Source organism: Lygodium microphyllum, chromosome 13 (assembly GCF_053477565.2).
Source record: "Lygodium microphyllum isolate KBCC chromosome 13, Lygodium_microphyllum_v1.1.10, whole genome shotgun sequence".
Classification (NCBI taxonomy): Eukaryota; Viridiplantae; Streptophyta; class Polypodiopsida; order Schizaeales; family Lygodiaceae; genus Lygodium; species Lygodium microphyllum.
Genome location: NC_141147.1, coordinates 102,638,586 through 102,710,674, shown reverse-complemented (window position 1 = coordinate 102,710,674; position 72,089 = coordinate 102,638,586). Strand labels below are relative to the sequence as shown.

The 72,089-nt window shown below is 39.7% G+C and overlaps 1 protein-coding gene and 1 pseudogene across 6 annotated transcripts; one reads left to right on the top strand and one right to left on the bottom strand.

Annotated features, from left to right (window-relative positions):
* Positions 1–12,505: 12,505 nt before the first annotated feature.
* Positions 12,506–55,812, bottom strand: LOC148026991 (Mitochondrial substrate carrier family protein). 6 transcript variants are annotated; one of them, XM_087691531.1, is made up of 9 exons: positions 55,582–55,811; positions 54,296–55,470; positions 54,082–54,200; positions 45,825–45,949; positions 45,464–45,563; positions 45,226–45,303; positions 24,581–24,664; positions 24,409–24,494; positions 12,506–13,016 (listed from the first exon to the last, which is right to left on the bottom strand). In XM_087691531.1, exons 2-9 carry the CDS (start codon positions 55,188–55,190, stop codon positions 12,863–12,865), a joined length of 1,641 nt encoding a protein of 546 aa, XP_087547657.1. In that variant the 5' UTR covers positions 55,191–55,470; positions 55,582–55,811; the 3' UTR covers positions 12,506–12,862. The 6 variants fall into 6 exon arrangements, 4 of the variants coding, with proteins under 4 accessions (XP_087547657.1, XP_087547659.1, XP_087547656.1 ...); XM_087691533.1 differs by lacking the exon at positions 55,582–55,811 and having other exon boundaries at positions 54,296–54,732; positions 54,837–54,975; XR_015692921.1 differs by lacking the exon at positions 12,506–13,016 and adding exons at positions 13,149–24,075; positions 24,158–24,270 and having other exon boundaries at positions 54,296–55,812.
* A 6,328-nt stretch (positions 55,813–62,140) lies between these two features.
* LOC148026990 (uncharacterized) lies at positions 62,141–66,557 on the top strand (annotated as a pseudogene).
* Positions 66,558–72,089: the final 5,532 nt, after the last annotated feature.

Sequence of the window (72,089 nt, the reverse complement as noted above, 5' to 3'; positions counted from 1 at the left end):
TAAAAAATCTAGAAAAAAATAGTGATAATGACAATCATATTACTTATCATTTCCATAAAATTTCACTTTTTATGGATTGGTTTTGTAATTTTCATATAATAAAAATTGTATTTTAAATGTAAAAAGCTTAAATTTTTATTTTAGAGAAATAGTTAACATCTAAAAACTCCAACAAAAATTATAGAGATTCTCCATAGCGTAGTAAATACTAGAAGAATATAAATTTTAAGTATTATGCATTTTTTCTTTTATTAGAAATGTTCAAACATATGTATTTTACCATTTTAAAGCATTTTTAGTACTTTCTAGTTTTTAAATGTTTTCATTGAGCTTGAAAATCATTTGGCATATAGCTAGTGAATATCTAGGTTTTTGTGCAATGATTAAAATTTTTAATCATGAAAATTTTAAATCTTTCCATACTCATAATTCATAAAGAGGTATCGCACATACTTGAACATTTAGCAAGTTTGTAGTTGAATCTCCAGAAATTTGTGTCTCGTAGTATAGCAAGAGGATGTTGATCTATCATCAGCACACTCTATTTGTGAACCCTCTTCAATCTCCCGCTCACACCTAGTTCCGCACTCCACTAAAATTGATTCTTGGCTATCCTCATGTGCAAACCAATCTTTATAAATCTTTTGAATTATACCCCTAAGTAAAGTTTTAATCACATACTATTAATCATTCTTCTCTATATCCTATTGAACCCTGTGCCATGAGTACAAAGAGGATGAGCTTCGGCCAATAGAAAGAGAGATAATAATGGTTAAGATTATGATCAATGCAAGGAAGGCGATGATGATAGAGTGATAAGCAATGATCAATGCAAGGAAGGCGATGATGCTAGAGTGATGGTGATGATGATAGAAATCTCTCTCTCTCGTGAGATTTTTAGGCATCTTCGATTCATGCTTTTGATTTATCTCCCCAATAAGCACATTGTTCTCATCTAGAATCTTCTACACTTTGGTAAAACTACTGCTAAACTCCCCACATAAGAATAAGATTATCAATAATATGGAAGAAGCTATTCTCATGAAGCAAAGCAAGCCCACTACTATCCATAAAGCAACCATGTAGACATTATCTTTGTCTTTCCAAGGCAACATTTCATAGCCAATTCCTCAAGGATCATAGCAACAAATTTACCAGATACTAAATGCGAAAACTTGATCGAGCATATTTTGTGCATAGCACTAACTACTGATACATATGGGTTTTCCTTTTGAAGATGACTTTCATATTTAATTACCTAAGGAAATCTACCAAATTTGGATTCTAACTATACTCTCCTCTTGTATGGCAACTCGTTGACACCAACACTTTATTTTTTTTTGGACTGCAAAGATACATCCTCCAAAGATAACCACAATGATCGCATCTATGTTAAGTTAATGTAAAAATAAGGTAAAAATATATCAATCGATTGCATATAATTTTGGTGAAAATTTTTGTAATATGTGGTACGTTTTTATGTATTGTCAAATAGCATCACTTAACTTAATGAAAGAAGTAGATATAATATGTCCTTATTTAAAAGAAGTAGCTGGGACTAGTCAGAGCTTGATGTATTGGCCAAATCCACTACTAGGCTGTACTTGTTGGTAGAATTTTATAGCTTACAATTGTGAATGAGACCACTTTCACATGACTTATGGAAGAAGAAGCTATGTGACATTTATGAGAAAGAAACTATCTCTACCAAGGTGTATCTTATGAAAAATTTGTTTGAGTTGTAGATTAAGGAGGACCCTACTATTGTCTCCTACCTTAATAAATTCAATATCATATTCAGTCAAATGCACGCTCAAAAGTTAAAGTTTGAAGTTGAGATTAAGGCTATCTTTTTTTTTTGTGCTCCTTGCCTACATCACGGGATAGATTTAGAATACCACAAGTAATTCAACTCTAGATTGTGGATTGAAGTTTAATGATGTTATGGATAGTTTATTGGCTAAAGAGATACACAAGGAATCCATGGACCAAGGTAGAAATGGTCAAGCATTGGCAACTCAGGAAGAAAGGATAAGACAACAATACAAAGGCAAGAATGAGGACCATGGATGGTCATGCAATGAATCTAGGTCCAAGAAACACATTTCTAAAATGTTTCCATTGTGGTCCAGGAAAGGAATTAAAATGCTATCTCATTGGGGTTACTTGATTTTTTAGATCTTTCTATTTGTGAGCATTTTATATACGGAAATCATGCACATCTATCCCATAAGAAAAACTTGTATAGGAAAAGGAGTGAGCCACTTGACTTAGTGCATAGTGATATATGTAGGTATGTGCCTACAAAGTCTATGGGGAGGGCATCATATTTTATCACATTTATTGTCAATGCAATTAGAAAAGTGTGGCCTTTCATTATGGGCTTTATCTTGTTTTCAAAAAAAAAATTGGCACTTGCTAAAAATCAATTTGCCAAGAGACTCAAATGTCTCAAAACTCAAAATGGTGGAGATATGTTTCTCATGACTTTATAAATTTTTGTGAAGCGCATTGTATAAAAAGGTAACTCACTACACCTAGATATCCTACCTAATATGATTTTTTAGAGCATACAAATAGGATAATAAATGAAAGGATGTTGAGTATGCTAGTCATACTCAAGGATTTTGGACTAAGACTACGGTGGTTGTTTGACAAACATGTCATCTAGTAATACTTTGGATGGTGGAATCCCTAAAGATGCATGGTTTGGCAAGAAGCCCCCTTATGATCACTTAAGAGTGTTTGGTTGTGAAGCTTATGTGTGCATGTGTCAAAGGAAAAGCACAATAAGTTAGAATCAAAATCCATTAAGTGCATTTTTTGGGCTATGGAGAGAGTGATGAGATGGGTTATCACCTTTAGGATCTAGAAGGTAGAAAGATTATCCATAGTAAATGATGTGATCTTCAATGAGAAGATGATGTATAAGTAGCCTCTTAAGTGGAAACAAGATATGCTACTTTCGAGGATATAGTACCACTTATGTTAGAAATGAGACATGAGACGAGAGAGAAGAGTACGAAAGAGAGAAATAGAGAAAGAGAGAGGTCGACAAGGAGAGAGAAATACTAGAAATGTCGAGAAATATAAGAAATGGAGAGAGAATCCATGAGAGCTACAAGAGAAGGTGAGATGAAAGAGACTTTCTTGTTTATTGTTGAACGATGGAAAATAACAGTTTCTTACATCTTATACCTCATCTTTCTATTCCCTTACATTCCATCCCCACCCAAAGGTCTTTGCCCTTAAAAACAAAGAAGGGACTTATAATAATGGGTTACAAATGGTAGGAAGAATAGAATACTCTATTTAGACATTACAAAAGAGGAAATAATAATTAAGGATTTGAAAGAATTTGGTAGGAATGAAAGCTAACATATGGACAACATCTGAAACTCTTCAAATTAAAGTATTAAACACCAAAATCTTCTTGAAAAAACATCCACAAATAGTAAATAGCTTTTTGTCTAATACAAACCCTATTGAACAAAATCTCAAATAACTTTGCATAGGTTGGTCCAAATGGATTGTATTACACATCAAAATAAGGCTCTTTGAGATTAATTTTAGATATGTAGGTTGCAATCCTCTATAATTATGACAAAGCAAATTTTTTTCGAACATAGAATGCTATCTGGATGTTGTTTACCCAGCATAATAGGGCCAATTGTGACTAACCTTGAGCCAAAAGTACATCTTGAAGATAGGGAAACTCTTCCAATACGGATGGGGGCCTCCAAGAAGCTTTCTCAAGTGGTAGAACCTTCCATTTGATCAAATATTTAAGTTGGTCTGAATGGAGCACTTTATGGATCAAAAGGAAGGTCTATATCCACTAGGTCATAGAAGTGGTCTATAATATTATCTTCATACACTAACTTATACTCAAAGTCTTCAAGGAAAATCATACTATTAAATTTGGTGTTGCCATAGAGTCACTCAGAAGCATGGCCCTATGAATAATTTTCTTCATACTTGAAGCATAAAGCTTTTTCCTTTTTCTCCTTATTGAGTTCCAATGGAATCGGTTTTTCATTATTTGGAGAAATAGTAGGAGTTGGTTTCAATTCAGCATGTTGGCCCCATGCTTATCTACATTTGTAGTCTTGAAATCAACTCTTTGCTTAGTGGCGTTGAGTGATGGATTGCCTAGAGCCAGCATTTGACACATTACTTTCCCTATTAGTCTCTCTAAATTACCTTTGTCTCATGACAATTCTTGGCTAGTCCAAAAGATGGTCAAAATGATGGCTTCTCCAAAATACCAGCTAGCTCAATAGGTTTGAATAGATTGGTAGGAGATTGGGCCATTACATTAGCAAAAAAATTAAGATCTAACCCATACATGCACTTTTGTAGCAAGATTCCAAAGAGACTCCTACCAAAGATACTTTTCCTCTAGGGAAGATCCCAAGGAGGAAGTGTCTAGGGATCTTCCAAAGTCGATTCACTAATGGAAAGGCCTCTAAGGAGGCTTCTTCCAAAGTTTTAGGACTTGATACCACTATGGAAGTTGATACTCTTAAGGAAGCACCTAATGTTGGACTTGAGCCTTTAAAGCCATCATCACTCATCAATGGAGCCTATTGCTTCAAATGCATGATTCCAAGAGGCCAAAACCTAAAGGTGCAAGTGTTGTTAAAGCTACACTTGTGAAGAGGAAGAGAAAGTCCAACATACAAAGATGCTTCAAGGAAATAAGGAAATCCCAAAAAGCAATCAATATTTTTATTTCAAAGGCAACATTCTTCAGAATTGCTAAGGATATTTCTAATAGGTTGTCCAAAATATCTACAAGTGTGTATTCTTTTCAAGAAGTGGTGACTTTCATCAATTCTTTATTTTTAGGAGCTAGCAAAACACTTTATCGATGACTTCATGAATGATTTCTATACTGTTGTGGCCCATGCACGTATGGATACTCTAATGGATTAAGACTTTTCCATGATGAGCAAGGTAATATATAGTTTTGACAAGGAAAAATCTTTCACCACAGATGGGTGTCAATGTGTCTTCTCTTTGTAGATAGAGAGGAATATCACAGTACATCTCCCAATGATAAGTGCATGCTAGAAAGGAGGGATATCCAACCATCTGATTTAGTTGTGTTATGTTCTCTAAGGTAAACTGACTCTTCTCTCTCCCCTAGTTCTTGAAGGAGATGTCTCTAGTTTGAAAGGGTTATTGTCTTGCCATGTATTCATCCATGATGTTTTTTACAAGGCATATGTTTATTCTCTCAATCTCGAAATTCCAAATATCATATTTGTTATTGATCCACTTCTCTCAATACACCAATCTCTATTCAAAGGCAGGATCTAAAATTCCAATCTTTTTGTCCTCCTATGATAGTGTGACAAACTATCATATTTTTCCCCTTATGTTGAAAGGTAATTAGATCCTCAAACCCTGTGCGGCCTATAACAATATTTGGTTTTGTATTTTTATTTATTTATGGAGTATAATATTTCCATGAATAAGGCATTGGAGTTTGATTTATGTTTATATATTTGTGAGAGAAGTAATATTAAGGAATTATTTTTCTAGAATACATGGCCAAGCCAATATGTATAGTTAGTGTACTCTCCTTTCTTATTGTTCTTATCCCACCTAGTGAAAGTATTCATTTTTATTATATCAACTTATTGGTTTTGATTTTATATTGCAATGCTAATAGACTTGTTATTAGCTTCCTTGAGAAGACTTATGAAGATATTGTTAATCCCTCAAATCTATTCAAATATCTAATGTAAGAGGTGCCACATCAAAGTGACCATATTAGTTGTGGTTGGAGAGTTATCATGAATGCTTGCACGACTATTAATGCAAAGTTAATTAATCAAGATGTAAATGTAAAGACTCTCTTTCCTTTTCTTTCCTTTCTTGAATACTTTAACTTTGTAATAGCTAAAATTTTTAATGGCTTGCTCCAGTGCAAAGAATACCTTAAAGCATACATATGGTGGATCATGGAGAAGTGTAAAGCAAGGGCAAGATCAAGACCACTAGCAAAAAGAAGAGCTCAAATGGAAAGGAACACCCAAGATCTCTTCTCTAAAGTTCAAGCCATCCTCTCTCAAGTCCAATGAGAAAAGATTACCCTTGAAGATTCAATTTTTTGAGAAATTAATGAAACAATTAACTACAAAGGAGCCTCTTATCTTTGAGGAAATTTTGAAAGAGCAAATGAAAGCTAAAGTCTAGGATTATTTTTATACATTATTACTTCAATACATCATCAATTTGAAATCATTTTGGACATGTTATTCAAATACATTTTTTCTTGAAATCATACTCAAAAAAGTAGAAAATATTTAGGCTAATGTTTCTTCAAAAGAGTGTAAATGTGCAAGGATCAATTTTCACTTATGTTTTATTCCTAATTCAAAAATTGCAATGGTTCTTCTGATGTATGTAACTTCTAGAAGGAAAAGAGCATTCATCACTTTCTCCAATGATCTACACCATTAAACTTGAACTTATATCCACAACTTATGTTGCCTTGTCAAGGACTCCTATGTCTCAAACATATGCTAATATCCACTTGGTAGCAACTACAACTGCCATTACTTCTTCATGTTGAATAACTTGCAGCTTAAGTTTAAAAAGCAGATGCAACAATGAGTAGGAACAAGTAAAACTATTTGTACATTTGTGGTTCAAATTTTACAACATTAGGAGGTAAATAACTCATACAAGATAAAGAGCATTCACCCCTTTTTCTTATTGTAGTACCATTAACTCTAAACATATATGAAGGATTTGAGTTGTCAAGAAACTCCAAGGTATCTCATACATCCTTTAATGCCCATAAGAAGCAACACTGATCACCTTTACTTCTTTATCTAAAATAGCATGTATCTTAGTCTTGAATGGTATGCAATCTACATTGAATCTAAAGGAACCCACACACTTAGTTTAAGTCTGCATCTACTATAATCAAATGCTATAGTAAGATATTTTTTTGAGATATTGCAAAATAAAGCCAAGGATTTAGAGCATGTATTTAACCTTTGAAAGTCATCCTTATGCTCACTCTCTCTAAATTTTCAACATATACATATAATGTTATCTGAGTTTTCTTTAGAAAAAAATTCTACTTAGGTATATACCTTTTTTCTCTATAAATTTGTTGTTTTCAAGCATGCCACAAAGACTTGTAAGGGTAAAAACCATGATAAGCATATTTTTTCAAGATCATTCTAGGAGTCATGGCTAATTGAATATCCTAGGAGATTTTGAGTTTAAAGCTTAGAATATCTAGGAGATTTAGACATGAAAGACTTGGCACTAGAAATTTTTCAATATGCCATATATGCCTTGTCTCAAGGATCTTATCTTTAGGTTAAAAACTCACATTTTGATCAAATAGATAATCTCTACAAAATCTTTGTGGATGGCTTGAAGAGCATCACTTAAGCTCCCCATAAGTTGTCACTCAAAACTTGTTGATTAAAAATATATGTAAATAATAATTTATTTTATATTACTTTCAAATATTTTATTACTTGCATCAAACCTTACAATGTGTTTGTAGAGAAACTCATTCAATGGTCTCTATGATCTCCAAAAAAAAGGGGACAATAATATTGTATTCGTGTACATGTGGCAAACTTTGTTTGGCTATTTTCTTAATCTAGGGGTTAACAAAGGCCTCTTTTTTGAAGTTTTTTCCACCCTAATGTTAGCTTTCTAGTATGGAAGGACTTCATGGGTCGCTTGTGGCTTAGATGGAGCTTCACAATGATTAAGTAGAATTTATGTTAGTTTGATCAACATTAAGCAATTAACTTGTGTAAAAAACGAATTGAACTTCCATCAATAGATGGTAAATTTTGGATAGATAATATAAGGAAAGGTGGAAAGTGTTGGGTAGCATCACATATTGCTTGAGTTTATCATGAAGAATTATTATTGTATCAATATTTTATAGTCATTAGACATCTATTTTCCTTGTATCGATAAAGGACACTAGTTCTTGAGTCTTTGGATTCCTATTTGTGTTTGATTTCTCTAAATTTTGTTTTTTGTGAGAATGGTTGAGTTCCTACATTGATTTTTATTATTCTTCAATTTTAGCCTTCTATTTTTTTTGCATCAATATAGGCGACTAGTCCCTATGTTAGGCTTTTCAGAGTTTGTGTATTGCTTGTGGCTTATGAATTCATCAAGCTACCTTTTGATAAAACATTAACCTATTTAGGTTAATGAGCATGTAGAACATAGTGAGCTATGGTGGCTTTAGAAAAACTTTGGCCATGATAAGTGGGACTAATGATAGCTTGATCAATAGCAAACCATTGTTTTGGGGGAAAAAAGATTGCTCTAGATGGATAAGTTGTATGTGGTTAATAGAGGAAAAGGTCAAAATCGGTCATGGACAGCACATACGATGTTCATTGGCTTAGAGTAACTTGAATGTTGAGTGCTTCTATCAAAGCAGTTACAATCCTTGCTATACATATATATGCACATACATGCATGTGTATGTGCACATGCACATGTGCACATACATGTGCATGTGCAAACGTGTGTGTATGTTTATATGTGTGGAGTTGAGAAATGGCAATTCTCATGAGCATTACTTCATTAATCAATGCTAAGAGATTTACCACCATAAGAATGATTGGACTGTTTAAATCCAATTCATAAGCCATTATAAGCATGGCACACATGTCCATGACAAAAGACAAGGTTACTAAGGTTTGAACTTCAAAGGTTTAGGTAGGTGTACAAAGAGGTACGAGTGTGGATTTACAACTATAATGGATCCAAAAAAACATGTGGCTCCTTTTATATAAGCAATGGGTTGTACATGTGTCTGAGACATGTCTACTAGAGCATAGCCCATCATGGTTAGGTTCTCATAAAGGCCTTAGTTTATATCTTTGTCTTTATGTGGCTCCTTTTTTATGAGTAGAAGGTAGTACGTGTGTACAAGGTGTGTATGTAAGCCATGTCTATGAAAGCATAGCCCATGATGGTCAAGTCTTGGCATAAAGGTCTTGTCTTAGTATAGGTATTTGTCTTCATCTTGATATCCTCCATTTTGAAGTTCCTCCATAAATATGCATCTTAGTACATGTTGTTTGCAAAGTGTAGTTAAAATAGGTTTGAAACCAAGCACAAAGGGTTGCAAAAAATAAACACATATTTTATTAGCTAAGCACCTCAAAATAAGTACATCTCAAGCAGCACATGGCTTATGGAATACATCACTTGGTCATTCTCTCATTTAATGTACACTAGAGCACCACATTTCTCAAAGCACCCCTTTGTTTCCTAAATGAGTCACATCCCAAAGGGAAAATATGGTTATATCAAGTTACATGGTAGATGTGTTCTTCTTTTTAGGCTTAGAGAAGGTGCTTACCTACACATGCAAAAATTATTATGGCTTTAATCTAGAGCAATGTGTTAACATGGCTTTGACATTGTTAATGCTAGCAAATATCTCAATTTCAAGATTCAAGGTCTACTTTGTCATTAACATACATTTGCATCCTCTCTCTCTCTCTCTCTCTCTCTCTCTCTCTCTCTCTCTCTCTCTCTCTCTCTCTCTCTCTCTCTCTCTCTCTCTCTCTCTCTCTCTCTCTCTCTCTCTCTCTCTCTCTCTCTCTCTCTCTCTCTCTCTCTCTCTCTCTCTCTCTCTCTCTCTCTCTCTCTCTCTCTCTCAAACAAACAAACAAACAAACAAATTCTAGCTCCCCCCCTTACTAAATAAGGTCACACATATTTTAAAGATATGGAACAATAAACATAATCATTATCAAAACTCATTTGTAATAATCAAACATAGGTCATACATACACATTATAAGATGGTGCAATTATCCCTTTCAAGCACCAGACAAAGCTTTACCATTAAAAAATCATAAGGCCGATTCCGAAAAAACTAGTGAACTCGGTGCATGTAGATAACTACACTTTTCTTCTTGTAGTAATAATAAATTAGTGGCCACATCAACATTTGTAAAGCAAGATCGATCACCTTTCTCCTCTACCCATCTTATTTTCTTTAAGCATTATCCTTCCTCTCTAACAAAGAGTGGCAAAATCAATGCAAAATAACCTTGGGCTGCTAGGGCTAACACATGTGAAACATCAATTAAGCATTGTGTACTTGAGACCATAGTAGCTTTAGGAGCCACAAGAATCTAATCTAAAGCAAATGATTCATTAGCACAATGACCACAAGTGGCTATAAAGATGCATGTAGAGGAGCATTTCAAATAATGAGAAATACAAGCACTTTTTTACACAAGGATATTAGGTTTTCTAAAAGCTTTCAAACTCAACAATTGGTCCACTAGCGAGCATTATGTTACATGTTGCCTCGTTGACAAGTCTCTTGCATGAGGATGTTGGGAACAATTAGAAGCATGATAAGAAGACTAGTTAAATAATGGCTCTAGTAAATTTTAACAATACAAAAAAGTACACTCCAAACAACATGCAACAATGGTCTAATAAAAGTGTGAATGAGGCTCTATCAGTTTCTTAGAATGTTGAAATGTAGGTTTCATAAATTCTAGCTCTTTTACAAAGCTTAAACGGGAGGAACCAATTTGTTATCAAAATGTTTTGTTTTCACATTAGCATTGTTTTATGAATACTACACAACCCTGATCAAGGGATCGCACCCTGCAAAAAAGGTGTAAATTTTTATATCCTTCAAAAATGAGCTACATTTCAAAAAAAATTCAAAGTTGCTAATTTTAGTATGAAGAACAATATGTTTGGACTTTTTCTTCAAACCAAAATATAACATCACCCTTCAAAACGAACGGTTGTTTCAGTGTACTAAAGAATTAAACTAAGCTGTCCATTGGAGCTTAGTTGTGACATGAATAACAAAAGCTATATACTTTTTTTACAATAATGTGAAAATTGTATTAAAGAAATGAAAAATAAGAGAGCATCATGTGCATCACGGATAAAAATTCAATAGCCCTAGGACCTACTCATCTCTCTATACAAGATTTTATATACTAGGGCTTTAAATTGAGCATTCTTCAAAGCAACAAAAAACTCCCTTGATTTAGCACCCTTAGCCATTAGAACTCTTACGCGATGTCGAGCTTATGCCAAATACAACATGGCAGCTCCTTCCTTCTGACCCAAACGATGCACACTTTCTTATTACCACAAAGTAGGCTACTGAAATATAAATACCTCCAAGGCACCTCAGCCATACCATGCACATGGTTCTCAAGCCAATAGGAACTGCTAGGAAAGACACCAAGGTTAGATACTCGTCAAAGATTTCATCAAGGGAAGTCAGAGGATATGCACAAGGTTCCCCTTAAATCCAACCACACTCAAAAGACCCAACCTTAGCACTAGAAGTTGGAACAAGTGTAAACAAAAAGCCTTCCTTCCCCATGCACCCTCATTTCTGGAGAGAACCTTTGGCTTGATATGTACCACAACATTTCTTCAACCTCCTCTTCAATCAACACTCTTTCCATGGAACAAAAGAATAAATCTGGAAATGGAATATAACTGGCAAATTTCTCTGATGAGTGTGGCCAATGCGAAAGCTATAAGCGCCTTATGCACTCTACCGTCAGCATTCAATGCTGGCTTTTTCTCACTGCATATCTTGAGATCCTCACGCCTTCCTCTCTCAAGTTGCACCATATCAAGCAATTGCCCCAGGCACAACACCAGCAAAATCCCCCTCCATAAAATCAGCAACAGACTTATGCACCTTAGCCGGCCCCTTGACACAACATACTCAGGGACCATTGCCCACAAAAGGGAGTCGCTTTGCTGTAGCATAGGGCAAATGGCCACGGGCTTAACACCCTTGAGCCGAAATCTTCAGAATTTAACCTTGCATATCATGCCACCGACCACCAACTACATAGATCTCTTGAGAACTTTTTCCCTTTTAATATTGTCAATTCAACTTAGAGAGTACCAGCAGGTAACTTTGACACATCAACACAAACACTGCTGACGAATCTCAAGATTTCCAGTTGCAAAATTCCAGGATTAATATGATGGATTAATAAGTCAGCAACTAAGAGTAAGGGCATTGGACGTCCAAACATCAACCTTACTACATATGTTTCCGATAAGTTCACTTTTGACAGTGGTGACAAACTTACACTGACAACTACATAAGTGTGATTCATCAACACGAGCAATGGTAACAAACGCTCAGAATCTTCAGCAGCCAGAGAAATAACAACATGAACATGATGGATTTAGAATTCAGAACATTAATTTGCGCTACTTAAAGCAGACTGCATTAGTGTATGAGCGCATTTAGTTGCACTATTGCCGCTCATACTACTCCTTTGAATTTACAAAAAACTCCTTGAGATTATCGTATTTCAAGAATTCGATGAATAAGAGCACTGGAAATAATAGTTGGTCAGAGTGGGATTAACGGTTTCCAGTTCTAAATCCTTGAAACTTCTGGAAATCCTTATTAACAACACAAGGAAGAGTTAGAAAGTGAGAAGGTATACAGTTGAACAAGATGAAAAATGGCCCACTCCAATCCATTATATCACGTGCCACCAGAATGTTTTGCCAAGTTACAATAACTACAGCTCTGTGCAACAGAATTGGTGATCAAAAGTCCTCACATTTACTTGAACCATATGGACTATTTAAGAACTATTTGCTTGAAACACATTGCAGCATGCTATCTGTGGAGAGTTGGAACTTCAATTGTATAAATGCCACTTCAAAAATGTGTTTACAACGATGGCAGCCATTGGTCTATAAGAGGTGTTCATTTGGTCTCCACAAGTAATCAGATAGTTTCAGTAAAGTCTAGCCCATCTCCATGTGCTGCATTAGAAAATAAACCTCAATGTTGCTAGTACAAAAAGGAGATCTACTTATGAAGACTCAACGCCAATCAAATCTTGAGACTGCCTTGACTGTAGAGACATTCTCTTAACTTCTACAGCTAGTAATTGCTTGAAAAATTCGTAAGAAGCAAAAAAAAGTGCTCCTTGAGAAAGATAAATGAGAAGCCTTGGTATCAAACCCCTGCACATACACATCAAACTTAAGATTAGAGCTCTCTCTCTCTCTCTCTCTCTCTCTCTCTCTCTCTCTCTCTCTCTCTCTCTATATATATATATATATATATATATATATATATATATATATATATATATATATATATATATATATATATATATATATATATATATATTACACTGATAGCTGACTCTCCACACAGGCTACAAAGACACTTGGATGCATTACACTCTATGCATTGGACAGTGGGCTTTCAGTAAACCTTTGTAAAACCAAGGCTATGATGTTTAATAACACATCACAATGGTCAGGAGATCAGCACCTAGGTTTACTTATGGACAGGAGGAGATGGAGTATGTGGACTCTTATACATATCTAGGAGTTGCGTTCATAGGTCCCACTTTCTCTATGAGAGAAGCCTCATGCGCAACAAATACTAGGTTGACACGAGGATACACATCACTAGGTGGTTTGGAGAGGATGTGCTCACACATACAATTCTAGGAACCTCGCACTAATCTATGGCTATCTGATAAACTAGTCGCATCCACATTATTCTATAGAGTGCAAGTATCGGGGCCCACTCTTGATCACCGCAGCTAATGATGGATGAAGATCGATGAAAAGGTCCCTTGTATCCATGATCTCCAAGATGATCATATGTAAGGCCTCAATCCCACAATGTCATCAGAGGTGACTTAGAGGCTACATCAATTGCAGTAGAGGCTCACACCCGATCAGTCTCATTCATTCACATGTTAGGTTAGGGTTCAGCAGCACACACACCCTCACAAACACTCATAGTGAACGAATGAACAACAAGAGAGAAGAGAGTGTTGAAAGGTCACATCCACTACGTCAGAATGATATGAAAGTACATTCCCTAAGGTACTAAGTACCACACCCATTGATGGGTGTTCACATGAGGAAAAAACCATTCTCTAGTTAGAAGGTAAAAAGTGCTCGTGAATAAGGGAGCATTCACACTAGAACGTAGGAGGAACACGATAAGTGCAACAAACCCCCCTCAAATGAATGATGTGAACATATACAAGGAATAGGCAAGTCAACCCCCAAATGATATCAAGCCTAGAAACTTGCGAAAGGCTTCAAACTTCTCTAGAGAGAGCCTTCATAAACACATCTACCAAGTTGTCCTATGTAGGATCATAAACCAAGTCAATCTCCCCTACATGGAGCCTTTCCCTAGCATAACTATAGTGCACCTCGATGTGCTTAGTGCAAGCATGAAAAATTGGATTCCTCCCAACTACCATAGCACTTTGACTGTCAATATGGATAGGAGTAGGTGACTAGTGTCACACACTAAGATCAACGAAAAGGCATCTAAGCCATACACATTCCAATGTAGCTGTAAATGTTGCCCTATATTCAGCTTCACAACTAGATGTGGCCACTGTAGACTGCTTCTTGTTGAGCCAAGAAATACATATGAATCATCAAGCATGAAACAATTGCCACTAGTGGACACCCTCATGTCAAAACAACCAGCCCAATCATTGTCTATGAATGCATGCAAGCAAAGAGTAGTGCCTTTAGGATGAAAAAGGCCCAATGTCTGAGTGCAACGAAAGACGTGTTTAATTGCTTGCCAATGTGCAGTGCTAGGGCTGTGCATAAAGCATGCCAACTAAGACCCAAACTAAATATCCAGTTGTGTATTACACAAACACAATAAACAACCAACATCCTACTCATAAAGAGAAGTATCAAAGGATTCTCCTGCATCCTCAAATATAAACCTATGGCCTGTCTCGATGGGAGTAGAGATAGGCTTGCAATCTTGCATCTGAAAACGCTTAAGAAGCTGTCCAATGTATTTAAGACAATTGCAAACCCCCTCCCCCCAACTACAATAAACTGTATGCAAGATTGTAGTGCAAGTGGCCAAGATTTCTCACATCAAAAGCATGCTGCAATTCGGCTTTTAAGACTGAAATGTGTCTCATGAGGTCCAATCAACAACATCTCATCAACATAAAGAATAAGAATCAAGAGGCTATCCCCATCTTTGTGAACATAAAAGTGTGCTTTTGATGTGTGAATTACCAAAGCTAAGAGCAATCACGTATATAGGTATCTTCTCATACCATGCCATAACTGCCTGCTTTAAACCATAGAGGGCCTTATGCAAATAGCACACTTTGCTTTTTGACCCTTTTTGAACAAAACAAGAGGTCGAGTGACATAAACCTCCTCATGAAGATCACCATTCAAAAAGGTAGTCTTCATATCCAACTAATACACGTGCCAATCATAATGAGCAGTCAAAGCAATGACACTCCGAATGGTGGTCACATGTGAAGTGGGTGCAAACGTCTCATCATCGTCAATCCCATGGCGTTGGGCATACCCTTTGGCAACAAGACATGCCTTGGGTGATCAAAGCTTCTGTCAATCTGCATTTTGATTTGTAAACTTACTTTTTGCCTATAGCATGCTTGCCAATAAGCAAGTCACATAACTCCCATGTGCCATTTTTATCAATAGAGTTCATCTTTGATTGCATAACTACCATCCAATGTTCATTTTTTGGCAAGGGGATTCATTGTTAGGCCAATGTACATGGATGTTTGACTCTCCCATGGGTGGGATAGAGCTATTGGATAGATATGGGCATTATCACACTAGCTTACAATTGAGATAAGATGGTATACACATGTTTATCAATGCACAAATTTTCCAATTTGCTACCAAGAAGTGGAGTCAGAGGAGCACTATATTAATGTACTATATGTTACAAGATTAGAGGGACATTTCATTGTGCTTTTCAAGAGGGGTTTGGGCCTATCCATGGGGCAATTGAGTATGAGGATTGGAGATGCCTAGGACTATTCTTATCACAGCTCCAAACACATAAAAATAAACCTTTGAGAAGTAGGACAAAGACAGAGGCAAAGCTTGGAGTTCTTCTAGAGATTTCTTCAATACCAGCTCTAAAGCTAGCATACTAGACACTCTCACAACAACAACACCTTCACACCATCTACGAGTCAAAGGGGTCACAGCATACTAGGAAGCCACACTCCATAGAGCATGGCATCCACCACCCCATCATTGTGCTTGACATCCTTACCTTCAACAAATTTGACAGAAACTTGTTGATCAGGGTCCCCATAGGGTGATTGAGTACAAGGATTGGAGATGCCTAGGACTATTCTCATTGGAGCTCCAAACACATAAAAATTAAACCTTTGAGAAGTAGGACAAAGACAGAGGCAGAGCTTGTGAGCTAACGAGTTCTTCTAGAGATTTCCTCAATACCAACTCTAAAGCTAGCATACTAGACACTCTCACTACAGCATCACCTTCACACCATCTACAAGTCAAAGGGGTCACAACATACTAGAAAGCCACACTCCATAGAGCATGGAATCCATGCTCGACATCCTTACCTTCAACAAATTCGACAGGATCTTCTTGATCAGGGTCCCATGGATACTATACGGATTGTTGCTCAAGGAGTCTCCATATGCCCTATTGTCAAATCCCTAAGACTAAAAGCTAAAATGACCCTTGCATCAATGAGCTGTAAGTGAATGCGCTTGTCAATATAGTTGACATTGCAATTCCTGAGGTATTTGAATGGGCATCCCAATAGTATTTCCATGCCAACCTCTTCCATGTTTGAAAAACTGTAAAAGAGGATAGGAATACTTTCAGTATCCATAGTCAACATTAATTTACATTTTCCCAGCCAATGAGTAGGGCTTACCTCCATTTGGATCAAGTTTGGCATCAATTGGTTGTAGCTAAGATTGACCTGGTTCTTTCCAATAACAATGAGAAAGAGTATTTAAGTCAACATATCAATGAGCACATTAGCAGCCACAACTTTGGGCACAAACAACCGGATGCGGAGGTAAGTCTGTGGTATTATGAGATCGTCCTCAAATCCTAAGCTACTAACAGCTACTACTTGACATTAAAGCTTGTAGATGTGCAAGAGAGATTGGTTGAATGGTTGAAGGTTGGTTATGACGTTGAGCTTGTTGCTCCATTTGCTCATACCACGTTTGTTCTACCACCATGATGGATTTGACTAGAACATTGAGCTCCTTCATGGGTGTCCCATGCAAAAATGCCCTAGAGGGTAGTATCTTTTTTTGCAAATGCCATTGAATTGTTCGATATTTTGCCCATCCAAGGTTTCTAACTTCATATTACCTATCTTGTTGATTATACGAACATGCTAAGATCCAAGGCCTTGGAGTTTGAACTTCTAGTCACCTTTGTCAAAGATCATTGTTTGATGTGCTAAGATCTAAGTATGGGCAATCCAAGCTATATTATAATGGCGAAAGTGCATCCATCTGTAATCTGTGTGTCTTAAATCATGACTACATCTCTACATACCAACAATATGTCTCACCACTCTTTGCTAACAGTTTGGAAAAAGTCAATAAATACCAAATGTGGATATCTATACCTAGGGAGCTCCCATATATCCTCCATAAGCAAGCCACTACAATCGAAATAATATCTCCACAACCACAAGTGTGGCTCCAATCTTATAATCTCATGGGATACAAATGATTTGCTTCGTATCATGCGAGCAATCATCATCACTAGTGGTCTCTCAATACTCCATGTCTTGTAAATGTGACCCCTAGATATACATAGGATCTAGCATGTTACGTACTCAACCATATCCCCTCAAAGAGTAAACTAATGTCCCACTCGCATCATCCAAGCTTGTGTAGTATTGAAAACCATTACCTCCGTCTTCCAAACGTTTATTGTAAATCCTTTATTCATGCAAAATGAGTGCAATGCATCCATGCATCTCTGCAAGCCCTCATGAGTGTCTACCATCAATACCACATCATTTGTGTACAAGATCGGTATCAATATACCGACTAAGTTCCGGCCATCATGGTCTTGTGCATTCCCATGCTGCCTTTGTCACCATCCCTATAGTAAAGTATGAACTACAAAATAGGCGAGGCTCCTACCTTGTACATTATGTTCTTTGCATAGTTGTACCATGCCTTCGATGTTGTGATTGGCATACTTAGCTATCTTTCCTAAAAAATTTCCTAAACGATCCATCATATACTGCAGTTCTATATACATGAGTCATCTCTTGCAAGAACTCATATCCAAGGTATTTAGAAATTCAAGTGAAGAGTAAGCTCTTGGGGCAACTACCATCATTACAAAACTCAAATAAGTATGATCCGCTGCTTAACCAATAGGTCTAGCTAAGATGGTAAAGTCAATGATATCTAGCAACAAAGATGGTGACCCCATCAAATATTCTACTATACGCAATCCCCCGTTGGGATTCCAATATGTGAACCCTCCTGCACCTAGACATTGTGACATACCATTCAAGATGGTCAACCTATGTGCACTCCCCAATGTAATGAAATGCCTATCATACTCTAATACCTCCCTAGTGTCACACGATAACCTTTGCATATCCCCATCCTCTAGGACAACCTCATAATACATGGTGTCACGTATATCCCACATCACTTTCTAGGCAGTACCTATCCATGCTTCAAAATCTTTGACTAGCATTACATTACCCATACTAGCAAACCATAAAATATATTCATATAGTAGCATATAAGGGAACTCCTTTGCTGCATCTCTTGATGGTGCATACCTAGAACCAACTGGTAGAAAATAACAAACTGCTATGTACAATTCTCCATTTCTATAAACTTGGATCCCTAGGTATCATGCCTCAATATCTCTATGTACAACATGTACTCGATCATAGAGCTCCTCCCTAGAATACTGCTACTCCTCCAAATCGTCTCATTCCCCCCACTACGTGTGAACGATGTCAAAAAACTGATTCCCATCTATATCCTCAGACCTCTAGTAAATGCCTACCAATGCATTGGTGTGTCTCAATGTATATGGCAATATCTACATTCTTGAAATTGTCCTCAAAATAACATGCATGTGTTCAAAGAGTCCCAATACATTTCCATACAGTAAACCTCAATGTCTCATAGGCTACGCACCATTATTTGGACCAATAGTAGATGATAATCACCCATCCATCATGATACACTACAAATTTTCCCTCTTTGCGAGCTTCAAGGATCCAAGGCATGTGCTCTTTCTTGTGTGCCACTTGGGCCAGAGTGAGGTCTTCATCCAAGTATATCTTCTCCCCTTTCAAGGCTCCTTTCTTGGACAAGAAAGCCTTCTTCTTTTCCATATCCTCAAACCTAAAAATTAAGACATTATTGTATCTACATGCCATGCATCCATAATTGGCACTTCATTTGCCCCTATTTTTTCCCCAAGTGCTTTTGGATCGTCTTGAGGTGTGCCTTTCTTGGCCCACCCTACTACACGAACTCATAAAGCCTGCACACTACAATTTACCTCCTCCTCAAGAGTGGCATTCATAACCTCCACGTTATTGATAGGTAATGTTTTTTGTTTTCTAACCACATCAATCCATTGTGTGATTTCTGTCACTTGTGCTTGTGTTTGTTTTGTCACTGTAGCCCATGAGCTAATTTCTCTTTCCATGTGGAGACAAATCTCTTTTATTTCATCTTGCATCTTTGGGGTGATCTCCCCCTCCTCCCATTCATATAATTTTTTGCATTCTTGCAACCCCTTGGAGTTCCACCATAACATGATTTTCAAGAATATCTTCACTATTTCCAATTGTCTTCTACATTCTCTTAGTTCTCTTAACTTTGTGATGACCATATTTTTTCCATGCATGCCCTTTTCAACATCGGGGGACTCACTCACAAATCCCTTTTAACATTTCTTACATACAAAGAGGTATCATTTACTAGAGATATTTACATGTCGAATAGGGAAAGGGTGTGTTTTATTCATGATAAATTTATAGATAAGGGGTTTTTTAGTGAGCATCTTGAGCTTTTCAATGTCCTCTTTCCATGGCATGAATTGTGCATAAAATAGTCCCTCCATTTCTACCTTGCATTTTGATAGTATCTGTCCCGCATCAACTGCAAGGCATCGTACATGGTGCCTAGCATTTTGTCTATACATGTTTGCATTTACTTTTGAACCATTTTTAACTCTCCGTCTTGCATTTTGCAAGTCTTATGCAATACATTTATGCAACTCTACAAACTTGAGTCAATTACATGTTTGGATTGGCTCCATGCCCTCTTGTATTTTCTGTGTCTCTCTCCCCTTGTGCAAGGGCTCTCAGGAGATGACCCTGCCATTCTAACTAATAGATCATTGAATGTTGTTGCTGACATTCTAATTCAATTTGGATAATAACAAACCCATGTACTGCTGTTGTAAAACTCATGTCTTTCTCTGTGAGCTATATTGTTGCAGGGCGCACACATACATACACACAAAATATAGGATTACCTAGAGGGATGGATAAACTGGTAGGATGGTACTGGTGAAGGTGGCATGGATGCCAATAGAATGGCATCCTAGATTGTCTAACATATCTAGGTAATCATTAGTTTAATTGATTGATTGATTGATCAATTAATAAATGTGAATTGGACCACTCACTGGACATGACCAAGGGTCTGACGCAGGTCATGGAACATGGACAGGGTCATTGACTGCATGAGTCCTTCATACGCATCACGTCAAAGAGAGCCTGTAGTCTCTTGTAGGCGCATCAGTCTAGGAATCTAGAAGTTTAGGTGAAGTTTAAGTGGATGATAGTCCAGTGTAAAGACAGAGACACAATCTAGCATGGAGAGAAACACGCACAATCCAAGAGATTATGCAAGGCATTCTAATCAGGAGGTCGTACTGATTCAATTGGACCTGGAAAAGGCTTTTGATTATCTGGACTGGTCTTTCATTGCAGAACTTATGTCTGCTATGGGCTTTGGTGCTCGGATGTCCCGTCTGATTTACACCATCAGTGCTGTGGCGTCTTCGCGAGTCATGCTGAATGGAGGCGTTACCGAGCCATTTGTCCTTGCTTGCTCTGTCAGACAGGGGTGCCCTTTGAGTCCTCTCTTCTTTGCCCTTGTGACTCATCCAGTTCTTTCGATGTTATCTCATATAGCAGCTTCTACTCAGTTGGCTGGATTGTCGCTTCCTTCTGGACAGCACTTCATTAGTCAATCCTTGGCTGATGACAGCTTTATGATTCTGCGTGCGGACAAGGATAACCTTCGCAAAGCACTAGATGTTTGGGCTCTCGTTGGTCAGGCTTCCGATAATCGCATCAATACTTTGAAATCAGCCATTCTCAGCTGCACGGAGTCAGCCCTGGACTACTACTACATTGAATGCTCTTACTCAATCTATTCATTTCATGTTGTGGAAGAAGGATTTCTTGCATGCAGGCATTTCCTGGATTTCTTGGTCGCATGCGTGCACCCCCAAACGCATGGGTGGAGGGGCTATTTTAGATGCCCGAACTCATATGCTGGCGCTCCGTTGGTCTCTTTTCCGCGCCATGTGCTCGGATCATCACCCATGGGTCATTATAGCCCGTTATTTTCTTAAGAATCACTGGCTTCTGCATGGAAATACCCAAATCCGGAGTTCTTGGTGGCATGTTCTTAATGCGGATTCTCAGTTCTCCAGTCCTTCTTCATCTCTGCTTGCCCATTTGGTATGTTCTTGGAGACTGGTCCTCCGGAAGGCTCAGTGGCATCCAAGGGAGGATCACTTGGCTACTAATTCTTTTCAATTGGAATTGTTGGCAGTCTCGCGGTTACTTTCGTGGAAAAGTAAACATGAGCTTCGACCAAAATTCAACCGCATGGCACGTTTGGGCTTAACTTCAGTCGCGGGTGCCACCCTTACCAGTCGCAATGTGTTGATATCCTTTCGTACAACCAGGAGGCTTTTCGGGATCCCTCGTGGTTACACGCATTCATGGGAACAGCTTTTGATGGTGCTCCAGAGCAGACAACCCTTTCCTGCCCTTGCTTCGGATCGTCCCTGGCAGGACTGGGACTTTACAAGCAAGCTGCATTTAGAAAAGGCTTCAGCTAACTAGGTGTATCATCTTCTGATTAAAGATCATCAATGGTTGGTTACTAAAGCTAATACTCTATGGGGATTGCATAAATCCCGGTCATGGTGGAGGGCAACTGTGATGGAGGGCTGGTTGAACAAGATACCCTTCAAATATAAGGTCTTTCTTTGGAGGGTGTTGATCGGTGGTCTTCCGCTTGCTTCAGCTCTTTCCAAGCGTCGAATCTCCAACGGCAACTGTTTTTTTTGCACCACCAGTGTGGAATCTGCCCGTCACCAATTTATTTCTTACCCCATCGCTAAGAAAATCTGGTCATCCTTGTCAGCCGTTTGGCAAGCGGTGGTTGGTTTCTCGCTACGCCCGTTTGATTGGGTTTTTGTGCAGCCCAAATACCCCACACCGACACAGCCACATATGAAGATCCTGTTTCACTTTCTTCGATATTGGGGCTATTGGCATAACTGGACCATTCGGAATGCTTTTCTTTTTGATTCCGCCTATAATGTTCAACGGCATATTGCTAGACTTAAGGGTCTCTTGTATTAGCAGATGGATCTTCTCTGGCACTCTGACATGCTCTCTCGGGAGGACTTGCGTCCCTGGCATATGGCAATTTCCTCTGCGTCTTTGCCATGACTTTGTAACTTTTAGGTCGCCTGGTTATTGTAGAGAGACAGTGTGTTCTTTACACACGATGGGGTAGAGCCATCGTGTATCTTGTAATCATGTAAACTTGTACTTTTTCGTAATTAATACAATTACCTTTTACGAAAAAAAAGAGGGAGAGATTCTGTGTGTGTGTGTGTGTGTGTGTGTGTGTGTGTGTGTGTAAAAGAGAGAGAGATAATAGATTGCCTGCCAATTCATTGCAGATGGAAATTCTAGCAGTGTCTTGCCTACTTTCTTGGGAAGTCAAATCGAAGGTCTTAGTGTAGTGGCTCATACCATTCTCTTGTCTCGCGGAACACTAATGTTCTTTCCCACTATCAAACAAGTCTTTCGGGTCCCTCATGGCTACCGTGAGCTTTGGGGCAAGGTCTTTGATCTTTTGCAAGACCGGCAACCCTTTCCTCTCCTAGATTGTAATTGTCCCTAGCAAGGTTATAACCTTGCAAGGCGTTTGACCCTTCACTCTTCTATGGTTAATCAAATTTATGATCCAAGATCGCTCATGGTTGACCAGCAAAGCCAACATGCTATGGGGATTGCATAAATCTAAAGCCTGGTGGAAATTAACAGTGATGGAGGGATGGGTCAACAAGACACCATTCAAATGTAAGATATTCATTTGGAGAATGTTGGTGGGTGGTTGTCCCTTGGCATCGGCTCTTCACCGTAGGGGCATTTCCAATGGGAATTTTTCTTTTGTACCACTGCACTTGAGTCTCCCCATCACAAACTCATTTCCTGCCCTTTTGCTCGGAAGATTCGGTCCCCTCTTTCTAACATTGGCATGTTGTGGTGGGGACTAGGTTGCTTCCTTTTGATTGCCTCTTTAGTAAAGCTAAATATCATGGTCCAACACAACCTCGTATGAAGATTTTGTTTCACTTTCTCCGATTCTAGGGTTGCTAGCCTATTTGGGTCACTTGCAATGCATTCATTTTTTATGCTACTTTGGGCATCTAGTATCATGTGGTGAAGCTTAAGGGACTTCTCCAGTGGCAGCTTGATCTTATCCAGCATGCTGATAGCCTAGTCATAGACGATCTAGTTTCTTGGTATCATGCAGTTCCTCAATGACCCTGCCCTGACTTTTGTACTTTTTCTTTTGTATTGTGACATGATGTAATATGACAACTCATTATGAAAAAAAAAGATAGAGAGGGGTGTGTGTGTGTGTGTGTGTCTCTCTCTCTCAAGAGACTGACAGCTGCAGAAAATGGCAGAGAAGGCTGCACTGGGCAAAAACTCCAACAAATGGTGAAAGAAAAGGAGGGAAAAAGAGTCTTATCTGCTGCCCATTCCACACCATCGCGTTCTACAAGAGGAATGGGTTTGGAACATTCCAACTTCATACAGCTGCAGGGAACAGAGCAGGGAACATTCCACTATGTGGGAAAGTGTTTCTCGTCCCTCCATGTTAGGGAACAGTATTCCAGTGTTCCAAGCCCCCATTCCCTGCATTCCATGTGGCTATGAGCTCTCATATATATCTTGCCTATTACAATTTAAAACTAGTCCGACTAACTTCTAAACTCACTTGTCTTGCAGATTCATGCTCTAGGACCTCAGAAACATTTTCTTACAGTGAAATTTAAAAGAAGAACATCCCTTTATTCTGCTGCTCGCATGGCCACAACACATCACACTATCCTGAACAGAAAACCACAGCAACAAATATTCTACTTAAGAAGTTTGAAAGCAATGCAACCTTCCAACCAGAGAACTGGTTACTAGGAGTCAAAACATTCTCTCTCTATAAACCACTCATTTATTTATAATTGACTTTACCTATACAGTCCTCCAATACCCTCTGAAACAGCTATCTGCTTAAACACCTGTAGAACACCCTTCTCTTGCATCATGGCACCTGCTACCTGTGGAGACTTATGTGAATATTCTAATATTTGCAAAACTCCAATTCAAATCCAGAAAGCATACTTATAGTGCATATAATGATTACCTGTGTTTGCAACCGTGTCTTAATAACATCAAAGGGTGTGGTAAAAAGTGCAGCTGTAGAACCTGCCAAGCCTCCAAATGCAAGCTGCCGACAACAATGACAAGTGACCATTATTTTACAGCTTCTTTATCTCAGAACTTAAATATCAGGTGAGGACGAATTAAATTGACAACAGCGTTTTGGCTTACAACAACGAGTATTTGACGTTATGAAAGCATTAGCCAAAAAAAAAAAAAAAGCAGCAACTGTCACAAAGCAAAACCATCAAAACTCAATAAGTGTATCTTTTTGGACTGTAAAAAGCGGACACTGCATCCAACCATGTAAACAAAATTGTTAAACTATCAAAGAACTTTACTCATATAATTTTTTTTCATGAAAGGTGTGGCTAATGTTAAGATAAAAAAGGTGCATTACACATTAATCCTTGATTAGCTCATTTAAACAGCCCCAAAACTCAAACTTTAATGCTAAAAGAGCCTATGTGTCCTATAAGCCATCCCTCACACTTTGGTTGTTTCCTCATCTATAAATAGACAGTGTGCACAGTCACTTGCATCCTGTTCCATCCTACCCTATCCAGTCTACCTCTTCACATGGCTGCCAACCTCATTGTCTGCCTGCTGCCACCTTCTTTAGCTCCTGGCATGGAGATCTGCCGCTGCCAATTGCCCTTCTGGAGGCTTCTACCTGCTGCATTTTCAGCCCAACTGCTGATGTCAGCACCTTCCATTGCTCCATGACCAGTTTGGCTGCCGCATCTTAACAGTTTCCCCTGCCTGCCGGTCACTATTTTCTGCCCCGGTTGTCCTCCAACGCCTCCCTCAACACGCTTCCATGAGAGCCATCAGCTGTTGGACAGCTCTGCCTTCAAGCACTATTTACATACATTCATTTCAGTTTTATCAAATTCTCTTCTACCCTATTTTGCGTCTTTACGTTTTTTCTAAGTCACCTTGTTTCAGTCATGTCCAAGCTCAATGTCATGTTCGTATAATCCTTTTGATTCATATGAAGAAAACTCCTCCTTTGTTGCTCCTTTTGTTGTGCACGATCCCAATGCAAGTCTCCTTGAAGACCACGACCGGTATCAATATGTCAATGTCCATAGAGGAATCTCTAGAAGCAACCATACACCTTCAAATATACCTATTATATTACCTTCTACAAAATTCTACTCCATTCAAACATGTTGTTGGTGATAATCATATGCAATTCCCTCCCGTCCCTCCCACTTCTGATAATTTATATTCTATTTCTTTTGCTTTTAATAGCTTAGGATTCAATCCTATACTTGCATCATGCACATTAGGTTCACTTCCTTCACTATCAAGTACAATAGGATTGGGATCTTCTATTTTTGTTCCTAGTATATTTTTTCCATTCCACATATTACCTTCTCATAGGTGCATGCCACTCTACCCCCTAATACTTTGTTGGTGCAAATGCCACCCATATATTGTAGGCCATCTCATGAGCTACATGTTGATGCCCTTTGATCAATGATTCAAGCTCCCTAGTCATTTTAACTGTCATTAAATGTAATTGTTACCCCTAGTGTCAACGTCTAGGACATTGACACTAGTGTCTAGGACACTAACACTAGGGTCTAGGACACTGACGCTAGGGTCTAGGACACTGACACTAGGTTCAGGGTTTCCTATGGCAGTTAAGCCATTTAGGGTTTCATTTTACTATAAAAAGATACTTTGTGTATCATTAGCACAAACTCTCTTCAACCTTCTGTGCATGGTCACCTGTAATAATCAAGTCATCAACATACAAAACAAACAACACATGACCACCCTCGAAAGTGTGCTCATAAAGCTGCGGATTGGCCCTAGAGCACCAATAGCCCAATTTTTCCTGGAGGAACGAGTCAATCTTCTTATTCCAAGCACGCGGAGCTTGCTTCACGCCATACAAGGCCTTTTTCAACCAGTAATACCATCTGAGATCCAAAGCCAAGAGGCTGCTCTACATAGATCTCCTCCTTCAAATCGCCATTCAAGAAGGCCGACTTCACATCCAACTAGAAGACGGGCCATCCCCTATGACCAGCCAAGGTAAGAACTGTTAGTGATCAGCTCCCTGCCACTTCAGAAGTGCCACATGTCAGCAGTCAGACTGTCCAACTGCAATTGGCTGCATTAAATGCAACTAACCTCCCTATTTTGGCATTTTAGGAGGCATGCTTTTCAGTCTTTTTAAAGGCTAAGTTTCCAGCAGTTTCTATCACTTGTATCTAACAGATTACAGCCTACTAGTGATAGAGACAGCACTCGGGCTGACAAAGATCGAGGTCCTCAAGGCGGAGACACACGCAAATATTCTCTATGCACCCATGTATAATTTTGCATTCTTATACAGCATTCTTCACTGCAGATTTTCTGTGTTTCACTGTCTCTTTCTCTCTCTCTTCTCTCTCTGTTCACTCTTTGTCATGGTCATTCGCTTCCGCATTACTTCACTCTGACATGGTATCAAAGCATTGAAGGACCAAGGTGGACCTATCTGAAGAAGCGTTTTCAGCACGACACAAGGCTGCATTTTCAGCGTTTAAGTGCGAGCAGGTGGGCTGTACATTAGAACAAGGCTGAGGCGAGCGTGGGTGTGCGAGAAAAGAGAAGATTTGCTGAAGCTACTGTTGTTTTTCTGCTATTAGAGAAGGAAGAAGGCTGTGTTTTTGGCCTTCAAGTGCAGATTTTACCTTTTCATTGCCTCCAACAGCTGAAGAAGGTTCAAGAATCGAAGACAAGAGCCCTAGCAAGCTGCATTTTCACAATCAAAGGGGGTTTCTTTTGCGTTTGTGCATACATTGCAGTTGAAGATGTCTACAGAGATTGACGTGGAGTTCCATGCAATCATGGACCGGAAGGTGCCTGCTGTCCTACTAGCTCTTCCATCATATCAAAAGCTTGATGGCAACAATTACCGTATCTGGCAAGTGATGGTGTTGGCCATATTGAAGTCTTATGATTTGGCGGAGCTTGTCATGGAGGAGATCAACCAGCCCTCGGTGAGAGATGAGTCCAAACTCTCTTCCAATGCTCGTGCGGAGTTGACCAAAGCCCAGTATCATTGGGACAAACTGAATGCCAAGATTCGTTCTTTTCTTTTTCTGTCTTGTACTACAGCCGTGACAGTTCACATCAAGCACTTGATGGTGGCTTGCGAGAAATGGCTGGAGCTTGACCTAATGTACAATCAGATGACCTTGACAAAGAGGGTTTCTTTGGAGGTGCAAAATGCGGACCCTGTCCGTGACTAAGTCTTCGTCGCTTCAGGAACATATCCACAAGCTTCGGCAGCTTCAAATGCACGTTCAAAATGCCGCGAAGCCCATTTCCTCCAAAGACATGGCGATCACTTTATTGTCCCAATTGCTGCCACGATTCGGTACCTTTTATTCCGCTCTTATTGCATCGGGGCGGGAGTCGACTCTTCGATGGGAAGAGTTGGTTCCTATAATCTTGGACTAAGAGGAACAATTGAAGGTACAAAATGCTTCCAAATCGGAGGCATTGGTTGGTTAAGCCTCTCAGAAGAAGGGGAAGAACCAAAAAAAGAAGGACAATAAATCCAAGAAGGACAAAGAGAAAAAATCGACATGCCATATCTGTGGTAAGGCTTGCCATTGGAAGAAGAATTGCCCCGACAAGGACAAGAAGGATGCCAAGAAGAAGGACACAAAGGATTCTCGAGCGGTGGTTACACCTTCATCAGCTGCTTTTCTACATTTAGCGGTCATTGAGCACCCTACACCGAAGACTTTTGATGATGCGATAACAGCTCCCAAACTCTAGAGTGGATTGTGGACAGTGATGCCTCCCGGCACATGACTCCTTCGACAGTTGGTGTTGCCCATTTGTGACCCTCACGTGGACAGATTCTCATTGGAGACAGCTCTTCTGTGTCTAGTGCTGCACGGGATGAGATGCAGCTGATTCTAGATGGACATGGTAGTACCCACACTTCCGAGGTATTGCATGTGCCAAGTTTAGGGTATCATTTGCTTTCGGTCCATAGATTTGTTCTCTTGGCCTTTTGGTGGAGTTTAACAGTGATGTTGTTCAAGTTCTTGATCGTGGATCGAGAAAAGTTCTCGCTTTAGGGTATGAGGAGAACCGCATTTACAAATCGAAGTCTTCTGCAGCTCTTACTTCTCTTCTTACCTCTCAGACACAGTCCGAGCTATGGCATGCTCAATTTGGCCACCTGAACTATGAGTAGCTTCGGAAGGGGTCGCAAGGATTGCTTGTTCGAGGTTTGCCAAACATAGTGGTGAGACAACAGCCATGTGTCTCCTGCATTCGTAGGAAACAGCATTAGGATGCGATTCCCCAAAAAATCTTTGAGGCAGTCTACTTCACCTATAGAGCTTGTATCTACGAATCTTTGTGGCCCGATAAGCACCGAGTCCCTGAAGGGGAGCTTGCACTTCATGTTGATCGTAGATGACTACAGCAAGATGACATGGGCCTACTTCTTGACGTTGAAGTCGGAGGCTTTCTCCCACTTCAAGGATTGGCTTCTCTTTGAGGAGAACCGATCTGGCCGAAGATTGAAGACCTTGTGATCAAACAAGGGTGGTGAATTTGTTTCTAATGACTTGCTCGTTTTTGTATAGATAGGGGCATTCACTAGGAGTTTGCTAATACCAACACTCCTTAAGAAATTGGCATTTTGAAGCGGAAGAACCGATGTGTGATAGAGATGGTACACACCATGATGGCGCACCAACAGACACCTCAATTTCTGTGGGCTGAGGCAGTGACTACGGCAATCCACATCCTCGATTGATCCCTCACTTTAGCCGTTGGTAGGATGACACCTTTTGAGGCTTACTTTGGGACTAAGCCTAATGTCTCTTATTTCAGGATATTTGGGTGTGACGCCTATGTGCACATTCTAAAGATGCTGTGTGAAAAGTTTGAGGCGGCTTTCCAACGACAGATATTTGTTGGCTACAGCTCCCAATCCCAAGGTTATCACTTATATGATCCCGTGAAACAGGATGTCTACACGAGCCGAGATGTACAGTTCGTGGAAGTTCCGGCCACAGAGGGAGATGAGGAGCACCTTGTACTTTAAGATCCAGGGGAGAGTTAGGCTCCCGCGACCGTTCCTTTGGAGCCAGAGCCTCTTGATGGAGATTCTTCTTCAAATTAAGAGTCTTCTCTTCCACCGGCCACTCCAGTGGAGATCCCGCCGGTGGATCTACCCGAGTCTTCAATGGGTGGCGAGCGTCAAGGAGAGATCCGACCTCCTCCTCGTTGGGCCTATGACACCCTCCAAGATTCAGGAATCGAGGGGGTCCCTGAGGAGTGGGAACCGTTGGATGGACCGCGGAGATCACGGAGGCACCAGACACATACTACGGAGCTTGTTTGCTCTAATTACTGTTTGATATCCCGTGTTATGCAAGATAGAGAGCCTACATCAATGAAGGAGACTTTACAATCTCATCATTGGCGGAAGGCGATGGAAGCCGAGTTGGAGACTATTGAGCGGAATGGCACTTGGTTCCTTGTGCCTCATTGTCATGAGATTTTTTGCCCAAGGTTTAAACATAAAATTTTTAACCACCACATATATTACTTAGTCACTTGTAATTTAGACAAACTACAAGAGACTTGCCTAGTAATCATGGACAAACATATGGCTTGGATAAGGCCTTGATTACATATGTCAGTGAAGAAGTTAGTCTAACAACATGTCTCACAAGTTCATTGGAATAAGGAACTTAAGTCCATAAAGTATACTATGCTAATGAGCATATGACATTGCATATGCTTTATATGACTTATATGAATCAAACCTTGACAAGAAAGAGAGAAGTCATGAGCAAGAAAGCCACCGCAGTTTTCGGCGCAGTTCAAGGGCGCAAGCTGAAAGAAGAAGATCTGCAGATTTGAATCACTCCAGTGCTATTCATGGTGAAGCTTTGCAATGCAACTCAAGCTTGGGGGGGTAAAGGAGTGGTGGAGCCTTCATCTCTTACCAAGTAAGTAGCACTTTTAGCAGAGAACAAACAGTTTTGTGGCTGTCCAGACTGTGTATTTAAAGGGCAGCAGCCCATACAAGGGAGAGCTCGATTAGGAGTCTAAAGAAAGGTCTAGACCTAGCCTGCGTATGCTGAATTAGCTCTCCCATGTCAAGAGATACATCAAATCTACTCTCTTGAGTCTTCCAAGAGATGAGTAGGAACTGTTATTGGACTTCCTATCCTGAAATTTGTTGGGCTGAAACCCTTCTTCTTGCTCCATTGATTATCTTGACCCAAAGGGCTCACCCTTGCTCTTGGAAAGCTTACTGCAAGCTCCTAATGGAGGGGTGTATCAAGAAGACTTCTAGATTTGTCTTAACAAGACATGTGGGCTGAACTGGAAGGTCCAAAAATGTTCTTTAATGGGCTGAAATTCTGTTCTTCAGGCAACTCTTGTTTAGTTCATGAGGTACTTGTATTTATGAAGGACACTGACCTATGCACTTATCTCTTAATGTAAACTCTCTTCTCCATCAAGAAGAGATCTTGGAGAACATAAAGGATCTGGTTTGGACTGTTCTATGCAGTCCATTACTTTCTTTATGGGCTGAATCTCTGTTCTTCAAGGCATCTCTTGTATGGATCAAGAGGAACATGTATTTGTGCAGAAGAAAAGAAGGGCAATTTCTTACATAACTACAGCTTGATGAAGTCTCTCCTCCCTACCAAGAAGAGCTCTTTGGTAGATATTAAAACTCTGATTTAAAAACTGTCATATTCAGCCCACTATAATCTTTGGGCTGATTCTTGATATTCCAAGTTTTACTCTTATGATTTATGATGAGAATATGCTCTACATACTCTTGTAAATGCTGCATCTAAACACTCTTACTTTGGAAGGACATTGAAGATACTCTTTGGAAGTTTATTTGTAACATCTTGGTTTATTCATGGCTGCCCATAACAGGGAATTAATGAGCTGAAGCTTTACTTGTTAACACTTCCTTTATTTTGGTAGAGCATGAATTGTTCTTGATTCATTCTAAACCAGGATATTCTTGGGCTGAATTCTGTAAACACGGAATCTACCTCAACTCCAAACATTACAAGTACAATAGTATCTTGCTTCCTTTCATTCAAGAGAGGGTTTAAAGTAGTCTTTCAGAGAATTCTCGCCATACTTTGGAATTAAACAGCTGAAGCTTTTATGCAGCTACTTAATTCAAGTTGCATTGATCTAAGTCATGGAACTCATGAACTTTTCATGTGAATCCAACTATAGTGATTTATTCATAAACTGAAATAGGTAATCTTCTTCTTGATCCTCTATCTTCATTACTAGTTGAAAAGAGAAGTGACTTAAAGATCTTCTTCATGCCTAGGCTGACTTAGGCAGCTATACTCATTGGCAAGGAAGGACAAGACTCTTCTTGTATCAATTGAAGTTGTACTCCTAATTACAATTCATTCTTCTGTGATCAAAAGTTGCAAGCTCTTAACCCATTTATTTGACCGTCTTATGTATCAATCTGGATTTTTCCAAGATAAAGTCAAAGTGAATGGTGAGCTGAAAGTTGTGAAGCTCCTCTCGAACCTATAAACAATTACCACCTATCTCTTGAAGACACATCTCCATCGATCTTGTCCCGATCTTTTGCAAAACCCCTGTGGTGACCTTCAACCTCACGCGCTGCAACATCATCCCTCTCATAAGAAGGTGATTGGTCTCAAATGGGTCTTCAAGACCAAGTATCATAGTGATGGCCCTTTGGACAAGCACAAGGCTCACCTTGTTGCTAAAGGTTTTGCATAGCGCCTAGATGTTGACTTCCATGATACTTTTGCCCCTACAGCTCGCATGGCGATTATTCATGTTGTTCTTGCCTTGGCTGGCCAAAGGAGATGGCTTGTTTTTCAATTAGATGTGAAGTCCGCCTTCTTGAATGGTGATTTGAAGGAGGAGATCTATGTAGAGCAACCTCTTGGATTTGGTTCTTCCAATGGACAAGTTTACAGGTTAAAGAAGGCCTTGTATGACCTGAAGCAACCTCCGCGTGCTTGGAACGAGAAGATTGACTCGTTTTTCTAAGCCACGTTAGGATATCAGCGCTCTAGGGCCGATCTGCACCTTTATGTGCACACTTCCGAGGATGGCCGTGTGTTGTTTGTATTGTATGTTGATGACTTGATTATTGTAGGTGCTCATACCCAGAAGGTCGAAGAGACGAAGGCAACCCTACACTAGAAGTTTGAGATGACAGATTTAGGACTTCTCCATTTCTTTTTGGGCCATGAGATTTATCACTCTCAAAGGGGGATTTTCATCCCTCAGCAGAGATATATACAAGAGCTCTTGGTGACTTTTGAGATGGAGGATTGTCGGTCCATTTCTACTCCTATGGATCCGAACTGAAAGGCCACTTCACACACAGATTCTCCTTTGGTGGATGCTACTCGCTACCGTCAGCTGATTGGATCACTGATTTGGCTCCTCAACATGCGGGTTGATCTATGTTTTGCTATAGATCTCTTGGTTGGGTTCATGAGTGCCCCTTAGCAAGTGCATTGGCAGGCTGCTCAGAGGATACTACGGTATCTGAGGGGAACCTCTAGCTTAGGGATTCATTATCCAGCAGGTACAGGTGCTACTGATCTTGTTCTTGCCGGTTGGAGTGATTCAGATTGGGCTGGCAATGTGGATCACAGGCGGTCTACTACATGTTATTGTTTTACCTTGGGTGTTGGTGCTATCTCTTGGAGTAGCAAGAAGCAACCCACGGTAGCCCTATCTTCGACTGAGGTAGAGTATCTTGCTGCATCTTCTACCACATGTTAGGCTGTGTGGCTTCGGCAGTTGTTGGAAGAGCTTGGTTGCTCCCAAACTCGTCCTACTATCTTGCGGTGCGACAATGAGAGTTGCATTGCCTTGGCACGAAATCCCGTATTCCATGCTAGGACAAAGCACATAGAGATCCAGTATCATTTCATCAGGGAGAAGCTTCTAGATGCGACCATTGATGTGGAGTACTCTAAGACTGAAGACAATATTGCAAATTTGTTTACGAAGGCACTTTCCCAAGCTTTGCTTCATCGACATTTCAGTTCCCTATATCTGTTGCCTTGTTCAAAATCTGAGAGGGGGTGTTAGCGATCAACTCCCTGCCACGTCAGCAATGCCACGTGGCAGTTTTGCCACATGGCAACAGTCGGGGACTATCTCCGACTGTAATCGGCTGCCGACCTGCCTATTTTGGCATTTTATGAGGCATTCTTTTCAGCCTTTTCAAAGACTGAGTTTCCAGCAATTTCTATAACTTGTATTTGACAGATTATAGCCTGCTGGTAAACAGAGACAGCACTCGGGCTGATAGAGATCAAGGTCCTCAAGGCGGAGACATACGCAGATATTCTCTCTGCACCGGTGTATAATTCTGCATTCTTATACAACGTTCTTCACTGCATATTTTCAGTGTTTCACTGTCTCTTTCTCTCTCCTCTCTCCACTCACTCTTTGTCATGGTCATTCGCTTCCACATTGCTTCACTCTGACAAGAACAGCACAAATCATCGCCATACGAGCAGTGGAAGCAAAAGTATCATGGAACTCAATGCCTGGGCACTAAGCAAAACCTTTAGTAACAAGGGGGGCCTTATGCTTGTCCAAAGAGCTATCACTATGGAACTTGGTCTTGAAGACCCATTTGACACCAATCACCTTCTTATAAGAGGGACAAGGTACAAGGTACCAAGTGTCATTCCACTCAATAGCCTCCAACTCGGCTTCCATTGCTTTTCGCCAATGATCACACTATAAAGCCTCCTTCACAGAGGTAGGCTCTCTATCCTACATAACACGGGACATCAAACAATAGTTAGAGCAAACAAGCTTCGTAGAATGTGCCTCGTGCCTCCATGACCTCCACGGTCCATCCTGCGGTTGCCACTCCTCAAGGACCCCCTCGATCCCTAAATCTTGAAGTGTGTCACAGGCCCAACGAGGAGAAGGCCAGATCTTTGCCTCGTCACTCTCTGTCTCTTGAAGTTTCTGGAAGGTCCATCGACAACGAAGGAGAAATTGGTGAATCGGGTGGCTAGAAACTAGGTTCCTCATCCGAAGAAGAGTCCTCAAGAGACACAGGCCCCAAGGGAACAGTCATTGGGGCCCAGCTATCACTGGGATCTCCAAGAACAAAGTGGTCCTCAACCCCCTCTGGGGCTAGAACCTCCACAAACCGAAAGTCACAACTCGTGTAGACATCCCGCTCAACAAGATCATACAATAGGTAGCCTTGAGGCTACGAGCTATAGCCCACAAACACCTGTCTTTTAGAAACCGCTTCAAATTTGTCACACTGTGTCTTCGAGGTGTGAACATAGGCATCACACCCAAAAACCTTAAATTAAGAAACATCTAGCTTTGACCCAAAGTGCGCCTCATAAGGAGTCATACCAACAACAGCAGAAGTAGGGAAACGATTAAGTGTAGTGACGGGTCAGGCATGAAGATCGAGACAGTAGGAGTTTCTTAGACGCGAAGAAACAGAGAGAGTAAGAGAGAGCAAAGCAAAGAGTATGCACAATTTTAGGTACAATGACGAGTGTACCACTTTAGGTTTTTAGATAGATATATATGTGTAAGTACAAGTGCTAAGGGTGTGTTCACACCCGAGCACATTTGAAGGCACGAGGGCCTTTATTCCCAACAACCTCCCAACTAAAGGCAATGTGCCTTAAGAGGAGAAAAGAATCAGCTAAGTCTAGGTATGTACAAAGCTGAAATACATATATCTATCCAACTCCCATCATCTGTCGGCAATAAGCAAACCGTTCTGCTGGAAGACCCTTCGTGAGAAGGTCTGCAAGATTATCATCTGTATGCACTTTGACAAGCTCAATGCTCTTGCTACCAAGTACATCTCTACTGAAGTAGTACTTCACCTATATGTGCTTTGTCTTTGCATGAAAGACAGCATTCCGTGTTAGCATGATAGCACTCTGACTATCACAATGGAGAACAAGTAACTCTGTGATGCTAAGCTCTCCCACCAGATGTGAAAGCCATAAAGCCTCTTTGCATGCCTCAATGACAGCAACATACTCTGCCTCTATAGTAGACAATGCAACACACTTTTGTAGCATGGAGATCCAAAAGACTGCCCCTCCTGTGAAAGTAAACACATATCCAAAAATGGACTTTCTGCAATCCGCATGACCAGTATAGTTTGCATCCGTAAAACACATGCCTTCTGCTTTCCAAAGCAGATACACAACTCCTTTGTGCCTTGGAGGTATCTCATAATACCTTTCACTGCATCCCAATACGTCTTGCCGGGATTTACCATGTATCTGCTAACCACTCCCACTGCAAAGGCAACGTCAGGATGACGTGTAGCAACCATAGCATACATCAAACTACCAACAACTGAAGCATATGGTATCTTGGCCATTTCAGCCTTCTCATCATCAGATGTAGGGTTGTCCTCTGCACTGAGGTTCACATATGGAGGCAATGGAACCCCAATTGTTTTCCCCCCCTCCATATTGAAACGTTGCAAAACTTTGGAGACATACTCCTGCTGAGATAGATAGAGCAATCCTTTTGACCTATCTCTGAGTATTTGCATACCAAGAATGTGATTTGCATTACCAAGATCCTTCATTTCAAAGTTGCCAATGAAGACTTTGCTTCAATGAATCCAATGCATGAGTATCCCTGCCAACAATCAGCATGTCATCAACATACAAAACCAAGATAATCAGGCTGTCATCTGCTGCCTTCTTAGTGTACAAGCAATGATTCACTTGACTTCTATGGAAACCTTGAGATTGCATAAATGTATCAAAACTTATGATACCACTCTCTTGGTGCTTGTTTCAGCCCATACAAACTCCTTTTGAGTTTGCATACCATCTTTTCTTTCCCTTTTTCAACAAAACCTTCAGGCTGTTGCATATCACCATGTAAAAATGCAGATCACCATGTAAAAATGCAATCTTTACATCCATCTGTATAAGTTCCATATCTTCAATTGCAACCAAGCCCAAAATGGTTCTCAATGTAGTCATCTTGACTACAGGAGAGAAAATCTCATCAAAGTTAATTACTTGCTTCTCCTTGTACCCCTTTGCAACCAACCTTGCTTTGTACTTTGGTGAGGAACCAGAAGTGACCTTCATCTTGTAAACCCATTTGCATGGAAGTGTTTTCTACCCTTCAAGCAACTACACCAAGTCCCAAGTGACATTTTTCTCAAGAGATTCCATCTCTGACAACATGGCTTTATACCATTTCTTGCTGTCCTGTTTGTCCATTGCTTCCTTGAAGCAAGAAGGTTCACCACGGTCAGTCAACATGACATAATCAACAACATTGTTTGCACCAGGAACAAATCTATCAGGTTGTCTAGTAGCCCTAGACGATCTCCTAGCCCAACGATCATTGTTTGCTAGTTGTTGGGCATTTTCAGCTTGCTGTCCTGGCATTTCAGCTTGCAAATCAGCATTAACAGCTTGTTGTCCTGGCTATTCCTGCACATGTAATGGCTCATTATCATGGGCAATAGCTGGCTGATCATTTCCAGCATTATTTTCTGCATTTACAGATTCAATTACAGCAAGTATTTGCTACTCTACAGCGGGCACATTTTGCTGTCCAAAAGGTATTTCTTCCCAAAATACAACCCTACGGACCTCCTCAGTCTTTTCGAGTTGTTTATGCATGCGATCTTCCCGGAAGATAACATCATTGCTGCATACTACTTTCCTTTTCTCGAGATCCCACAGTCTATACCCCACTTCATCCTCGTCACCATATCCTAGGAAAATGCATTTACAAGACTTTGGCTCAAGTTTACTGCGTTTTTCTTTACGAATGTGCACAAAAGCCTCGCAGCCAAACACTTTCAAGTGAGCATATGAAGGTGGCTTGCCCAACCACTCCCCCCCCTCCCCAAATACCCATTTGGTGACCGATTAATTAAGTGTACAGCTGTCATAGCAGTCTCTGCCTAAAAACCATGGGGTAATGCAGCATGAGACAGCATCGTACGGACCTTATCATGTATGGTTCGATTCATACGCTCTGCAAATCCATTTTGGGATGGATTATGAGAGGCAATGAGCTCCCTCTTTATCCCTTTGCTGTCACAAAATGCCTGAAAGGCCTTAGACACATATTCCCCACCATTGTCAGAGCAAAGACACTTAAGTGTCTTATCAGTCTGATTTCAGCCAATGCCAAGAATTTTTTAAACTTGTCAAGCACTTCATCCTTGCTATGAGCAGGATAAACCTATACCTTTCGTGTAGCATCATCGACAAAGGTGACAAAATATTTATTTCCCCCTAAAGATAATACTAGCATCTGGCATACATCTGAATCTACTAACTCTAGAGAAGAAGATTTCTGTGAAAGAGACTTTTTATGAGACATTTGTGCATGTTTGCCATAAATACAATGATCACAATGCTCAAAATCACCATAACAAAGACAAGGCAAGTAACCCAAACGAGAAAGCACTTTCATTCCTGTTTGACTCATGTGTCCCAACCGGCCATGCCACAAAGAAACACTTGGCTGCTCGGTCCCGGCAAAAACATGGTCACGCATACTAGATACATAAAGTGGATACAAAGTATCACTCTTGCAACCTCTGGCAATAACCCTAGATCCCTTACAGATCTTCCATTTTTCATCACCAAAGGTGGTATGAAAACCATCATCATCTAGCTGCCTTGTGCTAATCAAGCTCTTCTTGAGCTGAGGTACATGTCGTACTACATGCTGAAGTGTGAAGATAGAGCCATGCTGAAACTGCAACTGCACACTGTCAATACATGCAATGTCACATGCATAGTTGTCCCCAAGATGAACAACACCATGTCGACCCCCTGTATAGTCAAAAAACCACTCACGATGAGGGGTGACATGAAAGAAAGTACCTGAATCGAGAATCCAGGTATGCATGTCATCATCTATATCTGCAAGTAAAGCATGTGCACCAAAGTGTGAAGAGACAAAGAGTACGTCGCTCCCACTATCATTGTCATGAGTTACTACATTCACCTCTTCAATTTTGACACTGCTCTTCTTAGACTGATTGTCTTTCTTCTCTTCCTTGCCATCATCTGTCTTCTTGCCTTTGCCTTTCTCTTTCTTCCATTTGTAGCAATCACGTTTAAAGTGACCCTTTTTACCACAATGGTGCCATTCAACATCTTTGCCACGTGATTTACTGCATCCCTTGCTATCAGATTTGCCTTTCTGCTCTGATCTGCCCCTAGTATGCAAATCACTGGAAGACTAACTGGATGAATTGTTCTGCCGATTCATTTCTTCCATGAGTAGAGCACTCTCTACATCAGCATACAAAAGGATCACATTAGAATTGCTCATAGCAATCCTGAATGTATCCCAACTCTCTGGTAGAGTGCAAAGCAAGAAAGTAGCCTTAAATTCCTCATCAATCATGAATTTCAAGGCAACCAGCAGGCTGAAAATGAAGTTAAACTCACTAAAGTGAGTAGACATTGTTGTACCCTCTTTCATACGCAAATCCATAAGCTTTTTCAGCCAATAAACTTTGCTTGCAGCACTTTTCTATGCATATAGTTCTTCCAGTTGAGTCCATATAGCATATGCAGAATCCAAACCTTCAATGTTAAACAACAAGGCACCAAAAATCGATAGCTCGATGGTTGAGCATACAAGCTCATTTAATTCATCCCAATCTTCATGTTCCATGTCCTCAGGCTTTGCCCCTGGCTTTGCCTGCTTCTTTTGCAACAGAATATTGTAGCACTATTTTTGCCAAACTGCAAAGTTATGTGCTCCTTCAAGCTTCTTTATGTGCATGAGATTACTGCTGTCACTGCTGCCAGCCATGATTTTCAGCCCAAATGTGACCAAAAAACAGCAAATGTAGGCCCAAAACTATCACCCAAGTGACCAAGGTACAAACAAGTACCAACCAGCAACAAATGACCACATAGAAACACAGATTTCAGATCTGTAATTAAATTTTCAGAAGCACCAAACCATGTGCTACAGCATTCCACAACTGATTACAGTTGTTCCAAGGGCATATGCATCACATTACATGAGAAATCCCAAATTTTAGCTGCAATTTCTGTTGTACATGTACCCACGGGCATAAAATTTGACAAGCACAGTCAAAAGACCCAAAAATTTTGTGCTCAAAGCATCAACCACACATCTGCATTTTCACTGTCATGCATAGAACAGGCCAATTCTGCCAAAATAGAGCAATTTCAGCAAAACCCCCAAATTTTACCTAGTGTTGATGTCCAAATTGCATGGAATTGAACTTGCATGTACATAGAATGACCAAATGATGCACAAATTTTGCCCAAACTGCAAAAGCCCCAAATTGCACGGGGTCCAATGTGCATCAATGTCGAGAAATTGGGTAAATTTCAGCCCAATTTGTGCATGTACATGAAAAGCCCCAAATGTCAGAGGCAAAATGTGTATTGCTTATTATTGGTGGGTTATTAGTGGTGGATACATGCTTGACATGCATTGTGGTCACAAATTCCTACAATTTCTGAGACAAATATCACTGTTGCATCTTGCTCGCACCAAATCTAGATAAATCCCCAAATATTCCAAGTCCTGTGTGCACTAATTTCAGTGAAATTGAAAGAAATTCACTAAAATGTGAAAAACCCCAAAATTCTCAAGCAAATGTGCACCGACTTTGCAATTTCTGAGCCAAATTGTCCAATTCTGCGTTAAGATCCCCTAAATTCCGGAAAAGCCCCAAATTTTTGGGCCTAAATCTGCACACATTTGCACACTATGCTTGCACGCACGAACACCCGGAGGAGAGGAGGTAAAAGGGGTTTTTTTAAAAATGGCTGATGTTTGAAAAGAAAATGTGACAGGGGTCCGTTGACCCACTCGACCATGCCGACGCTGCCCTGTCGCCTGGTCTCCAACATCCACGACCACCTTTGCAGCTCACGACCTATCATTCGTTTATAAAGATGCCATTTTTGTCCTACGCCCGCACCCTGAAACTGTCGTCTGACAAAGACGTGACCTGTTGACCTGCACGAACTCCGAGAGGTGTGAACGCCTTAACCGCAGCTCTGATACCAATTTGTAGTGACAAGTCAAGCACGAAGATCGAGACAATAGGAGTTCCTTAGGCGTGAAGAGACACAGATAGTGAGAGAGAGCAGGCAGAGAGTGTGCATGATTTTAGGTACAGTGACGAGTGTACAACTTTAGGTTTTTAGATAGATATATGTATAAGTACAAGTGCTAAGGGTGTGTTCACACCCGAGCACATTTAAAGACACGAGGGCCTTTATTCCCAACATTAAGAATGTGAATTGCAATAGCCACAGCTTCAGCCCATAGACACTCGGGTGTCTGACGATGCTCCAACATGATACGGGCCATCTCAATCACACTATGATTCTTTCGCTCCAAGATGCCATTCTCCTAAGGGGTGTTTGTATTGGCAAACTCCTGGTGAATACCACGATCTGCACAAAACAAGCAAACTCATTAGAAACAAATTCTCCGCCCTTATCCGATCATAAGGTCTTCAACTTCCACCCCGATTGATTCTCCTTAAAGAGCAATCAATCCTTAAAGTTGGAGAAAGCCTCCGACTTCAGGTTCAAGAAATAGGCCCATGTCATCCTACTGTAATCATCCACAATGAGCATGAAATACAAGCTCTCTCTAAGGAACTCCATCCTCATCATTCCACAAAGGTCGGTAGAAACAAGCTCCAAGGGTGCGGAAGACCGCCTCAAAGCCTTGTTGGGAATAACATCACGAGTCTGCTTCCCATGGATGCAGGATACACAAGGCTACTGGCTCACCACAATATCCGGCAAACCTCGAATAAACTGACCCTTAGACGCCTTCCCAAGGTAATCATAATTGAGGTGGCCAAACCAAGTACGCCAAAGCTCAGACTGAGTTTGAGAGGTAAGAAGAAGAGAAGTCAAGGAAGAAGAAGACTGCAACTTGTAGACTCCATTCTCCTCATAACCTAAAGAAAGAACATGTCTCGATCCTCGATCAAGAATCCACATCGAATTCTACCAAAAGGCCAAGGGTACAAATCTTGTGCACCAAGAGAAGATGATACCCCAAAGCCGGCACATAAAGTACCTCGGATGTATGGACACCACCACGTCCATCTAGAATAAGATGCATGTTGCCCCGTCCCTATATAGGAAAAGACAAACTGTCACCAATGAGAATCTAGCTATACAAAGGCTGCAAATGAGCAACACCTGCTGAAGGAGGAGTCGTGTCAAGAGGCATCACTGTCAACAATTCACTCCCGAGTGTATGGGGCCATCAATGCAACATCAGAAGCTGTCAAGGGAGAATCCTCAACCACCTCCAAATGGAGGAAAGCAGCTGATGAGGGAGCAGCCACTGCTCTATCATCCTTTGAAGATTTCTCATTTTTCTCTTTCTCCTTCTTCTCCTTGTCAGGGCAATCCTTCTTCCAATGACCTATTTTGCCACAAATGTGACAAGTAAATTCCTTATCTTTGTCCTTCTTAGATTTATCCTCCTTCTTCTTTTGGTCCTTTCCCTCTTCTAAAGGATTGACCAACCAAGGCCTCAAATTTTGAAGCATTGGTTCCTTTCAATTGCTTCTCTTGGTCCAAGACCATAGAAACCAACTCTTCCCACTGAAGAGTTTCAAACCGCCCTGAAGCAATCAAGGCGGAATAAAAACCACTAAAGCAGGACGGTAACTGTGAAAGGAGAGTTATCGCCATAACTTCAAAAGTGATCACCTTCCCTGCGTTTTGAACTTGCATCTGGAGTTGCCTCAACTTGTTGATATGCCCCCGCATGAACGATGACTTGTTGACACTCATGGTCCGCATCTGCACTTCCAAAGAAACTCGCTTCATGATGGTCATCTGATTATCCGTCTGATCCAACTCCAACCATATCTCCTGGGCCACCGTCAAATTCTCAATATGAGAGATAACAATTGTAGTAGATGAGAGAAATAAAAACGAGTGAATGCAAGCATTGAGTTTATCCCAATGTACTTAAGCCTTAATCAACTCCACCTTATCACTAGAGAAGAGTTTGGACTCGTTTCGCGAAGAAGGACAATGGATAGCCTCCGTAACAAGCTTCGCCAAGTCATAGGACTCCAAAATGGCAAGCATCATGACCCGCCAAATGCGGTAGTTCTCACCATCGAACTTTTGATTTGATGGAAGAGCCGATAGGATGAGCACCTTCCGGTCCATGATCGCCTGAAACTCTGTCTCAAGCCTCAAAAGACATCTTCACCTACAATGCCTGCACAAAACACAACAACCCCCTTCTGACTGTGAAAATACAACAGCCTGCTAGGACTAGGTTCGCTCGTCCTACTCCTTCACCAATCGCACGTGATGAAAAGGTAAAATATGCACTTGAAGGTCAAAAACTCACCCTTCCTCCTCTTGGAACAGCAACAACTTCACCAACTTTGCTCCTTTCCCGCACGCCCACACTCGCTTCAGCCTTGTTCCGATAGGCAGCCCTCCCACTCACCCTCAAACGCTGGAAACGCAGCCTTGTGTCGCGCTGAAATTCTCTTCAAAAGGTTCTTCACTCAGTCAGTCCGTCTCCACTGCTTTGATATCATGTCAGAGTGCAATGGTGCAGAAGCGTGGGACCAAGACTAAGAGAGTAGGGTGAACATGGAGAGGAGAGAGAGAGAGAGAGAAAGAGACAAAAGAACAAGAAGATCTGTTGTATAAAGTATGTTGAATACAAAGGAATGCAGATATATACACGGGCACAGTCTGTATGTTTGCATATCTCGACCTCAATAATGTCTCCCTACTAGACACCTCAAAGTCTACTGCAATCTGCTCGATCTCTGGGAATTTGCAACTGCATGAATGAGAGTGTGCTGGTGTCAGGCTATTTATAGCCTACTGAAAGTGCCAAAAAACTGTCAAGTTGGCTGCATTTACATTACATGCAGCCGACTATACTGCAAATCTGGCCGACTGTACACCAGTCCGACTGCATCATGCATGGCTGCTGCTAACATGGCACTGACAGATGAACAAACCTGTTCCGCGCACTGAAACTCTCTCAAATGACTGCCCAGCTGGAAAACTGCATATGTACACAGCCTAACTGAGAAATTTGCCTATCCAGGGGATGACAATCTCTAACAACTTCTACCAACACTTCTCCTCCAAATGAGTGCTCTTCCCATAGTGTGGGCACTTGGGCTTTGACTTCTTCTCATCCTTCTCATCATCCTATTTCTTGTTGATGCTATTTGCCTTCTTGTTCCCCTTCTTGCTCCCCCCTCCTGCACTTACAATAAAAGTCTTGGTAGAGCCAGATCCACTAGCTCCTATATCTTTAAGTTGCTCGTCATGCTCCAAAACAAGCGGGGCTAGCTCCTCCCAAAGAAGCGTCTCCCTTACTCTCAAGGCAAGAAGATTGGTATAGCAAACATCACACTTACGAGATGGCAGTTGGGTAAGAACCATTGCCATATCCTCCGAAGATATCATCCGTCCAAGGGATTACAATAAAAGTCTTGGTAGAGCCAGATCCACTAGCTCCTATATCTTTGAGTTGCTCGTCATGCTCCAAAACAAGCGGGGCTAGCTCCTCCCAAAGAAGAGTCTCCCTTACTCTCAAGGCAAGAAGATTGGTATAGCAAACATCATACTTAGGAGATGGCAATTGGGTAAGAAGAACCATTGCCATATCCTCCGAAGATATCATCCGTCCAAGGGATGCAAGCTCATCCCTCATATCCTTCATTTTGTTGATTTGATCATTCATAAAAGGAGAGTCATCAACTAGAGCATGCGAATCTTCTTCTCCAAGGTGATACTATGGGCTAACGTAATCTGATGGTAGAGAGAAGAAAGCTTTGTCCACACTTCTGCCATCCGATTCCCTAGCTACCGGGGGGGTGGGGGATGCCTCATGGAATTATGGACTAAGCTATGCATTGTGGTCCTTTTTGGGTATCAGTTTTGGGCCTAGCGATGTTGACCTTTAAAAATGCATTATAAATTGATTTGCTCTTAACACAACTTCAAAACATGCTTATTGTCAAACTTCCATCAAATTACCAAATTTTCCTAGTGTGTGCCCATGTCCCATAAACCAAACCCTAATGTGGGAGGATCCACATCTATAAATAGAAGGCTGCTCTTCCACTCAATCTATCTCATCATTTGCAAGTCCTCCATCAGCCGATGCCCTCTCCTCCACTATTGTCTACACCCCTCCATGGCAAATACCTCAGTTTGTGGTCGTGACCAGCCTTGCTGCAGCTCCTAGAGATCAGTCTTCAACCTCAAGATAGCTTCTTAGAATGCCCCAATTGCTTTTGGGAAGAACCACAGTCATCAAACCAAGATAACACACTGATCTAACTGCATAGTAACATCCAATGCAAATATAAAGCACGATAAACATTGTTTCTGCATGCAGTACCTAACATTGTCCATAAAATACACATAGAATGAACTGCAGGTAGTACATTCCAAGACTGGAGCAAAAATAGAACAACTCTGCAAAACCGAAATTTCCAGATGTACTTTGTGAAAACCATGACGTTTTACATGTCATACTTTAACAACATTTGGTAAGGGAGGTACAACTTACAGTTTGCCAAGTGTTAAGTCGTGTGCCAGAGGGATGCCCCATGAGTGCATATTGCTTCAGGCCTTCATAAGTGTAGAACTATCAAATCAACATCTCAGTCAGTGCATAACAAAAGCTACTAATCATTGCTGTAAATGTAGTTCAAATGCTAAGTTCACAAGTATGTCAATGACAAAATTATCACATAACCAAAATACTTATGACTTCATGAACTCAAATTGCAGCCAGTCTTACAGACCTTGATTACAGATTGAGGCACATTACGCCAAAGCACTGCTTCCCATCCTGAATACAGGACAGACAAACCACCATTCTTCAATATGCCCAATAATGCAAACCTGTGAAAATCAGTTGTACAGTGATAAAGATGGTGGTCCACGCTATAAGCACCATTCAGTTTTATTGCATTGTATCTTAATTTCTCATATGAGAAATCCTCGTGTAAACAGCATATAAGGTTGTTGAAACTGTAATGTCACCCAAGCCTTGAAACTAGTAAAATGCAACAGAGAATACATTTGCTGACTTGCAGAAGGTGAATCCCCATTACACAAGCACATGAACAAATTCATTGCACTCGAAAGAAAAATGTACATTACCAGCTATTACGGTACAGATTGCCAACTTGCATCCGCTGCTTTATGCACTCACTGGGTGTATAAACAAAAGACGTTGCAATGCTCGCACAGCCACCCGCAGTGCAATGAGCCAAAGCATGATACCCCTGCAAAGTAAAAGTAAGCTTACAAAATAAGACAGGAGAAGAGAGAAAAGTGAGATCCACTGCTTGCGATCCTAAACCTTTAGGTTAAGTCAGAAGTACTGGTAATGTTTGCATGCAGCATGCTAACTTTCATAGCTACACAAACAGCTCATCATTTCAAAATCATTGGACGCAATATTTTTATTGCACTATAAAAATCTAACTAGAGACAGCAAAAGTCAGGAGTACTATGCATATTTCTATTTTCACACAAACACTTTAAGAGTAACTTGTTTACAAGAATAAGTAAATAGCACTTATCTATTGCTTTATGACATGTTGAAACATGTGGGTGTCGTGCTTTGTTGAATTCACATACATCAAAAATACACAAGTTCTTATTGAGATATTGTGTCCAGCTCCAATTTGGTCACATGCAGTTTGTCCTGAGCACCCTTTTTGGGGCACACTGACCCACCTATAGTGGCATTCCATCACTCGTCAGTGTACATTGTAAAGAAACAGTAGGGCTTGCATTGGAGACAACAGAATGTAAGACATGCTAGCAATGAATGAACTCAAAAACACAAAGAATAAATGAATGGAATGAGATACAATGGTGATACAATAACTCTCTAGAACAAAGGCTGAGAAAAGCCAAGGAGTCAATGACCTTGGAGTGGATTGAGATGACTATATTGTCCCCAAGCTCATGTATAAAGATATGTCATGAGGACCTGAAATTTTGATGCTTTTCTTAGCATTTGATTAAGTGTTAATAAAATTTGCAAATGTGACTTGCACATGTGATATGCAAGTTAGTTATTTCACAATGTGGGGCCAAGGACCCCGAGATATCAGTTGGTGCCAAAGGCAAAAGTTGTAACAAGTTTTATTTGACAAGTAGTATGTGGTGACAAATTTAGCCTGGCACATTTTATTACCCATTAATGTCAAAGGAGACATTATGAACTAGGTATTAATTCATTAACCGATGCCAGTTCAAGGGCCAATAGAACACTCAAGAATAACTTTGATGAAAAATTGGCCTGGCCAATTTAATTGTTGGTTGGTCTAGCTAGTTTTCTAAGAATTTTTAATAAGGCTGAAAATTGTTGGGAAATGGATTGGTAAGGCTCCCTATCACAAGAACATGAAATTTTATTGCCTTGCTTAGCATTTGATTCAAAGTTAATCAAATGTGCTGATGTGACTTCCACATGTGAGCAGCAAGTTAATTATTTCACAATATAGGACCCAGGACAATAAAATATCAATTGATGCCAAAGGAAAAAGTTGTAACTAGTTATGTCTGACAAGTACAAGGTGGTACTTCGTGTCAGATTTGGGCCTAGACCAATTTATTGGCCACTAATGTCAATGGTGACATTAGGGACTAGGCACTCATTAAATTAATTAATACTAGTCTAAGAATCAATAACTACTTAGGGACAATTGGGAGACAAATTGGCCTAGCCAATTCAATTATTGGCTGGTGAAATCCATTTTCTAAGGACTAGAATAATTATTAAATCATTTTTTAGAATTAATATTGAAACCAGCATTCCTCCACAGATAGGATAGTAAATAACCTGAATTATTAAACTGAAAGTGCACACTTTATCATTTTAATCTTGGACATTGGACACCCTATTGTCCCCAAAACTAGCGCCCCTTGCAATATTTCCTTATCTTATATTGCAAATGGAAGGAGTACAACTGAGATCCTCTAATCTCCTCCACTAAACCAAGTCTCTCTTGCTGTCAAAACTAACCAGCAAGCCTCAAAACCAATTTACCCCTTGATTTACTTGGGGATTGGCCTTCACCCTACTACTTGAATGACCCCTCAATTTTGAGCATACATCCTAAGGTAGCTATCAAACCCTAATTCCTATTGTAAATTAGGATTTACAGCAAAGATTGATTGAGATCTCTTCCGGCAATGACTGAAACTACTAGAAAATGCTGAGATAACTTAAGAGATGGCTAGCGAATGAGAGAGAATGATGTCAAGAGAGAAATTTTAGAGTTTCATCATAACAAATGCTGAAAAGCTAGTGCTACCCACTCAAGCAGTCATGAACCCTATCATTTACAACTTAGGACCACCAAAAAGATTGTTACCTCCTCCTGTATGCTATTATCTACACTAGAAGGACCTTGGGTGGTTGTGATATGCACCTGGAGGGCTCCAAATTGCTCTCACATGCTATGGGATTGATCCCTATTGACTGCAAATCTCATCAACAACCTCTCCTTGCTCTCTAACAACAACCTCCTCTCTCACAATGGCAGGAATAGACTTCCACTAGCTCCTAAAAACGGCTTTCCCACTTGTATGGTCAATAATCATTCTACTAGTTAAAAAGTTAATTTCACCATCCAATAATTAAATTGGCTAGGCCAATTTATCTACCAAGTATCCTTGAGCAATTATTGATCCTTGGAATAGCATTAATTAATTGATCAATGCCTAGTCTCTAATCTCACCACTGACATAAGTAGCCAATAAATTGATCTAGACTCAAATCTAACACCGGGTACCACCTAGAGATAACTTATTACAACTTTTGCCTTTGGCACCAACTGATATCTCGAGGTCTTCAGTCCCACACTGTGAAATAATTAACTTGCACCTCACATGTGCAAGTGACATTAGCACATTTGATTAACTTTTAATCAAATGCTAAGCAAAGCAATAAAATTTCATGTCCGCTAAAGAATGCTGAAAAATGGGATTACAAAGCTGCCACTTGGAAAAACTTACTTGTGCAAGGGAAAAAACGTTTTTAGGGGCTAGTGGAAGTCTATTCCAACCATTGTGAGAGAGGAGGCTGTTGGAGAGCAAGGAGATGTTGTTGATGTATTTTGCAACCACTAGAAATCATTCCTACAACGAGTAACAACAATTTGGAACTCTCCAAGAGTAAGTGACAGTAACCCAAGGTCTTTTTGTTGCTTGTGATAATATACAAGAGGAGGCAACAATCTTTCCAGTGGTCCTAAGCTCATTCTCTCTCATCCCCCAACCATCTCTCAAGTTATCTCAATGGAATCTAATCATTTGAGTCATCAAAGGTGGAGAAATTGAAAAATCTCTACTGTAAACCCTAATTTACAACAAAAATTAGGGTTTGAAGGCTATCTCGAATGCATGCTCAGAATTGAGGACCTAGGACTTGAATTCCAACAGGTAATATTAAGGAATTTCAAGGAGATCCATAAGGCCAACCAGTCAATATCAAATTTCCGCTTAATTTGTCTTCCAAGGAGTAAGATGAAGGTCAATCCCCGAATTGGTTTGATGGCTTGCTAGTCAGTTCTGATAGCAATAGACACTTGGATTAGTGGAGGAGATTAGAGAATCTCAGTTATACTCCATCCATTTGTAATAAAAGTTAAAAAAATACCGGGCACAAGTTTAGGGGCCAACAACTATCCATTAACCAAGATTAAAGTGGTAAAGTATGCATTTTCAATTTATGTGAATCAATTACTTATTGTGAATGCTATTAAATCAGGGTTATTACCACCCTATCCGAGGAGAAAGATTGGTTTCATTCCCATTTGGCAAAACTTACCCATACAAGTGGAAAGAAGGTTGTAACCCCCGACTTGATTGCATGTATGCCAAGTAACAGGCATAATAGCTTGTGGCAAAGAGTCATTCCACTATCCTTGACAACATGATTGAGTTAGGTAACATGAGAATCCAACTTACTTTCAAAATGGTAGACAATGAGAGGATACAAGGACCGTCACTGTTCAAAAGCTGAATGTATTTTTTTTGGATGACTCCCACTTTGTAAAGAAACTGAAACATATATGGCACAATGCTAAAAAGAAAGAGTATGACGCAATCAACACTTGGCTTAGTTGCAATAAACCAATAATAGGAGAATCTAAATGACATGGCAAAAATTTTGCATATAAAAGAAGAAGGGATTTAGATATGGTTACTCAAGGTAGAAGAGATCTTCTACCTGCTTTTGCTATTTTCCCTAATGACCACTATCTCCCTGTGCTCCTATAGCTCTCTCTCTCTCTCTCTCTTCACCATATAAATAGCTGGAAATAATGCAATAAAATAATCATGGCAGCCAGCAAAATTGGCCGACCTGCAACAAAAGCTCATATCTGCACACACACTGGCCAATTGCATCAGTGATTTGCATCCGTACTACCACGTCACACTATAGCATGCTAAAACATATCCGACCTACTTGTTAAAAGGTAACTACACCCAATAACTTCTGAAAATGCCCAGAACTAACAGGAAATGCGTAATTGTGACCGAGAGAACTGACTGTACCAACTGTAGCATGAGGATGCCAATCCAAGAAATGACTAAATCCCTAACAGTTTATGGGAATGAATCGAGCCATGTTTGTCAATCAATTGACCACAATCCAAATTACATCATGACCTCCATTCATAGGGGTAATCCTACTACAAATCCATAGAAATGCTACTCCAGTTCTTATCATGAATTTGTGAAGAATATAACATCTCCACTTGTTTGTGTCCTTCAACTTTGTTAATCTAATACTACAGGCACTCACATTTTGCCTTGATTAAACAATAATCCATTACGAATTGAATACTTTTTTACCATTTTTCTCTCAGTATAGCCAGCTTTCGAGCATACAAACCACCAAAGCATTTTGGGCAACTAGATCCATCTTGAACTAATTTCCACATCCTACTTAAGTGAGGATCATTTTGGCAACACCCTTTGAGAGTAAGGTAGAAATCAATTGAAATTTTGAAGCACAAGGTATTAATATTAGGGATCCAACTGAGGATCTAGAAGACAAACTCTTACATAAGCTCCGCCCATCTCACCTTACAACCATGAAGATTGGGGTGATCGTAGAGATACCTTAACAAATGATGATCAATCCAACTAAGGAACCAAGCATCATAACGATGTCAAATTTTAAGCACATGGATGACTACCAACGATTCCTTCTCTTAAGTGGTGTAATGTATTTGGGCGTATGGAGCTTATGGATCTCAAATGTAGTGAGCCAACCATCCTAACAAAAGAACAGCACCCATAGAATAATCACTCACATCCGTATAAACCTCAAAAAGTTTATTCGAATCAACAATATGCAACATTGGTGCAGTAGTAACCAACCATTTCAATGTTCGAAAACATTGATCGAGCTCACTAGTCCAAAGAACTAGCAGACTAACATGCGTTTTCTTGCTTCGAATACCTTAAGCAAATAGTGTTTTGATAGAGGAGTTCACTCTTTCTAGAGCATGTGTTTCTTTTCTAGTGAGTTTCAAGAACATTCACACTATCTGTGGAAAATTTCCAACCCTTACATTTCTTTTCAATGGTTGGAGGACATGTTCACATTGTACATGTCATGATTTAATCATACATACGACATTCAACATTTCTCCTAGCAATTTCATTATTTTCTTTTTCAAATGTTGTTCAGGCAACGTTTTCACCCTCCTATTTGACCAAGCCGGTCAATTTTGGGCAATTTTTGCTATTTATAGAGACAAAGTTGCTCAACTGATCATTCAAAATTCAGCTTTGTAAGTTTTCAATACGGTCCGATGTACAAGAACTCTTCTCTGTCTTTCAGTGTTGCCTTCCATCATCAACATGATTTGGTGCCCTCACTAACACCTTGGACTATGTGCAACAACTGATCAATCTTCTTTATATTCAACATCCTCTAAAGCTCAATGCAAATTATCTTTTTCCGTTCTTTTTTGTTGCAATCTTTCTCTTCCCTTCTCTCTCTATGTTGATGTTCCCTCTTCTATTGCGCACTCTCACAAAATTATCTCTCCCTAGCATTCCCTCTCATTCTCCAATCATCTCTCAAGTTCTCTCAACATATCTCAAGCATTTCAACCATTGGAGGTGAAGAATTCACAGATTCACTGTTGTAGACTAATTTACAGTAAAAATTAGGGTTTGACAGCCACCTCCAGAAGCATGCTCATCATTCATAGCCTAGTACTTAAAATCCAACAATTGAAATTTGGGGATTTTATGAAACTTAAAGAGGCCACCCAACCAACATTAAGTATGAGGCAAGATTTGTCTTCCAAGAAGCAAATTGAAGCCCTAGCAAACCAAGGATAAATTGGTCTAAAGGCTTACGAGTCATTTGTGACAAAAAGAGGTATTAGATAAAGGAGATTGGAGCAATCTCACTGTACTTCTAACAACTACAACACAAGATAAAGAAATGTCATGAGAGGCACCATTTTTGGGGCAAATCAAGTGTCTCGTGTCCAAGATGGAGTTCTAATACTTGCATTTCAATTTATGTGAAGTTTATGCTTGCTGTAATTAGTGTCAAATTAGGTCATTACCACCCTTTCTCCAAAAGGAATGTCAGTTTCACCTTTGTAGTATTCTTCTCCTCCTCCTTGGTATCCTTCTTATCCTTGTCAAGACAATCCTTCTTCCAAAGACTTGTCTTACCAGGTGTAGCAAGTAGACTCCTTGTCCTTCACATTCTTTTTTCTTCTTCTCCTTCTTCTTTTAGGAAGCCTGACTTGTAAGAGCCTCATATTTCTGAGGATTGACATCCTTCAATTACTCCTCTTGGTCCAAGACCATAGGAATCAACTCCTTCCTCTTCATCCTTCATTGCATGCTGTTGATCCTTTTCCCTCCCCTCCAACATATCTTGCGTGAGCATATTGTTTGGTGGTGGAAACTCTCTTACTTCCTGATATTTCATACCTAGTAACCAATAACCAATATTGTAGACAACCATCCTAGATTTTCAAATTTGTATAAGATGTCTTAAAGTCTACCTTGGCAACAAAGCTATAGGATTCTCTTCTATGCTAATTGACTACACCAATAATTTATGTCAACGAGGAACGTTCTATGTCAACTTCTATACAAAAAATCAACTACACCAATAAAGCATACAAACCAATAAGAAATCTAGCTCTTTTTTACCTTTAAGACCTTCAAAAAAGCATAATTGATGAGGAAATGTTTAAGCCTCCCATGCTCATTTGCTAATGTCTCATCTGACAGTATAATTGAGGGAGTCTTTGAAATGAAAACATGGAAACAAAAACGTGAATTTTCAAGTGGGACCACACTAGAATGCCACATCATCAAGGAGCAATGAGGGGTACATAATACCCTCATTAAGAAAATATGAAGACTTATAACTTTAGAAACTTAAATATATAAAACACAAGAGCTTGTTGGAAGAACTTAAAGTTATAAGTTTGAAAAGGAGGGGGGTGGGGGGTGGGATGAGAGAGAGAGAGAGAGAACTGATTTGCTATTGCAAATCTAGTGGTCATAAGTGATAATCATAATTGACTGACTGTAGTTGTCCTGATCATTTGTATGAGAGAGAATTTTGGCAGCCATCTACAAAGAGAGAGATCAGTTTCCTTGATGGCCATAATTGGAACTTGAGTCCTATAAAATAGGACTTGACTACCCTAACCCTGACATGGCCTTAGTGCATTTGCACCAAGTCACTCCATGACCACTATGACCAATGCTACTAGCACCCATCAAGATATCCAAGGAAGTAACGATGACCCTCGGTTTACTTATTGCTTTTAATGATCGCATTGGAAGAATCAATTTTTGCTTTTCTAAAATGATGTGATTGAAAGAGCAGATCCATTCTTGCTTGCAAAATGTTGGGATTGAAACAGCAGATCCACCTTTACTTAGTCGGCACACAAGATGGCACATTTGTGGCCTGAAATAGATTACATCTTCTTCAAAAGGCACAAATATTCAAGTTTGGACGATAAAGTTGCACCTATTCCATGCAGCCTTTTATGTACGAAACGTTTTTGTGAAACATTTTGGGTCTGGCCTAAAGCCCCACATGATGATGTGCCCTGTTTCAGGCCATTTCACATAATTGTGTCCAAGAGTGTGATCAGAGAACCCAGAACAACCAGTGTGCATTGATAAGTACAAGCATGATGACACGTGTTTTTTAATAGAACCTATATGGCACTAAAATTAGCATGAGTCAGGCCAACCAGACAAAAAGAGGCAGATCAACCATTCTACAGAATGCCTGGACTTACATTCGGCAAGCAAGGTAGCAAAGCAGCTTTTACTGATTCATAATTGAAGGTGTAGATCAACCATTCTACAGAACGCCTGGACTTACATTCGGCAAGCAAGGTAGCAAAGCAGCTTTTACTGATTCATAAGTGAAGGTGTAGATGGCAGAGATTGGGGCAGATGAAGCAAGGTTGCTGCCAATTCCTCTGTACAGAGCAGAAAAACCTGAAAGAGGGTGAGTTGAAAATTTGCTATAAATACTTTGATCTTTAAAACTTGTCTACAGAAATATATCAAGGTTCTTTAATGCAAGTTCGTACCTCTTTCTGAGATTATTCTAACAAGAGTCTTGATAACAGATCTTTGACCTGAACTTTGAGCTTGAATTACAGTCTTCACTGTGTCTACAGGATGTAGACAAAGGCTAACACAAGCACCAGCTAGTGCCCCAGCCAGAGCATTATCATGTGACAGCAAGAACCATGCGGACTTTTTATTCAGACTTTCAGCATGATTAATAGATCCTCTGTTCTTGGATACACTTGCAGGATTGTGAAGCTGTGCACTTGAGAGGGTGTTTTCCCTATCCATTGACATTGTTTCACCATGTGCAATACTCTCAATTTCAGTCCTGGCTCCATCAACAACAGCCTGAGTGTTGATGTATGCATGACCTGGTGCGCATTTCATGTCCAAAGCTTCTGAATTGGAGTTAACATCTGACAAGCAACTTTGTGGCTCCAGTGTCGAGGTCGAGCTATATACGATAGTACCAACATTCTCAGTAGTGGCTGCATACACAACAGCTGAAACGCCTGAAAATTTTGCACCTCTTGCAGGTAAAATAGAACGCCCCAATACCTTCTCCATTCCTGCTTTAATTACTTCCCATCCCTTGACAGTTCCATGTCCTGGCCGTCTGGAAACTCCTTCAAAGTCAAGCATGGGTGCTTTGATGCCTGCAGACACCTCTTCTTGCAAACTGAGACAAGCATTAAGTTTATTAGGCCATGTCATAAACTCACTCTTGCCAGAAATGCAGGTAGGAGCCCCCGGTTCTACAGTATCTATCCAGTTTCTTGACTTCAACCATCCGACTTTTACGTTCGTAGAGAACTTCACGGCCTTCTGGTGAGATGCATCAAATAATGATGATCTACTGTTCTTGTGGGGAGATGCATCATATAAGGATGATCTATTGTTTGGAAGAGGCATCCCGGAAACGCCCACAGAGCAAAAGAACCAGTCCCTGTGTTGTTAGAAGACCAGATAGGAAGTCACGTAGGCTGCAAGGATGCCTTGGAAACGCAATGTCTCTCCATGTGAAGCATTTGGGACGGCCAAGGGTCAGTCTGTCGATTCAAGACAGGTAAACCAGGGTTACTTCAAGCATTGGAGCATACCAGGGGCCAATCCATTGATGGAAAAGCTCCGCCGAAGCGATCGAGAGACAGTTTAGGACTTTGCCGCAACGATTCTTCAGGGCATTTGGCGTCTGCAAGGGCAACCACTGAGCTGTAGAGAGAGAGAGCTGCTGCGGCTGCTGTATGGAAGCATGGGAAGTGAGACATGGAACCAGCAGCGTAATGAGAAGAAGGTCACAAACCTGGTCATGGAAGCTTGGCGCAGCTAGCTGACCGCACGTCACACCATTTCGACGAACCAGACGGAGTGCCGGGGGAGACGAGAATCAAATTGTGCCTTGCTGGTCTCTCAAGTTGTTTAAAAAGCTTCTAGGCTGGCGCTTCCTCGCGTGTCAGCGTGTATATTGGAGCATGGATGTGCGACTCTCTTCAGTCCCTTTGCCCCTGAAAGTGGGATGAATCATCTCATCTTAGGCTGGGTTTGGAGACGGAGGCGGTAGCACTACAAAACAACCTTCCATCTCTTTTGTGTGAATAGTGAAGCTGGAGGCATAGTGTATTACAATAAGGTAAAGAGAAGCTTTTCTTTAGTACCTAGGCTCTTTCGAAGGGAAAGGGTCTATTGAAATAAGGTGGGTATGGCGAAAAGAGGAGGGAAGTCACTACAAAGATATAGGGGCATAACGACAAGTGTTTGCAATGCAAATTAACGACGTCGTTATTAAACAAAAGTGAGTCAAACCCGAGTGTGACATTTTGCCACAAATAGTTTAAGAGAGAGTGAAAGAGATAGTGGCTTTGGGAGGGAGAGGAAGAGGAGGAGAGAAAGAGAGAAAGAGAGAGAAGAAGAGCTTCTTACCATCGTTGTCATTCGCAAAGAAGAAGAGGAAGTGCACGAAGAAAGAAGAGGGGTTGTCACGAAGAGTGACAAAGAATCCTTGGTTACCTTAGGTTATCATGCATGTCCATTGTATGGGCCACAATTAGACTCCCGAAGGTCACGAATCATGAAGAAGATGGTATATCAAAGACACGTCTCTTTCTTGCCAGAGGGTCATGAACTGAGGGAAGCTTTTCTTGGACAACCTCCAGCACGAATGAACACCCAAAGTTGGTACGAGTTGAAAATGGTCCATACAAAGTCGCATCCAAACAGATCCACTTACAAATCAACCACTTGTTGAATCCCATGCATATTTTCAAGGATGTGGGCAGCTTACTATAGGACCACATCACAAGAAAAAGAGATACTACAGGGGCACGAATGGATTTGAAACAGGTAGGCGAGATGAAGACGCTTTGGCCATAGTTGAGTGCTAATGGTCACTATGGTAGTTTTCGTAATCCAATGGGGCAAAATGGACAACAAAGGCCTAGGGGACAAGTAATTTGTTATCGATGCCAACAACAAGAAGGTCATATAGCTACATATTGTCCAAATGTGCATAAAAATCAAGACTTTACACCTCTTTGTAGAAGGTGTAGTAGTGAAAGGCATCACGAAGAGAATTCCCTAAGTGAGAAGATAACAAAGCTAATGACAGGGGTAAGCAAGTTTCTAATAAACCCTCAACCTCATCCGCAAATTTAGTTGAAGTAGAAACAACAAGGCAAGTGACAGGAGTTAGGTCTAAATTCATACCCCGTAGGGTAACCTTTAAGATTGAACTTATGATTGGTGTAGTTACTAGAGCGCAAAAACAGCAACGAGAGGAGAAAGGTCTGGAGGAAGAAAGTCTACAATTGAAGGGAGCAGCAAGGATAAATGTAAGAATATAGATCCTAATATAGAGCTACCTAAGTCAGATTCTCCACAGCATTCCTCTGACCATCTATTATTACCAGTGCCTTTAGCAAATCCTAAGATTTAAGTAGAAGTAGCTCCTTTTCCTGAAATACTGATACCTTCTAAGGAAGGAAGTAAAGAGTAGGTAGAATCCCTGAAGAAGACCTGTGATCTTTGGACTACATTAGAACAGGTATCTCTAACCATTAACCTTTGGCAATTGCTAGAAATAGTGCCTACATGTTGAAAGCAACTTTATCATAAATTCATTCGGCATTGAAGGAAGAGGATTGAGATTAACGCTCCTAAAGTAACCACAAATTCTTCCAAAAGAACAACAATTAAGGATGTAAAAATAGTAGATTTGTTTGTGGATCTAGGAGCTCCAATTATAGATACTACTATTAATGGCTACTTGCTGAATGAAGCGCAGTTAGATGGTGGCTCAACAGTCAATTTGATGACCGAACAAATGATGCAAGAATTAGGGTTGAAGAATCTAGAACCTACCCATATCGTTTTACGTGTGGCTAATCAAAGGAAAGTGATTCCTTTGGGGTTACTTCAAAATGTGAAATCTGTAATTGTTGGCCTAGAATTTCATGTGAATTACTTAGTAGTTCACTCATTGTCAAATATCTCTTCATATTCTGTGTTGTTGGGTCAACCTTGGTTATACTAAGCAAGGTGCACTCAGGATTGGTACAAAGGTTCAATTGTGATTGGTCCTAGAAATGATAGGGTTAAAATACAAGTTATTTCAAAAGGATTTTTGAAAGAGCCAAGAGATGAGATGGTTAGTGAAATGGATAAGAAATCCAACAGTGAGTTTTACAATTTAGAAATGGAGAGGACCGATAAGAAGGGCCTTATGCTTGGTTATTTAAAACACAACGCCCAGCAAGAGCAGAAAAAGTAGAGGTAAATACAATACATCAGTCTCACAAGGTAGAACAGATGGGTATTGGTGAATATGCTATAACATTTTCATTAGACTTTCATCAGACAATGATTCAGATAGTGATATTACTCACTAGTTGTCTACGTCTGAAAATACAACCCTAGACTACTTAATGCTCTCTACAGGGGAAGCAGAATGCTTTGATTTGCTTGAAACATATTCGTGATTATCCATGGATCAGGAAGAAAATAATCAAGAAGATGTGTTTTTTACGTATAGCAGGGCAGAAGCGGGTTCTATGGATGAATTAGAAGAGGAAGAGATGCCTAAGTTAGTGACATTTAATGTTGACGACATCTCAAAAACCTCTTTGGAAAATATGGATAAATTTGACATTACTGAGAATAATAATGGCATACTTGAGAGTAGGGTCTGTGCTGCTTTCCCTTATGAGGAAAATGCTCTACCCTTTGGATTTGAACAATTGCCAAATATAGCTAAAAGAACTTATTGTCACTAGTTAGAAAGAAAGGAAAGAGAACGGAGGAGTAGGAATAGGTGCAAACCATTACAAAGACCAATATCGCATGATGATGAGGATGACTCAGCTTCGGTCTTACATAGGTTTGCATAAACATCTAGTGAACATCATGGTAATTATGATAGGATTATCAGAGAATTAAACAAGGCATTGAAAGTAGAACGTGAGGTAGCAATGACTGTTGGAAATGAAGCAATGAAGAAGATTACTGAGTTACAAAAGGAAAAGGCAAAATTTCAATTTAGAGAAAGGCGATATCTATATGAAATTTCACTTCTAGAGTTGTATTTAGAAGAATAGAGGTCAAATTTTAGTAGTGGGGAGTTACAGATGAAACAAGCCTTACCTATAGATAGGAACTATTAGGACGAATATGAAAAGACTAATAGATTTTGGGAAAAAGATAAATGTAAGTGTACTTTTGAACCAGAAACTCGAATGAAAAACCCTACTATTGCTCCTTGGTTGTATCATCCTTTTAAGCGCTTCAATGGAATTACGCAAAAGATATGTCATTGTTCTAAGGGATCACTACTTGGTTATCAACGAGTCCAATCTAAGCCCGCTAAGATCAATGTGCAAAATATGCTAGAGGTTGTATTATCTCATCCCAAAGAAAGGGTGATGGATTTTACTATCTATGGGGATGGAAACCACAACTTAGATGGTTTGAACCTGCAACACTAAGGGATTTTGTAGAACTTAAACAAGTCATACATTATCTAGGTTGTTGAATTCAAGGTGAGGAAAATGAGGATATGCATTCATTGATTCTTAAGCTTAAGGGTAACCAATGGTCTTGGAGTTTAGATGATCAAGAATGTTTAGTAAAGAACAATAAAATCTTACGTCAATATCGTCGTAAGTTACATGCTCAATATCCATGTGATTTAGAGCAGATACCTAGCGTAATTGATTCTATCAAATCCTCATTTATAATGAAGGCTAATAAGGATTTAAACGCCACTAATGGCTGCTTGGGTAAAAATTGGGAAAGATATATTACAAAATCCTTTTCTAAGGTAGTAAATGTCTATGGAATAGAGGTTGATGGTGCTACTCAAGATAATCTCGCTATTATTCCTTATAGGGCTTTACCCTTGGTACATTCTGTGAATGTGAGGGAAAAAAAACCAGAATTGAGTGCCGAGAATAGTTTGCTTAAAAATGTATCAATGGGGATAGTTGAGGATGTACCTACAATCAAGCCTTAGAAAATAGCCCCTTTGTTTCTTGAAGAGCCCCAAGTGAAAGTGGTTAAAATAGAAATGAAAAAAGGGAAATATTTAAATCTAGGAGCTCAATTGGAATCCCAAGATCAAAAAAGGTTTGAGGAGGTATTATGAGCATATGTTAGGGAATTTACTTAGTCTTATATTGACCTTAAAGGTATTAAAGTAGAAATTCGTCGGCATTATATTGATCTAGAACCAGGCACAAAACCCATATGTCAACACCAACGATGAACAAATCCTATGCATGCACAACTGATCAAAGCTAAGATTACTAAGCTTCTTGATGCAAGATTTATATATCCTATTGCATATAGTGAATGGGTTTCCCCTATTGTGGTAGTACCCAAGAAGAACAATAAGAAGATTCGCATTTGTGTTGATTATAGAAAGCTAAATAGCAAAACACGTAAATATCATTTTCTTTTGCCATTTACTGATCAAGTACTTGATAAAGTTGTAGGCCATAAGCTATATTCTTTCATGGATGGGTTTAGCAGCTACAACCAAGTGCTAATTCATTTACAAGATCAATCCAAAACTACCTTTACTACTAAATGGGGTACATTTGCTTATAAAGTAATGCCTTTTGGTTTGTGCAATGCAACCGCAACATTTCAAAGAATAATGATTGCTGCTTATCAAGATTTTCTACAACAATGAATGGAAGTTTTTCTAGATGATTTTTGTGTTTATGGGATGACAAAAGAAATGCATGATTAATTGGCACAAGTGTTTGAACGTAGTGACAAAGTAGGTATCCCCTTGAACCCTAATAAATGTGTCTTTGGGGTGACAAAAGGAACGTTGTTGGGGCATATCATTTCTAAAGAAGGCATTGCTATGGATTCGATAAAAATTTCTAAGATTTTTGCACTTCCACCTCCAAAAAACCTTAACCAATTGTGTGGATTTTTGGGGCATCTAAATTATTATTAATTATCCATTTTTGATTTTGCAAAAGTGGCCTCACCTTTGATAAAATTGCTACGAAAGGATACTCCTTTCAATTGGGATGATGTTTGCCAAAAAGCATTTGAATTTCTTAAGCAAAAGTTAATTGAAGGACCTGTATTGGCACCCTCGGATTGGACGAAAGAATTCCATATTTATGCCAATGCATCTATGTATGCTATAGAAGTCGTTTTATGCCAAGTGAATGATAATAAGGTGGATCATCCAATTTATTATGCAAGTCATAATTTAAGTGATGCGGAAAGAAATTATACTACCACTAAGAAAGAATGCTTATCAATGGTATTTGCGGTGGAAAAAATTCATCATTATTTATTAGGGAATAAATTTACCATTTATTAGGTATTTGCTTAATAAAGCAGAACTTTCGAGATGTGTGATTCATTGGATGTTGTTGTTTTAGGAGTTTGATTTTCAAATAGTTACTCGTCCTTGTAGAGCTCATGTTCTAGCAGGTCATCTTTTACGATTATTAACATCTGATAAGGAAGAACGTGTGGAGTATGATTTACCAGATGCAACACTTTTTACTGTGGAGACGCAAGTTCCGTGGTATGCTGATATTGCAAATTTTCTTAGCACAGCTCGTTATCCACCTAGTGCTGATAAACGACGAAAGTGACAAATTTTAATACAAGCACGCTCCTATGGATTATTGGGGGGTTACCTTTATAAATTCTTTCCATGCGAGGGTATCTACCGACGATGTGTAAGGGAAGACGAAGTCCCTATGGTTCTTAAGGCATTGCATGATGAGCCATGTGGTGGCCATTTTGTCGGTGAATTAACTGCAAGGACAGTTCTATTAGCTGGTTATTGGTGGCCTACTCTATTTAAAGATGCTTATTATTATTGTTGAAAATGCAATGTCTGGACTGGTCGTCCTTCTAAGAGTTTTGCTACACCTTTGACACCTATATTGGCATTAGCGCCTTTCGAGAAGTGGAAAATTGACTTTGTGGGCCCAATTGATCCACCTACTAGATATAGATCTAATCATTATATATTGGTATGTACTGACTATATTACAAAGTGGGTAGAAGCGAAAGCACTTAAGACGGATAAAGCCATTGATGTGGCTAAGTTTATGTATGAGAATATCATTACCCGTTTTGGGTGTCCACTAGAATTAGTAAGTGATAAAGGTTCCCATTTCTTGAATGGTCTTATTAGTGAGTTAATAGAACTATATCAAATTAAGCATCGTAAATCAACACCTTATTATCCCCAAGCTAACGGTCAGGTTGAAGTAACCAATCGTATTATTTGTGGGATTTTAACTAAAATGGTTGCTTCTCACTGAAGAGATTGGGATGATCGTTTGTATGAGGCATTATGGGCCTATAGAACCACTTATAAAGTGATAATGCAAAATACATCTTTCAATTTAGTTTATGGAACTAATGCTATATTCCCAATTGAGCAAGAGTTTCCTACTCTACGAATCGCCCTCTCATTACGATTAGGTGAGGTTGAATCTTTGAGGCAAAGGATTTTACAGCTGGTGCAGTTAGATGAGGAAAGGCTATTAGCTTTACAAAGTTTAGAAGCAATGCCGAAATATCGTACAACGTGGCATGATCAGAACATTAAAATACAAGAGTTTAGAGAAGATGATTTAGTTTTATTATATGATAGTTGATATTAAAAATTTCCTGGGAAGCTCAAAATTCATTGGTTAGGACCTTTTAAGGTTGTTAAAGTTTATGATAATGGTTCTCTTGATGTACAAGCTATTAATGCTAAAAATGAGATATTTAGAGTTAATGGCCTCCGTCTCAAATATTTTGTGACTTAGTTTAGCTAGATATAGTTAGGTTAGGGGTTAGAATAATCCCTTAATAATATATATTTGGATTTCTTTTCTTTTGGGAGTTTTTGATGGGGTGCAGATATGGTTTATGTGGATGGATGCGCTTTATCCTCATCCTGATGCTGATAGTTCTGATCCTATTCATGTCCAGGTCTTATAGTATTCCGCATTTTCAAACGCATGTCATGTTCTTATATGCACCGAGGGGAGAGGCCTATTGCAGTTATTCTTTTGTGATCATTTTTTGTTTGCAATATCATCCACCATTTGGTTGTAGACAGTGTCAGCAACATCTTTTCGTGCATGCTCATCTTCTGTGTTGGCAGTGTCGTACTTACTTTCAACATTATGGTACCAGTGTAATGCATGATGCTATAGGTTATACTTATCAGTGCCATGATTATGATAGTGTATTCTCACCAAAGCGTGGTGTTGCTCAGTCCAGGGTGGGTAGAGAGCAACAGGAATTTTCCCGATATCAAGATATTGTTTACCATTTTACTCCATCATATCCCGATGATCAAGTAAATGTTAGTTGTCCCTGTTGGGATTATATTTATTGGTATATGGATGCAATCGAGGGCTACTCTTTAGGATGTTTATGAGTGGCACATATGCCCTATTATGATGATGCAACTACAGTTATGCTCTATGATGTGATGGAGGTTTTTAGCGATGCACCTGATAGTCAGTCTATCACATCTGATGCGTCTACGTTGGAGGCTATTCACGAGCATCCTACATCTGATGGTTTAGTTGATAGGCTTTGATTTAGATAGTGTGGATGATTTTGGATTAGGGTTGTTATTTGCAGTAGACGATCTTAGGGAGCTTGAAGATTTTAGTTTAGATATTTTGTTTTCTTAGAGTCTTTTGGGTTTTTACTTTGTTCTACATATTTTTTTTTTAACATACAAAACAAATAATCCTTAAAAAAAACTTTTGGTTTGTTGATACCTTCATATTTTAGGTTCTAGTGCACTTTAGTTTAGTTAGTCTTCACATGGCTAGATAGTTAGTTGTACACACGGTTGGGATACTCCTTTAGTGCTAGGAGCTCATTACAATGAAGTTTGACTAAATGGCCGGTTTTTAAAGGAGTTTCACTCTTTATTGATCTAACATATTAATGGTTTAATGGTTAGTGGTTGAGTTCTGTGCAGGTTTGATGATTGTTGCAATTGGCGAACCACTGCATGATTATCTTCATATTATCTTGGAGTTGCAATATCCATGTACATAACAGGTTGTTTCATATCTAATTTATCTATTTATATTCGTTTGAAATAAGTGAAAGTTAAGAAATATAACTTGATTGAAATCATTTAGAGTTTTTTCAACCTAAATACCTACAGAAGAAACACGACACTCAAATTTTAAAACACAAATACACTAAAAGATTTATAACCAATTTAGTCTATATGAGAATCCACCCACATGGGATCGGACTTTGCACGAAGGAGTGATTGAAAGGGGGTGATGTGTGTGACATAGTGAATTTCATTGTATGGAAGTTTGATTAGGAATCCAATAGAGTTTTCCCTATCTTTTTGTCAATTTTTAAACGATGTGTAACAATGTTCTCTCCACAAAATTTTGACTAGGAGTAGCGTGGACGAGAGCTGCTAAGCTAATGAGTATCTTTGCTTATCATTTGCCTAGCCAGCGTGACTAATATTATGTGCTAGATTAGATTCCTCTAGTGAAGTTGTTGAGCTGAAATATTTGACCATTCAATTAAGTGATGCATTCTTAGCCTTCTAGTTGATCCTTTAAAAAAAAACCAAAACAAAACTTAAAATCCAATCCAAATAATAACAGTTTGGAAGAGTCTATATATTTATTCTTCGAAAAGCAAGCAATAAAGCAAGATAAAAAAGAAAAAAAAAAGCCATGAGATTACATGGTTTAAATTTTTTTTTAAAAAAAAAACACCAAAAGAAGATAACCATCGCCTCTGAGGTCTCGGTAGGCTGTAGGGATTTCCTTGACGGGTGCCCTGCATTCGATGCCTTGCATCTCTTTGGGGTGGGACCTTTTGGGAAGGAGAATAAATGTATATACTCTTTTGGCATTGACAGAAAGACACTATTATTTAAATTAAAAAAAAAACAAACACTTTGGACAGTTGGAAGTTAGCGACCATTGACTGGTTGTTCTAGTAGAACATGGAGGGTTAGCAACTAAACCATAGGAGTCCTATTTGGTGTTGTCATATTAGCTTGCTTTGTTTGGGTTCTTTGTTAGGCATGGACCTTATCAGTGATGCTGTTTCATAAGCAATATTCATAGTGGGATAATAGTGTGAAATGTTTCTTGCCTAGAGGAATTTTTATTGTTTAGTGGCTCTAGAAAGTTGGTATATTCTATGCACTCGATGAAGCTCTGTTATGCACTTTATTGGGGAGAGTGAGTAAGGGAAATGTTAGTGTGCACAAGTTTTTATACAATTTAATTGAAACATTTGTCTTGCTTGCTTAATAATATGACACCAATACATATTTTCCTATCTTTTCAGTGTCTACTAGTTTTCTATGTGTGGATTTGCAGCTCTTGTAGTTGTTCTCGCGAGGACACTTCGCAATTAAGTGAGGGAGAGTATATTTTTCTTTTGAGGTTGCGTAGCAGTGCTCATGGTAGTAGTGTTCACGATGTTGGATGTTCGTGATGTAGCTGTGCTCGTGAGGACACGTTGCAATTAAGTGGGGGAGAATGACAACACTTAGAAACAAAGCCTAATATTGTAAACCTTTTAGCAAAATTGTACACAATTAGCACATTGTTACCAACTTTTTACATTGATTTAATGCAGATGCGGTGTTCGTTGTTGTTGTTTTTGAAGGTTGTGTCCCTGCAGTATGGCCAAGAGATGTCAATACAAGGAAGTCTTTTGTACGGGAGAAAGGTGGTGCTATAGATAAAATCTGATAGATTTCCTTAGTGAATCCCGACCATGACCAATCTAAAAATTTCCCATAGGGAATTATTATCATCTAGAGAAGATAAGATATTGTCTTCTCTCCCTTGATTCCCCTCTTTCCAATGCCAAACTTGATTTTGCTTTAGTAAAAAGAGGCAAGTCTAGGAGCTTTGTGGTGGTTCGGCACATCATCTAAGTAACACCTACAGGCCCTTCGTAACCCGCAATGCAAAGCACTTTTTTTGGGGGTAGTTTCAATGTTACTTGCACTTGTTATGCTATTTTTCTATTCACTGAGACTGGTCTTCAGTTCTTTGGGTTAGATCTTGCATATGGGTGTATAAGAAGGCAGATAGATGGCCAAATGTCCTATCCTGTAATATACTGTTCACAGTTCTCAGATAGAGGACTTAAGTGCCCAAGAAATTTAGTATGCAAGAAAACATTCAAAATGGTGGTTTGCAAAATGGTTTCTACATCTTGATGTAGTGGTCTCGTATGAGTACATTTTTATATGGGATGAAGACCTCGGTGTGGATAACTTTGATGTTGAAATGTATATAGAACTTGTTAAAAAGTACGGCCTTGAGATATCTCAACCTGCTTTAGAGCCAAGTCATAAGGTGTCCTGGAGAATGACAATGTGCTTAAAAAAATTTAGAAATTCATAGAGTGACTACAGAAAGCTCTGGCCAATGCAAACATCCAAATAAGCCTCCATGTAGGGGGTTTGTCAAGATAATGGCTCTTGTGTTTTCAAGAAATGCATGGAAATGTGCTTGGCATCTAATCCAAAATGATTTGATTCATGGATGGGGTCGACTTCACCTTAGGGAGGTGTGTGAAGCCTTCATATGAGAAAGTGGGAGTTGTGGATGCTCAATGGATAGTCCACAAGCTTCTTCCATCTTTGGGTTTCCAAGGAGAATCAATGAATGGAAAGGCTCCAAGGGAAGGGGTCAAGGAAAGATGTCATATAAGTGGAACTTGTTCCACAAGCGTGTGGAAGAGGTTGACCAAGAGGCTCTCAAGGAATCAAAGGGTCACTAGAATCGTGAGCCGGGGATATTAGTATGATACTCACTTTGGCACCTCACTAAAGACTTGACTTGAGTTTGCGGACATCATTTGTTATATCTTTGAAGTAAACATGGAGATTGTAGGAAAAATGAGGTATAAGAAACATGATTGGTAAAGATAATAGTCCAACTATCATTAAAGAGTTGGAAGGGAAGGAAATGAATTACAAGAGAAAAATTAAAAATTAGCAAGAAGAGAGGCCATTGGTGGACGTAGGAGATAGGAGGGGTCGTGAAGAGAAGGGGGACGCCATCAATGAAAATAGAGAGAGAGAGAGATGGCACGCACAAAGCAAACCACATGCAAGTCGACAGGAGCAAGGCCCCGCGCAAATAGCTTGCTACCAAGGCTGCACGTAAGTCAGCTCCTACCACTGGAGGCGTGAAGAAGCCTCATCGCTATCGTCCTGGTACTGTAGCGCTACGTGAAATCCGTACATATCAAAAACAGAGAGAGAGAGAGAGAGAGAGAGAGAGAGAGAGGTGCGCCTTTGCACAAGAGACAAGCACAAAAGTGCCTGGTAGCAGGAGATTGCAGTCATGGTGGTGGTAGCTTTGCCGAAGCAAAGATTTCTCTCTCATGACATTTTTTTAAAAGTTTCCAAACTCTTATTGGCATAAATCAAGTAGAGACGCGGACATCCAAAGCAACATACAGAATCTCCCTCCCCCGAAACCCTAACAAGAAGCAGACATGGCGTGTGGTTATGTTTTCTCTTGTTAAAAAGGAGAAAAGGCGCAGCCTCGAAGCGAGGAGAGACACAAGAAGCATGTTTCGTATGGCGTGTGGTCGTGATGATGATGATGGCAATGTGGAGGCAAAGAGAAACGCAACGGATCCTTCCTTGAAGTTGATCCCATCCAGAGATTAGCTTGAAACCTTCATAGGTCTTGCTCAACATTTATTTACCCTTTAGAGCGGTGTCACATTGCATCTCTCAATCCACAGATCTCTTTTGTCAAGTGTTTGCTATTTTGCTCAGGAAGCAGCACATAGTGTCTAGGTCTCTAACCTTTCTTAAGGTTGTCAGTCAGTGCTCTGCCACAGCTTAGATCTAGGAATTCAGATAATGGAGAGCTTTGCAACACCATACTTGGTGACTTTTTTTTACGGAGACCAAGACCTGGATAAAGGCTATATCATCAACTGAAGCATGGGGTCTTGAGGGAGACTCGAGGGAGGTACATGTAGAGAGAAAGAGAAAGAACATGATAAAGAGGACACCATCATTGGAGAGAGGGAGAGATAGAAGGCTTTCCAAGCCAATCAAAACTAGAAGATTGCAAAAGAATGTAATTGGAGAGCAAGAGGGGAGAATTGAAGTCAATGCTTTGTCATTGAAGATCATCGCCATATCCTTCTCTTGATGCCAAACTAGCTTTAATATACCTACCTAATCTGAAGTGATAGGGTAGGAGAACAATCTTTCACCTTCCAATCGCTTCACTTCACTCCTGATTTAGTGGAAGCATAATGGAGATATTTAATTACCCTCTCCCCCTTCACTAGTCATCATCCCCAACTCCATGGAAGCCATAGTCACAAGTTCAAAACTAATCAAGATTAATCTAAAAGAGTTCTAAGGGGCTATTCCTAAGGCAACTATACACTTGGCAAATAGATCTCTCAGGAGATGAGAAATGATGAGCTTGTGGTGCACAATGATTGGATAGACTTCTTCTTAGCCAGGACTGCAAGGGACACGGTTTCCAAAAGCGTAATTGCGATCCTCGTACTTTAAGTAAGTGCCTTAACTCGTTTAACATAAATAAGTGATGCAACATAAATATTTATTTGGTTTATAATTTTTATAAAATATCTTCAAACCTCATTCCCAACTTTGAATGGTTTTTTGTATTTATATATGTTTGATTTTATATTTTAAAAATTAAAAAAATTAAAAATGCTTTAAAAGGGAATAGATGAATTTTTATAAAAAAAATTGTTGCATAATTATGAGTTATAATATTTTTCATATGAATTTTTTAATGTTAAAAGTTTACTAAATTTTTTTGATAACATTTGGAGATCATTTAACATGTTGAAAAATTCAAAAATTGTTATTTTTGAGTAAAAATTTCAGTTTTCATTAAAAAAATTATGTTTTGCATCAATAAAAACTATAATATTTCCATGGAAAAGCTGAAAGTTAAAATTTTTATGCTTTAGTAAATTTTCTAAAAAAATAAAAACAACCAATTTAATGTTATTCGCGTTAAAAAAAAATATCCATATAAACATGGTGTTTTTGATTTGACATAATTAAGAGTATACATGGTGTGTTAATCTACGACATAAAAGAAATGATTAATAAATAATAAAATTAAATTATTATATAAAGATAGAGAAGAGATAAATTAAAAGGAATTTAAATGGAAATGTATAGATAGATCCATTGGATCTATGCTGCCCTAAAATCAAATCTCTAAGGGATAAAAACCCTAGGTGTAGTATTTTAGTGTCTAGTGTAGAGACCTAGTTGTGAAGATTTAAGAGATGAAGTGCGAGAATAAGCAAGTTTATTGAGTTCTAGATATTAGATTATTTGGAGTGTCGTAACTATTGAGGAAGGCTAGAGTAAATCATAAAAATTAGTTACCAATATCACGTATTCAGTGCGACAACTTGCAAGAGTTGGCTTGACAACCTGGTTAAAAGTGGCTTGGTCTTTGACCAATGATTACTCGACTTGAATTGTCCTTGAGTGTGAAGGCGGGAGTCTGCTCTACCTTGGGATCGAGACGCTACCCAAGCGATGATTGGTAGTCTTATGCGGGTAGGGCCTTTGATGTCTTAAGCTTGACCTAATTAATCAAAGAGCTAGGCTTAAGTGGCCTTTAGGTGGTGTTTGGGCCTTTCAATTGGCTTACTTATCCATTTGATGTGGTTAAGCCTTAATAGTGTTAGAATGTAGGCATGGGAATCCACCCTAAGCAAGGGTCTATAAGGGTAGATGTATGCGAATGGCCTTAAGGGGCAGGGAAAACCCTAACCCTAGCTTGGCAAAGGTTATATAAACAGCCTATGGGTCACTATCAGTGTGAGAGAGTGTACCCAAGTTGTACTCTAAGCAACCTAGTAAACAAGATTTTATTCTTATACTTTGAGCTCTCATCTCCCTTGTGCACATCCTTCTTGCTGCAAACTTTGAGTATTCACATGGTATCAAAGCCTCCTCTAATCCTTTTAGCTTCACTAAGTGCACATGATTTTCCACCATCTTCATCTTTTCCCTCTTACCTCCATAGCCACCTTGACCCCATGACCTTGGAGGACCTGGAGAAGCCAAAGGAGAGCATTTCAGCTCTTGACTTCTACTAAGGACTTCTTTCCTAGTACAAGGCGACCTAGCGTGGCACATCAAAGGGCAACATTATGTGTCATGGAGGGCAACATTGAAGAAATCGCAGATCAGGCGCAGAATTTGCAGCCTCATGTTCATCACCATGGCGCAGCCTGTAGAAGACGCAATAATGGCAGGCAATGATAGCCCCCAAAGTGGGCTTCCTAAAGCTAAAAGGGTTTGGCAAAATTCCATCTCTGCTGGCCATACAAAGGCAAACCCTAACTGCTTGTCTCCTGGCAGCCATAACCAAACCTCAAGCTTGCTTCAAATTTCAAAATTTTCACTATTGCTATCATTAACAGTGATTCTAATAACTGATTGATATTCTCCAAAGTTAGTTGAAGCTTTGAAAGCTCTATTTCAAAGTCTCATACCCTCGGTGGACCTATTGAGTTCATAAAACAACCCTCATCTCACATCTCAAGTGGCATAAACTTTGAGATGAGTGCTTGTAAGCACTAATGTTGCATTTTACAATCATGTTGCTAGCTGGATATTGATTCAATTTGGTTTTTTTATCAGAACATTAAATCCATCAAGTGCTTTATGTCATTTATCTCTTCTTGCTTGGTTATGAGGCTATGTGTACAACTATAAACATATAGACCATATCCCAATATTAGTCTGTTGCTAGCACATTAGAGATATGAGTGTTATTGTACTCTCCTCTGATTCATCCAAGAGCATAGAGTTGATCAATAAGCCGTGCTCCACCAAGAACTCCTTAAATAGGCCACATTATCAGGAAGAGCCTGAAGTCCAGTCAAAGCTCACCTCGTTGAAACCTAGGAAAACAGTAAAGCTTAAATAAAAATTTGTTTGAAGAACAGGACCTCCTAAATCCTGTCTTGAGATATTGCATATGTATGATTTCCAACCGTTTTTAACTCTACAATTTTAAAGTTGGCTATTAGTTCTGCTATTCGGTTGTACTTGGCCACCTGTAAAGGATTAGACATTGCCATTGCTTAAGTCAATAGGTAAGACCTTCGTAAAATGGCCATGGCCTATGCAGATGCAAGGCCTCAAATTCGCAAGTTCAATGGAAAAGATTTTCATCCTAGGTAAAATATAAAATGATGGAAAGAGGCTACTGGCCCTTCATAAAAGGAACCAAAGTTATTGACCCATCCAATCCCCTTGATGTAGAAGATGATGAAAGAGCTCGAGCCATCATCATGCTTCATTTAGATGAATCTTTAATTCATCATATTGACCAGCTTTCCATTGCCAAGGAGAAGTGGGATTAACTTGAAAGGCTCTACGCTGCTACAAGAAAGAACTCCAAAATCTTTCTATAGATTGAGTTTTTCAGCTTGGAATACAAACAAGGAGAAGATCTAAGCAAGTTTATTTCACATATGAAGGGGCTTATGGCACAACTTGCCTTTGTTCAAGCACCCATTCATGATGACGATGCCATTGCCATCCTGTTGAAGTCTATGAAGAAGGTTTTTCCAACCCTTGTGACTACCCTAACTAGCATTCCAAACCCAACCTTGGCAAGTACCAACTAGTCTTGCCTAGATGAAGAGAAGAGAAACCATACTGAAGGAACTTCAGCATTCACTTCCCGTGAGCAAGTGTTAGTCCATACCGCTTCTACTAAGTGCTCCTTCTGTCACAAAAAAGGGCTTATTGTAAGCAATTGCTAGAAGAAATACCCTAACAAAATGAAGTGCAATAAATGCAAAAAGACCGGGCATATCACCAATAAGTGTCCCAGTGTTCTAGAAGTAATCAAGGAATTGGAGGCCAACTTTGCCTCCCAATCCACAGATGACCAACTCTTTTGAGTCTTGTAACATTCTCTACCTATGAATATCCTTGTAGCCTGATTCATAAAGGATCCCATTTAATTGGGGGGGACTTTAACATGTCTTGTGATGCAATGCCACCTTGGCATTGAGGGGGGTGTTAGAATGTAGGCATGGGAATCCACCCTAAGCAAGGGTCTATAAGGGTAGATGTATGTGAATGGCCTTAAGGGGCAGGGGAAACCCTAACCCTAGCTTAGTAGAGGCTATATAAACAACCTATGGGTCATTATCAGTGTGAGAGAGTGTATCCAAGTTGTACTCTAAGCAACTTAGTAAACAAGATTTTGTTCTTGTACTTTGAGCTCTCATCTCCCTTGTGCACATCCTTCTTGTTGC

Excerpts from the sequence above, each read along its gene's own strand:
- LOC148026991 (XM_087691530.1), bottom strand. The coding sequence starts at position 55,190 with ATGCCTCTTCCAAACAATAGATCATCCTTATATGATGCATCTCCCCAC. Across the intron at positions 45,950-54,081 it reads TGCTACCTTGCTTGCCGAAT|GGGTATCATGCTTTGGCTCA; the intron begins GTAAGTCCAGGC and ends TTTACTTTGCAG. Across the intron at positions 13,017-24,408 it reads GGTATTGGAGGACTGTATAG|GGGTTTGATACCAAGGCTTC; the intron begins GTAAAGTCAATT and ends GTGTATGTGCAG.